The sequence below is a fragment of the Physcomitrium patens genome, chromosome 1 (assembly GCF_059467195.1).
Source record: "Physcomitrium patens ecotype Gransden chromosome 1, ASM5946719v1, whole genome shotgun sequence".
Taxonomy (NCBI): domain Eukaryota; kingdom Viridiplantae; phylum Streptophyta; class Bryopsida; order Funariales; family Funariaceae; genus Physcomitrium; species Physcomitrium patens.
Window position 1 is genome coordinate 10,315,429 of NC_143410.1, and position 72,089 is coordinate 10,387,517.

The following is a 72,089-nucleotide window of genomic DNA, read 5'->3' on the forward strand; positions in this document are numbered from 1 at the left end:
ACGAATATAGAATCACATGATCCTGTGACTAAAAGATCCGTAATAAAATCCATAGAAATAGAAGATTATGGTTGTTTTGAAATAGGTAATGGTTAAAGAAGTCTATACGATTGATGTTGAGGAGTTTTTATCCTTGAACAAATGTCATAAAATTGAACAAAGTTTTTTATAACTTTCCACATTTGTAGCCATCAAAAATCTCTAGATATTAGCTCCAAAGTCTTGTTGTATCCAAAATATGCTACTGCTAGAAAGTTATGACGTGCTTAAAGAACTTCTAAACATGCTTATCTTTCTAACACATATAGGCATCCTTCAAAATAAATTAGATTATTCTTGAATTCAAACTTAGAAGTATCATGAGACTTAGAAGAAGTATTCTTAATATTATAAACAAGAGAATCAAAGGACATGATTGAATTTGTTTGAAAAAAATTGAATCAATAGTCAATGTTGATTTCACTACTCAAAGATGAAATTATTTTGGTTTCAATAAAATTATCTTTTGTTGATCAAAATTTGTATTTCTTTCTTTAGATGCAAGATAAAAATATCTAAAAATAATAATAGATAATCCTTATTATTTTCTTGGCCAATAAGTGATATTGAACTCAAATCTTAAAAAAGATATATTCCAATGAGCTTAGCGATGATTTAAAATACAAGTTGACATGAAATACTCGAGGTTCTTGTGATCTATATACACGGTAACTAGACTAGAAGTGCCTTCTAGATAATGATGCCATTTTTTAAAAGAATCTATAATTAGAAGAAACTTTTTGTCATGGATCTCATAGTTAATCTTTGCTGCTAAAAATTTCTTGAAATGAAAAGCTACTAGGAGAAGTTTATCATCTATTTCCATTTGTGATAATACATCACCCAAAACAAAGTCCAATGCATCTATGTCCATAAAATCAGATGCTGCTTCCGCTTCTTGATTCCATTAAAGTTTGTCTTTACAAGTCAAACGTATAAGTAGAGCTAAAATTCAAGAAAAGTCTTTGATGAAGATCTAATAGTAATTGAAAAATCTCAAAAAATATTAGACATCTTGGACCATTTTTGGAATCTTTCAATCCATAATAGTTTGAATTTTCTTAGGATCTACCATAAATCCATCATTTGAAATGATATAATCTAAGAAGTCAACTTGAATACTATAGAATATATATTTTTTTTATCTTGGCATAGAGTCTCACATCTCTTAATTTTTGTAACACATAGTAAATATAAAGTTCATGTTCTTTTGTGTTCTTAGAATAGATGAAGACGTCATCTAAATAATAGAGAATAAAATTATCCAAAAACTCTCAAAAAACATCATTCATAAGATGTGGAAAAGTTGTTGGTACATTTGTAAGTCCAAAAGGCATGACATTATATTCAAAATATTTGTACCTAGTTTAAAATATAGTCTTCCATTCTTCTCTATTTTTGATACATACCAGATTGTATGTTCCTCATAGATCTATTTTTGTATAGATCTTAGCTTAATTCAATTCATCAAGAAGTCTAGATATTAAAGGTAGTGGATACTTGTTCTTCATGGTGATCTTGTTGAGTCCTCAATAATCAATACATATGTGCAATGATCCATCTTTTTTCTTCATAAATAGAATTGAGGTTCATATTGGAGATTTGGAATAGTGTTGTCAGGGTAGAGAGAGTTTGCCTCAAAAAAACACTGTGCTCCTAGCTGCCATTGATTGCTCAATCAAATCTTAAAATAAGAAAGATCAAATTTCTATATATATATATATATATATATATATATATATATATATAACACTTTTAGGTGCTATTACACTAAATATATAAGTCTTAAGTTTCCAAAAATATCCAAAATATGATAAATTCTCTAAATCCTTTAAATATCCTTATGGGATATTATTCTTAAACTTCAACAACTCATATCTTCTAATTGGATTGTTCAAACACACTCAAATTTTATATAAAGTATTGATGTACTTTTAAAAACTACTACAATAAATTTTATTATTTATTATTTCTATAGGAAGGATTTTGTGAGTAACATATTCAAAAGACAACGGACGACCATCTATAGCTTCTACAAGAACAAGTTTAGTTTTTTTTATTAAAGAAATGTTAAGTCTTTTAGCAAATCTTTCATCTAAGAAATATGCTAAAGCTCTTGAATCTAATAAAGCATAGGATTTGTAATATATAGGTTCTAAAATAATATTTAATATAAAACAAGGAGAGGGTTTTGAGGAGAGAATAGGATCTTTATTAGGTATTATACAAGGTTTCAGCTACACAGTTCCTATTGTAATTGAAAAAAATCATTTTTTGATATATTATTTTTTTTGACATTTGTACTCCTCATTTTATAATTATATTATTTCTTTGCACAATGTTGAGTAGTTTACTTAGGATTTTTATAATACAAGTATAATCCTTCATGACAGTGACAAGTCTTTTCTTGCCTAGTGAGAGGTTTGAAATATATCACATTAATTTGCATATCCTCTACTTTTGAATGTATATGTTGAGGAGACATTGGTATTGCCATTGAATTATAGTAACAATAAGGCTCACTTGTCTGACTCTCAGATCAAAATTCAAAAAGTTGATTGTTATACTTTACAACAAAGTCAATCACTTGATTCAATGTTTAAAAATCAGATAAGTTGAACATCAATTTCTTTACCTCATATTATAATCTATAGAAAAATTGGCTAATAAATGCAGAATCATCCTATTTGATATCAATTGAAGTTACCAAAATTGTATAACATATAATATTACAGATTCATTGTCTTATCATCAAATATGGATCTTGTTGGTTGCAATACAAATTATATCATTTTCTCTATACATGGATCAAAATTCTCTCAAAGAAACCTCCAAATTATTTAGTATTGAATCTCGTCGTTCAAAAAAAGATGAAAACCATAATAATGTTGAGGTCAAAACATATCTATACTCTTATCATATTTATATCTTTACTTCTTGTCATTCTTATTATTTCTTGTGGTGATAAACTGAGTTAATACATCATAAGTACTAACTCCCTCAATTGCTCTTATATTTGTACCATTGCACTCTTCATTTCAACAAGCTCTGTTATGATAATACTTAAAAAAAAAAATATCTAATTTTGTTCAAGTCCTATAGAAGAGAGGAATGGATATCAAAGAAGATACTAAGAACAATATCAGCTTAAAAGAGGGTAATCTATAACTTCTAATATGATTATGTCTTATCAAAAAAAAAATATAATCTATTCTCAATCAAAAAAAGATAAGGCTTTGATATTATAAGTATATTCTTCTTAATCTATCAAGGACAAGAACTTGATGAAAGTAAATAAATAAGTATAACAAAATAGAAATAAAGAAGTATGTATATTAAAAAGAAACTAGAATGGCTATTGCTACAAGATAAAGAAACTAAAAACTCTTGAATTTAGACTAGAAGCAAGAAAGAAATTGATAAGAGTGAAGAAGGCTTCACTCTTGCCTCTATATATACTATCTAACTAGGAGCTATATGGTGATATTCTATAAGACTTCTAATATGTGTTCACTTTGTAGGACACATGCTTTAGCTTATACGAAAAGTTTTCTATATGTGCACTACATAGTTAGCTTGTTCTTCAAGCTACTAACATGTGTGGCATTTGATTAACTTATTGACCACGTTTTTAGTCTAAAAAGTTAATTATAGATATCTATAAAATAAAAGTAATATCCATAAAGCTTTTAAAAAGCTTTTATAAAAGATATTATGGAATTAACCTATTTTTACCTACTTTTATTTAATCATATAGGTAATTATTGATTTACATGTATATATCCATGAAAATTAGTAGTTTTTAATATTATTAACTTAAGATAATCTAAAAAAGTATGAAATAAAACTTTTAAGAAATTATTTATTAATATAAAGATTGAAGATTCTAAATTCTATATCTTTAGATGATTTATCTATATTCGTAACATCAAGCATGGACAAGGTATATTAGATCTAAAATCTTATCTTTGCTTATATCTCAACTTTGATGATAAAATAAAGAAATATAGATATATGATTTTGTCTTAAACAAGGTTGTGGTCTCAAAAGATCCAAGTTTCTTAAAGTATCTTACTTTGGTATCTCTTCCAAATATTCCAAAATAACTATTATTAGTAATTCAAGTACTATTATTTAATCTACAAATAATTACTATCAATCTTATTTCATCTACTTCAAATAAGCTTCCTCTAATAACTCACGATGAATTAGTAACATTGCACAAATCTTCAACTCTACCATGATACAAAATCTTGATTCTTTAAGTGGTTGATTATTCTAAGTCAATTATCACATATTAGCACTAATTACTTCAATATCTTAACTTGCATTATTTGCTACTTTCACTTGATTATGAATATAACAAAAATATCTTAAGGTATTTATCTTTAATGGAAAGTATTCCAAAAGTTTATAATAATTTTATTTGCATTGATATTCTAAATTATTTTATTGGTATTCAAAAAAAGGTGGTAAATCACTCATTTATAATTAATTTATACAAGATTTTATATGAATTTTAAACTTAGCTCAATCATGAAAAATGACATCTAAAGTTTAGAAAGCTTTTAATAGAATTTTATCTAATTTTGACAAAATAGATGTTTAAAGTTAAATCTATTATTCATAGCAAAATTGATTGCTTTCAAGCTTCTGTAGTTGCTTTAGGTTTTGAATATGAATATAAAGTTAATTATTAAGAAAATTTTGCTTCTATTCTTTAATCAAAATTAATATGGTTCATTTTTGCTTTAGCAACTTTGAAGTCAATTGAATAGTTACATTAAAAAATATGAGAGTTTTATTGGAATAGAATCTTGAATAAATGAGATTTTTTGTAATCTTAAAAAACTTATTCTTTTTATTGAAGCAAAATTATTTGAAAGTATAATAGACTTAGCTATTTATACTTATTTTAATTTGAAGAAAAATTGAATGATTTAACAAGGATTAACTTATATTAGAAGATCAACATGTAGGTTAGAAAAAAGAAGACTACCAAAATCTAAAAATAGTAGGATCTCTTTTTTTCAATTGATAAATTTTATTTTTTTAAAACTTTTTATGTTAGTTTTATGCTTGAAAATTGAAATGTAAAAAAATAAAATAAAAATCAAGAGATCAAAAAATAGTTATTGAGATTTTAAACAACAATAGAAAATTGATTAGGATTTATTATAAGATTTATTTAGGATTTGGTTTGAATTTATTCAAAAATTGTTTAAAATTTTATTAAGATTTAATTAGGATGTGGTTAAAATTTTATTTTATATTTTTAGAATTTTATTAATATTTATTTATTATTTATTAGAGTTATATTATGATTTGATTAAGATTTATTTGGATTTATTTAGGATTTATTTAGAATTTATTTAAGATTATATAGGATTTTATTAAGATTTATTTATTATATTTAGGACTACATTAGGATTTGGTTAAGATATTTTTAGGATTTATTAGAATTTTATTAAGTTTTCTATTTTAAATATTTTAAATATTTTTATTTTTATTTTTTAGAATTTTTTTTTTAATATTTCTTACAGATTTTTATTATTATTCTAAGATTTCTATTTTTAGTATTTAAAAAGATTTATTTCTAATCTCTTTAAGATTTTTTGTAAAGTCCTTTATGATTTCTTTAAATATTTTTAATGATTTCTATATGTTTTTTTAATAATATTTTTTAAAACTTATTTTGAATTTGATTAGGATTTTATTAGGATTATTAAGGTTTAATTAAGATTATTAAGATTTGATTGAGATTATTAAGATTTGATTGAGATTTATTTAAAGTTTTGGTAGAGTTATTAGGACCTTATTGTTGTAATTTCTAATTTACCTTCTATAAATAAGTGCTTGGTGCATTCTCAAGCAAGATTTAATGTTATAAGACAACATAGCATGATTAACACTTTTTCTAATTCAAACATTTATTGTTTTAAGACAGGTGACTCTACTATCATCCTAATATTCTATGTGCATGATTTTCTTATTATTGGATTTGGTTTAGGTAGAATTAGTGTCTTCATATGAGACCTTAATCTCAAATTTGAAATAAAAGATTTAGGTCTTACGCACAAATTTTTATGTGTAAATGTGCTATAAACAAATATAAGAATTTTACTTCATCACACAAAATATAGTCAATCCATCCTAAATAACTATCCTAACTATTTTTTTTTAATCTTTTATACTTTTTTTTTACAATCTTCTTCTAATAAAAAAGATTGCTACACCTCTCATCAATGAAAAAGAGTATCAAGGGCTCATTAAAAAGTTCAATTATCTAAATAAGATTCATGTGCTTTTTGACCTCCTTGTTAAGCCACTTCATGCACAATCTATATCAACTTCACCAAAAGCAACTTAAAGTATTATTGACTATGTCCATAAGAGTCCCAAAAGACGAAAAAAATCAGCTCCAAGGATTCAAAGACATTGACTATAATGATGATCTAGATGATTGCATATCTTCCAATACCTAGACTTTTTACTTGGAGCAACACCGTTACTGTGGTGCTCCCAAAGGCAAAACTCTACATCTTGGTCCTCTTGTGAATCAGAGCCTATAGCCTTGGCAAAGGAAACATGTGAAGTTCTCTGGATCAGAAGGCTGATTAGAGAACTAGGATTTGGAAATAATCAACCCACAACACTATGATGTGATAACCAAAGCAGCATAAAATTGACCAAAAATCTAATGATCCATGAAAAGACAGAATTTTGAAATAAGTTGGCTTATTTCCAGGCAGAAGGTGGAACGATCAAGGTATGCTTTATTTGAACATCTCACTAACAACCAGACACATTTAAAACAAAAGGCATTGGGAAGAAACAACTTTGAAGATTGTAAATCAAGACTTAGCTTGAAGATAGTCAATGAGATAGAAGCTTGAATCAGAATCATATTTAACTTCCTTACTCTAAGTCACTTAATAGAAACTCAGCTTTTTCTGGCTCTAGAAATCTTGTAGTGTGCTTCTCTAAGCATATTCACTACTGGTAGTGCATAGCTGATTGACCTTTTTGCTGCATCTCTCCTGTTGTACTACTTACTGGAAGGTGATTAACGATGGTGCTCAATAATTTGCATCCGACTTTGCAGTATAAGTAGAAATGAGAGGTGCAGTTCAGAACTCCTAGGATGAGTCTGAGAGGGGGTGTTATGAGATTTTACACTATCCCGGATGTCGTTCTTTCCTACAGTATCTACCTTAATCAGTCCCGTTCAGCCTCAAAATCTCGGGACTTCTCACATATGTATTCCTGTACTCAAACTTGCTACTTGTACTCTTCTGTTCCAAGCTATATCCTTTGCTTCTTACAGTTTCACTAGTCGGAGACACTGAAGGCACTTCTATCTCCTGTCAAGAAGGGAAGGGAATGTGGATGAAAAGGAGATCTTCAACGCTAACTGCGGCCTCACTCTCGTGCCATCACCGCCATCATGCATGGATCTCATGATCGTGATGCGGAGAGGCTCCATTGTACTGGGATGTATTGTGGGCTTGAAGCTATTTCCGCCTCTTGGAATTGAGAAGTTCATGCTGCCATTTGCAATTCCCATCAGAAAATGTGTGAACGATTTTGGCATCTCCAAATCTTGCACTCAGAAAATGAATAATTTTAGACATGGGGCACGGTGCCTCATCAGTCGCACCGCCGTGAGTGCTTCTCTACCGAGCAAACTCCATCGACGGCAATTCTTGTTTCGGCCTATGCCCAGGAGGGCTCAGTTACATCTCCTGCTGAAGCTTGCGAAGGTTTTAGACAAGATATATTTACATGAAACCGGGGTTTCTGGCACTTTGTTGCGTAGGGTGAGCATGCTTGGATATTCTGTCAAAGGATTATAGTCGGAAGTTTTCGAGAGGATATTTTGCAGGCTTTTTGTGCTGCCTACCAATGAATCTTGAGAAAATACATACTATCGGGAAAGCAGAGTCCTGAATTTTGCTCACGTTTCGAGTCTAACTTGTGTTTCATAAAAATATTAAATTGACTGCCTTGTGATGAGAACATAGCTTCTATTTTACGCGACAAAGTGCACTTGAAGTCACTAATTTCATCATGTTTGAAGGAAACATCTCTGACGAATGTCAAGTGACTTCTTATAAATCTTTGCCAAAACAAAACTTCCGTGACAGAGTCGTGGCCTCAGGGAGAAAGGCAAAAGGACGGGAAAGCAAGTAGACGAAACAAAGCTGTAACACAGTGGATTACAACAAAAAATTCTCGGTGAACGGTGTCGTATATCCAGTCTCCTGTTGCGAAAAAACTTATAATCATTGGAACAGGGGCAACCATGACGAGAGACAAATCAAGTAACATTTACAGCAACGTTTAGTAGATTGATCAATGGCCTTAGTGCTGAATGCAGAAAAAGCAGACCTGCTGTGGCTAACAAAAAGTCCTGTTTCTCCTGTAATCTACAGAGTCACGCTCTTGACAACTGGACAACTCTTGGGCCTCGGTCCAGAAGGGATATGACAGGGGTGGATCCTTTGAAGTTTTCTTGGTGAATGACCTCGCAGCAAGGCGACCCACATTTGGTAGTGTTTTGATAGGCTGGGGATCGTAACGAGTTTCATGTGTGACATTCATCTCATGCGCTACTGCAGGTGGACAGGGACAATGAATGCTCATTCGTTCCTCCTCGCCCATTTCGCTATGTTGACGTGACGCATCGTATCCGCAGGTGTTGTTGCAAGGTATAAGGGCAGTTTCATGAGAAACTCCCCAAATTTTCGGTTCACTGCTTCGGGGATTTGAAGTTTGAAGCTGTAGCAAAGTTTTTCCCTGTTCATTTTGTTCCCCTCTGTAGGCATTCTTGAATCGTCGTCCAGTCTTAGGTGGCGAATTTAGATAACTCTGGGGGTCTGCAATAGAAGGGGAATCTAATGAAACTTTCTCTGGATTGTCTTGTTTGATTCGCCATGTACTTCCTCTATGATACGAAGGTTGCCGAGGTGTATCCTTCAGATCTAGACTCGGTTTGGCGTCACCAATCTCAAGCCGGCTTCTAGAAGGGTGATTTAAGTTGTATGGTTCTTCTGCATCACATGCTTGCGGACATGCCCAACGGCCGTGACTGTCTGTTTCCTCTCTGGGCGTTTTCCCAACAACGGCCATTCTGTTCGGTTCCTTCTCACTATTCTCCTTCTTTCCCAATGCCCCATTGTCCACATCTTCGAAGTATTTATCGTACACTACAAATTGGTTTGTCTGCACGGAACGTATGGAAACGGATAACACCACATTGCACTTGTTAGCATCCTTTTTTTCATTTCATTGTATATGAATATTTTGATTCAAAGTAGGAAACACAGCAACAATTGCTTGAACATAATTTGGTTATTCTTGATGCTTGAGGATCGTATACGTCTTCACCTAAATCCACAATCAGACTATTTGCTAAACATCAAGATGTGATTAAGGAAAAACCTGACTCTCGTATTTACTTAGATTGTGGTGCTTTGCCATAAAAGAGAGCAACTTGCTGGAGGGTCGGTCATACCTGCACATAAAAACAAGAAATACCAGCCGTGTTGTAAATACTGAACAATCTTCTTCGAGACTTGTAACAATCTGCAGTTTTATGTATTCTGTTTTATTAGGTAGAAGTTGAATAATAAATGTGCATGTGCATGTGTATGCAATTTGGGAGAGTGGCGATTTGGAGAAGAACACGAACATAGATCGCATCTCTAGCAATTGTTAGAGACAACTTGAACGCTAGTGTTTTCGAGAGGGAAGACAAATTATTTAGAGCATTTTGTGCTAAGGTCAACAAAGATATTCCTATCTCCCATCCCTCAATATAGCCCATACATGAGGTCATCTTATGTGAAGGTGATATGCAAGGAAAGATGAACATTTAAATTTTACACATCGAAAAGAAACATGTGCATGTAGGTTGAGGAAGGAAGAAGTGGACGTTGGAAGCCGTACCCAAGCTGGCATGGCCGCTTGTTCTCTTGCTCTAGCATGAATTCGAACAATTTGTGACCCAGCCCCTGCCTGGTCATCACCAACAGCTCAGATCAGACAGCAAATAAATCTCTGAGAGCTGCAACTGCTTGTTTGTTTGTGGAAATCTTGGAGCTGATTCTATTTGGCGCCAATTGCACAGTGGGCTGAAGGGTGACGATAGTTCAATTTATTAGGAGGTAATCTAATACAGGAAATAAGCACCTTTGGCAGGACTCGTGGACATAAAAATCCAGCACGCAAAGGGGTGACATCTCCACAAGCTGAACACCGTTTCTCCAAATGAAGAGATTCTTCCGACCAACTTTAAGTATACCTTGAGCAAGAATATGAGTCGAACTCCCCAGGACGTTGCTTGTGAGAAGGTAAAGATTCTGAAAGCTTTGCAAAAGACGACTTATGGTGGTAATGGGACTACGTAACCGCTGAGCAATAGCAGACAGTTCTCCCATGTGGTTTATGACTATCTGCATTTCATCGCCCTGCTTGCTGCGCATTAGATTCCCTGCATTTCACCAAATTAATCTTTGATGTATCCTATCTTTCTCAACAACCGTCAATTGATTCAAGTATTTAAAATCCAGGCTAAATTGGTCAAAATACGCACAGCAAGACACTAAAGTAGGGAACCGAAACCACGTTAATGAAATGTTTCTTAAGAAATTTCTCGTTGGCGTTATGACAAATGGTAAGAGTCCAGGGCTTCATACTCAGTTGGTAGCTGTTCCATGCGGTGATTTTAGGATTCTGAGTGATGTTGTTTAAGGCAGGAATATTGCAGCAGAACTCCACCATTGTGACGAGCAAAAATTCACTATGATATGGTCAAGGCACGACTTAGAAATCCTAATCTAGTATCTGCAACTCACGTTGTGTCCTTTACCGAATGAACACAGCCTGCAGATTCTCCAATGAGTTTAGCAATAGCAACACTGAATTTCGTATTCGCTGAACATAATTCCAACAAAACCCTAGCCGATCCTGGTCGCTATGAAGGTTATGATACCAATACACCCATTCTAGTTAGTTTGACAAACCGCTCAGAACAGAAACCTGGCTACTACAACCTATCTCCTGCTTCTGCCCTCAAGCTTCATTCCGAAGCTCACTGCAATCCACATTCTGCAACCCAACCTGCCACCATGTCGACATTTAATTAGGAATGGCTACCCACTCCACCGTCGTAACAAGAAGCTTCATCATTATTGATAACCCCCTCAACAGATCATCACTCTCACTCCTAACTTCAACAATTTCCTGCAAAATGATGTGGACTAAATATCTCATCGACAAGAAGCTAGTGCAGGTCAAGAAGAAGTTACACGCAGACTGAAGTTGACTGTGAAACTTGCCCTAATTGTGACTACGGCCGAGCTCTGGTCCATATCACCGAGACGAGAGGAGGGGTAAGATGTGTGGGATTCAGCTGGCAACTACCTTCACTTGCAGTTGCAAAGGATGCGCTCTTTCATTCCCTCTTTCTTTTGTTCCCTCGATATCTTTCTCCACCCCTCCTGAATGAACTTCACCTAAATCATCGTTGCCAAATCCACTCCACAATACAAAGAAGTCGAATAATATGTTGGATGGAACATGTTTAAGATGGGCAGAGTTCTTGGCGCAACCCAAGTCTGCACGAGTCTTTATACTTGATCATGAAGGTCATCCATATTTCTATCCTGGGGGGGACCTCATGAAGAACACGTCAATTTCTGATGCCTGCCCCCTAAAAGTGGAGCAAGTGTAGAATCCCCACATACGCCTTGCATTAACTGTCCAAAAAGAGCGGCCTTACAAGAGTGATTGCTCTACCAGTCCTAATTATGGACTATTGAGTTCTCCACAACTGACGAATTGACGGTGTAACACGGCTTTCGTCGTAAGATTTGCATTACATTTATTATCACATTGTCTCAAATTGGATCAAGTACGTAAAAATAAATGGTCGACTAAGCATTGGTTGTACCGAAGGATGTATAATGTCAGGTTTAGGGTAAAGGCATGCGAAACATTCTACTATCTGGAGAATCGCGAATCATTTCTGCTGTCCTTTCTTCACTCCAGTTCTGGAACTGTGACTGCTCCTTCTTACGAAAACTAAAAAATTTCAGAGGAATAAGGGAAGTGAACAAGGCAGAAGATTTAAAAGTAAGATTAAAACATAAATAAATAAATAATAATCAAGAACAATCTCTTTGCATCCCTCAAAAACCAACTCATGTCGTCCCTCAACACTAAATAAACTGTTGAACAGCAATTAGTGTGATGGATCTGCACACACAGGAATTCGATATCAAAAAGGTGCTTCAAGCAAACACAGGCCCTTAAAGCCCACTAACTCAACAAGGACAAGTAATTAAGCACATCATCCACAATATAGCAGTCACTTCTTAGGTGCTGAAATCCAAACTCAACAAAAAATTGATTCAGTTACTACGCAACAAAATTTTCCAGCGTAGCTTGAAAGAGCTTATATCTCCGTAAGTTGTAAAAGTCAAGGCAAACATCTGAATCGGAAGAAGATCACAACAACTGCTACAAATTGCCAATCATTTCATAACGTGACCCTTACTGGAGCGCACAGGTCTTGATTCATACATTCCAAGAAGTAACACACACAACATAATCATTGCAGTGCGCTTATCTCATTCACATTGCCCTCTGATTCAAGAAACTGTTTGGCAATATGTAATTTACGGGAGCAAAATCAAATACAAAGAGAGCGGAGAATCGCCAATTTGTAATTCTTATGTCTTTCTCCAAGCCCTTGGCACAGGGATATCACTCAATAAAGTCAACGGCTTTCAAAGGTAGTTACATATGCTTATGAATGCACTGACCTTGAAAACCCATATCTCATGAATAAGTGCAGTGGCCTGCATGTAGCGAAATGGGATAATGTCAAAAACTTTCTGATCAATAAGACATCAGAGCACTATGCCATCGTCAAAGTGATGGTAAAGAATGTGACTGCATACAAAAAGATTGCAACACAATGGCCAGGTAAAAACGTGAAAACCTAAATTATTTACAGGTCGACAATCAAGAGCAGCATCTAGAAGTGGGTGAGGTTGTTTCTTGAGGTAGCTTGTCAATGATAACCACGCTCTTTCGTCGCGAACCACCAGCAAGACTCTCGGGGTCCTCAGCCAATCTTTGTTGTGTAACGCGACGAGCTATGTCCATAAAAGCCTCCTCAATTCCAGTGTTAAGTTTGGCAGAGGTCACAAAATGTTTTGCCCCTATTAACTCCGCGTACTTCACGGAATCTTCCATGTTCACCTGGCGCAACTTATCCATGTCACTTTTGTTTCCAGCGATGGCCAATACGATCTTTTTAGAAGCCATTTTTTTCAGCTCTCGCACCCAGCTTTGAACGCGATCGAAACTGTCTTTGTCCAGCAAGTCGTACACCAACAGCGCCGCATCAGCATCACGGTAGTAGATAGGACCAAGTGCATGGAATCGCTCCTGACCAGCTGTGTCCCAAATGCAAAGATTGACAGCTTGCCCATCTACAACGAGGCGCTTTGTCAAATAAGAGGCCTGAATCGTAGCCGTTTGCTTCTCAGAGAATATATTGTTAACATATCGCAGAGTAAGAGACGTCTTTCCTACACGCCCGTCGCCCAATAGTACAAGCTTGATCTGCAGCGGAGCACCGGACCTCATCCTTCCACCCCCTCGATCCTCTGCTGCCTCCACTACCATATTTCCTGTCCAATAGACCTACTTCGTTCGCCACAATCCCCTATTCTTTTCCACAACATGAGCCACCCCACTAACTAGATGCGGGGAGGGGCAATATGATACTCTTCCTGGTCTGCTGTCCGATCGTCTAAGACATCTCCGAGAGCTTCAGCATATACACACACATTTCTCGCAACCCCGCCGCAGGTCCTAGTCCTTTTCAAAACCACGTCCGTATCGTGCGCAATTCAGCTCATCTGCAATCAACCATCACCAATCAACCGGTTCACCTTCACGGGACCGTCAACTCCTACTTGAACTCTGTACCCAGAAATCCTCAGTTTCTAAATTATTTCCACGAACCTGTTCTTTCAATCTCGCCACACCCCCTATCCCTTAATCCAAACCCAAAAATCGTAGTAAGATTGAAAAGAAAAGAAAAGAAAAGAAAAGAAAAAAAGAAAACAGAATACAATCGTTCACCTTCTCACGAAAACTACAAACACGCCGCTCCAATCAAATCGAAAGGATCAGAGGCTCAGTAACTACGCAAGTAAACTAAGACATTATCAACATCGATATAGTCTATCTGCCTCACCCGTAGAACGAAAACCCTAGCGGCAGCAAAGGTCACATGAAAGATGGGGTAATTGATTGTCTTCGAATCATACCGGAGGGTCTGAAGCACCCCGTGAGCTTCACCAAACGTCAACGCAATCGAAACCACGGAGCTCCTAAAGTAGACAACCTTGATCCGAAACGATCCAATCGGCAGGATGCCTCACGAATTGCTGTCGAAGCGACGACAGGAGCGTGATGAAGTGTGTCACAAGTGTGGAGATGACGTGGGTCGTACGAAACTTCGGCGACGGTGGTGGCAGTGGTGTCTCCGTAAAGACCGATCCACGTGCTCACCGATGGTGATCCCTACCTTAAAACCTGAACCCTCTTGCTGCCAAATCACCCCTCGGCACCATCTAATGCCATTCATTCTCATTGGGGTTTGTTTACTTACTTGCTTCAAAATGGGTCATTATTAAAATTAACAACATTATGTAAATAATTTGCACTCTCTTCTTCGTCGAGAATAGGAGAGGTCTCAGTGACGAGATTTCCAACATGAGAAGAAGAGGGTTGCAATGGACTGGACTGCTGTCGCGGTGTTTGTATAGTAGACCTGCTGCACATCAGTTGAAGTGGGTGCTAGTGCATTGATTGCAGCTCTTTGCACAACGAATTCTGCATCGTTTTGCTGTTTCTTTACTACCGTAACGACCCGCACATGGGTTTTCGCAATGCAGGGCAAATGAGTCTTGGACTTGGGGGTTTGTGGAGGGTTTGCGGAATCGTTCGACGCATGGGGGTTGTTTCCAGGTGGGTTAATCGAGCACCACCTCTGTGGTTAATGTTGGTTTAGGTCGGAATGTAGTTAGTAGAGTCTGCCCTGTAATTTATCGTGGTTTTGAAGCGAATTGATTCTTCTTGCTCTGCAGAGACAATGGGTGCGATACTATGACGAAGCTTACCGGAACGAGTTTTTGCGTCATAAATCGCAGCAGAACACAGTGCCTCCGCTGTTTCCCTTCACCGCTCGACCCTATGCAGAAGAAATCCAGAAGAAACGGTACAGAGCTTCGAATAGAAAAAGTCGAAGTGGAAGTTCGGGAGTTGCCTCTTCTGGGTTCTTCAGCAGAGTTCTCCGAGGGCTGATGAAGTTCGTTGGTGGAGTTGTGGCAATCACAGGCGCGGCTGTTGCCGGCGCTCCTTACCTTATCTCTCGGCCATTTGGTCTTCATACTCTCTTGTTTGTAATCAACTCTAGTATTCCAGGTATTCATTTGTAATTCTCCAACTCAACGAAACTATGTGATCAGTTTTCAGATCTTTTTTATGCATACTACTCTCAGTTCTTACTTGAATTCCACGGCATTCCTTCAATTTATGTTTGCTTTCCTGATTCCAATAGAGGATTCTATGATGTGATCTAGAGCAACAAAGTTAACCATAGTCATGGCAAGATACGGTCTGTAATGCATCAATCTATCCGACCGGCTTTCAGTCATGATACTGTTGGTGCTGCTAGCTTCAGCTATTTGACGGACCTATCGCATCACGAGGATTATTAGTTGCCATTATTGTTCAGCTTCTCTCGCCTTCTGTGGATACTTTTTACGTAGGATGGGTCTGAAGAGTTAGTGCTACTCACAGGTGGTTGGTGTTAATTCCATGCCATATGCGTCATGATGTGCAGGCACGCTGTCAGTGGAATCCGTCTCGCTTGGATGGAATAAACCAATTCACATAGAAGGTGTCATCCTTAAAGGGCCCAACTCAAGTGCCGTTTTGTTGATTCCTGAGTACAAGACTAATGCGCATCTGTGGACTTTGGTTGTCGGCAGAGCAGGGTTAGGTACGAGTTGTGAATATTGTTTCCTTTTCGTTCGCGATCAATGCAGTAGAGGAATAGTCACTGGTGCTATTAAGTGATATATCTCTCTGACTCTGGATGATGGTATATCACAGGAGATGCTGTGGTGCTCCAACCTACACTTGATATGCGAAACGATCCAGAATCGGGTCATCCATACTATGACCTTGCTGTGACGTCCGTCGATAAACTTAACGTCAGCAATCCTTACGTAAAGAAAAAGTTTAAAGTTCTCCCTTCTGAAGTCGTGTCATGGACTGCAAAAATGCGAGCTCCAGAAGGAGGCCTTGAGGTACTCAATGGCAAGGTCATCTTACCTGGAGATTTAGCCGCAGTTCTTGGAGCTCATCTCTACTTTGATATCGCGTTTGGGAGCTACGCAACTGAAATGAATCCATCTCTATGGAAGGCAAATGGAGAACTTTCTGGCCGCACACCCATACGCTGCTCCTTGTGTTCAAATTGTGCACACTTGGAAGCACTGGCATATCTGAATTTGAGAAGGAAGAGAATGGAGCTTCTTCAACCCATACTAGCGGAGGTCAGGTGGCATTTTATGTATATTCGTAATTTTTCTGTTTTAGCGAACAAATTTTGGAGTAGAATCTCTCATGTATGAAGTAATGTTGAATGCAGACACTATTCGAAGGTCAGTAGTACATTACTTTGTCTTAAAATTGTGAACTGTTTACAACTCTTTAATTCCTATTTAGGCAAGTAGAATTGTGCAGCTAACATATTCTGTTGATTTCGATGAGGATGAGATCAAATCAGTGGGACCTCGTCCATGCATAAAGACTGGTTTTGCAAAGACTTCCTTGAACGTATATATGTTTTTATTCATTTGACACTGAGGTTGAAGGGTGTTTCCTTCCATGCGTATGAAGAAATTCAAGCTATGTCTGGTGGACTTATACAGATGGATTTGTCACCAGCTCTCGCAAAGTTTTACTTGGCTCAGATCAATCCAATATTGGGTCAGATTGTCGGACCCTCTTTTGGACGAGAGGATCTGCCCGATGTAAGTATGAGTTTGAAGCCTACTGACATGATGTGGCCTACGACGGAGTATTTGATTCGTATCGAGCCGATGAAAGTGGTAAGTGTGTATTTCTTCAACCGCAATGAAAGGTCTTGACAATGATAGCTCACACGTACTGCACAGAGTAGTTATGAGCCAATAGTCAACGGGTTTTTATTTGTGCATCATGACTGCAATCAAATTCTACCTGTACGCTTGGTGAATGCAGGTTTTAGCGAAAGGGCCACTGTTGCATGACTTGTTATCGTTGCTGACTCGAGGAGATTTAGAGAAGGGAGATTGAAAAATTATGATGCAGACCTCAGCTATTGAGGCAAACGTTCACGTGGGAGGCAAACTTACTTGCTCTCGAGTGGATCTTCTAATAGCGGGTTTGTGCCTGGTGCTAGCATCTTTTAGATGTCGCAAGCTCTTAGCAGTGGTTTCCATTTTCAAGTTCAATTTCCTGCTTTACAGCGTCAGTTATAATTGAGCGATAACTTTTGAGCAGGAACGGGGAGAATAACGATTGAGTGACAGTGTCATAATCTTACCTGTTATGTTGCATTTCAGCAGTCCCCGTCTTTAATTATTCTTTCGAAGTTCCAGTTTCTTCCCGAAATTTATGACGATATCCCACTCTTCGATACAATAGGAATGATCACAATAATTTATGACAACTTCGAAACAGTGTTTACTTTGATAAAGTGCATGTGTGCTATGAGTGATTTAGAAGGATATTTTGGTCTATTTCAGAGCTTGTTTCCCAGAATGTACATGGTCAGGTAAGTTAGCAACATTCGTGGTAGGTTCCATATGAGAGCCTGGTGCTAACGCAAAGATTGTGCTGCGTGCAGATAAGATTCATGTGGCAACGTGGGGGCAAATGGACCATGTACATGAGACCATGAAGATGACACTTGCGATTCCTGGAAAGTCGCTAAGGGACTTTGTGGGTCTCACCATGATTACTCCTGATTACCATCTGCAGGTAGTTTCTTGCAAATTGTCAAGTTTGACCACTGTTTTGGACTGATACTGTTCCGTAGCACTGTCAGTGTTCATCGGCACATAGTCCTTATCACTTCAAAAATAACAGCCAACAGCTAAACTCTTGTTTTCTTGTTGGAAACTGGAGTTTTCGGGTGTGCAATCGTTGAGAACTTTGTCGTTAGAACATCTCAAACAGAGCTTCCTTGAAATTACCTTGAATAGTCATGTTGTTGAGCTTAGCTGCTTGCTTGTATTGGCAATGGTGTCCGAATGGCCATGGACGTCTTTCCATCCTCTAAAGCTTGCAAGCCGAGATTTAGTACAAGTTGAATGGTTGTGTTGTGGCAGATCCCAATTCATGGGACATTTGACCGGCCTCAAGTTGATTGGGTTTCGGCTGCCAGAAGGATCACGCAGCTCACTGTGCAGGAGAAGCTGGGGAGTAATTTGTTATCAACTTTTCTTGAACAGTTTGACATAGAAACGACTGTGGTTCCCAAACCTACTGGCGACTTGCCGTGGGCCAGAGAGTAATGTATAACAAAGGAGCCTACTCTACTTTGGTCACGAAGAGCATGTGTAAAGCTGGAGAGTAAAAACTAACACATCCTGTACACCGGCCTATCGTGCCAACGATGACTTCTCAGAACAGGACTTGAACAAATGTGGAAAAAGAAATTCTATCGTCAGGAGTACCGTTGAGCGTTTTCATCTTGACATCAAATTGTTAGAGAATCCGGAATTATTGAAAAGTGTGCATTTGAGGGTATGATGAAGTTGGCATATACCTGAGTTGCAGATACAAGATAGCATACAATAAACTATCGCTTCTCCCAATTTTACAGCATGCTAGGACAGAAGTGAATGTGAATCATCAATAACATTGTTAACTTACACATTCTGAATTCTAGAATCTGTGGGTCCAAGAAGAGGCGACCAAGTACTGGGGAGCCATAGACGTCCTGGAGCAACGGAATGGAGAAATCTGGTTACAGTTAAAGAAGATCCGGGAGTAGATGTGTAGTAAGTTTTTGCGTTTTTGCCTTTAAGAGTGTGAGTTGGATATTGTTTTTGCAAAATCTAATTGCTACTTATTGGAGAAGTTTACAAGAAAGAGTAAACAATAGTAGAGAAAGAAGATTCACTAATATCCCTCAATATTTAAATAGAATGATGATCCCAATCAATTTAGGAGAAGAATAGATTTTATCAAAGAGCCACATTCACAATTTCAATAGATTTTTAATGCACAAAATTGGAAAGAGGTAGTAATGCATTTAGAGTTTATTTTTTTGGTACAATTCATGAAGTATTTGTTTGAATGGTGATGTTGATGATTATTACAAATTAAGTATAAAAAGAGATTTGATACATATGTAAATAAATAAATAACTTATTTGTATTCAATAAATTATGCATTAAATATAAAATTATTTTTAACAAGTAACATTGCTTTATCTTTTTTTATTTAATTAAGTCTAGAAAAAGTAGAATCTAAGTATAAAATAAAATTTTAAACCCACAATTAAAAGAAAAAACAAATAAAAGATTTAAAGAAAAAACATGTTAAAATGATACTTAAAATTGATAAGAAAAATTGCAATTTAAAAGCATAAAAACATTCAAGAATAAATATTAATAATTAAAATTAATAAAAGTGATACTAATTATAAGTTATACAAACATATGTATATGTATGGATATATATATATATTAAAAATCATTCTAAAACCAACAACATCAATTTAAAAGACAAAAAAAATATGAAGAGTAGCAATAAGGATAGAAAATCAATAAAGAAAGTCTATTGCCAATGTATAATTAAATAATAATAAAACTAGACTAAAAAATCTATTATCACTTTATATAAGGTAAACGTAACAATAACAAGGAATGTGGTTCTATTTAGAACAATCAAAGGTGATGAAAATAACAACATGAAGTATTACAAAGAAAAAAACACTACTTACTTGTAAATTATTTAGCAAAAAAAACCCTCTTATTTCTTACTTAAAAATCATTAAGCTTCCTAATTGATCATATGACATACTTTCATATTCACAACACCACCATACATACTTGAAAAAAAAAATTATATAATTTTTATTTAAAATTTTCCAATATTAATTATCATCCCAATATAAAACTTTATCCAAGAAAAATTTCTCATCCATAAATGAATTTTCATTCAAGAATGATTTTTTATCTGCAAATAAAAATTCATTCATTTAAAAAAATAATTTATTTACTAAAATTCATCCAATTTGACCTAACTTCATCTATATAATCTTTCATCCAATGATATTCAATTTCATTGTCAATTTCCATCTAAATGATCCATCCATAATAGTTAACTTACACCATTGTCAAAGTAAGAATCAAAGGTGGTTGGAACTTCTAAACTAATTGTTGCATCCACCTTCACAATTTAATATACAATAGTTGATTGTAAGCTTCAAATTGAATCGAACTAATCTTATTAGAAAGAAGACTTTAAGGCACATCTACCTACAAATTTGGCCTTCAAATTTGGTTGTAAGACTCTCATATCACCCCTCAAAGTTGATGCTTCAATTTGGTAAGGCAATAGATCCTTTTCCACAAAATTAAGTGCCACAATTGGGTCCTTGATTTTTTTTTAGTAAATCTAATCTTATTGGATTTTTATCTTACAAGAGCATCTCTTTGTTAAATTTGAGCCTTTAGATTACCTCGATTTCCTTGATTTTGTCTTCTAAAGTCGTGCCTTTATTCAACCACTTAAACTTGGAGGTAGCAGATCCTCTGCCATAAGAATCAACACTCCTACCATATCCTAGCTTCAATATGATTGATTCTTAACTTTTTAAAAACTACACTTCATCAAATCTCTAAATTTTTTTTTTTTTTTTTTGCTTTGCAGTTAGTAAGCAATGAAGAAGAGCCTTTTTAAATGGAGCTACTTAACTATGAAGGCAAAATACCACCCTTCACGAAATTAGAGGTTTCTTTTTCTTATAACCTCCAAATTCTAAGATTTTTATGTCTAAAGAAGTGCAACAAAAATTACTACTTTTTCTTCAAATTTTAAAATTGATTCTAAAAACTAACAAAGAAAAAAATTAAAACAACCAAGCTACTTACATAACCTAGGAGAAAATGGCATAGCTTCACCTATCAACAAAAGGAAGAGTAAATGAGAGGGCTTGGCCACTCAAACCTATTATACAGGTATTTGAGGCCCTAAAAATAGCAGAAACATCTCCACCATTGAGATTCCATAAACCTCATGAAAATCTATGATTCAAAAGGCCCTCTAAATCTAAACATGATTTATAAGGATTTTCAGTTTTAAAGAATTATGACCTAAAGCTAATTGACTATTTAAATGTCATGAGTTAGTCACCAAGTAGTATTATAAATTCATCAAAGATTTTTTTTAAAGTTGTACCACCAATTGAACTTGAAATTTTCTAAAGGATCTTAGACTTCAAGAAATTATGATTCTACAAATTTTTAGAGATTCTAGTAATTCTAAGAAGTTAGGAGAATGCTAAAAATCATTATTCTCTTTTGAGAATACAAGCTTGAACCTATCTAATAGAAGAATGAAAAAAAAATGAAATAGAAAAAGAATTAATAGAAACAAATAAAATAATTATAAACTAAAAATTAATACCAATGTAGTCATTCTCTTATGAGAAGAAATTTAATTTTAAGCCTTTAAGGCTAACATATCTTCTAAGTTATTATAATTAAAAATTTCTTACATCAATACTGATTTTTCTTCATTCAAAATCTCCTAAACTAACCTTCATCTATTAATTGCAATTTGGCACTTAAAATATATTTTTTTATTCTAAAACAACTAGTGAGAAAATTTAATGACTCACAAGTAATTTTTTGAAATTTATCAAAATACAAGAAATAATTTGAATGAAACTATAAATAACAATTTTTTGTAGATTTAATGTTGTAAATTTTACTTCTTAAATCTAAATAGATAGTATAATATAATTTGTTACAAGAACTATATTAGAAATTTTAAAATAAATTAGATTAATTTTTTATTAAATAGATTAAATTCTTTAATATTTTATGTGACTTTAAATAGTTTTAGTTGTGATATCTAGTCTTGAAGATTAGTTCTATTATCTTTATTTATTTTCAATTACAAATGATATATTTTTTTTCTTATTGATTTTGTAAATAGATATTCTTCTATTACATCACCGACTTGCTTTATGAAATCCTTGCATTTTTTATATAACCAATTAGAAAATTTGAATTTTTTTAATAAAGTATACATTGATATAAAATAATTTTTAATACATATATATATATATATATATAATTTTTTTACAAAAAGTATTTAATTTTTTTAATATATAGATTAAAAATTTACAAAAAATTCATCTATAATATTAATTAATAAGTTTTTTATTTTTTAAAAATTAATAAAAATTAAAATATAGTTAATCCATAAAATATCTATTTAATAAATTTTATTTCAAATGTTTGAGTTGAATAACTTTGTTTGAAAAAGAATCACTTGGTTTAAGTTTATTATTAAATATTTATAGGTTTATAACAAACATATTTTGAAATTTAATCCATTAACATCAATATTCTACAAATATTTTCAGAAATAAAAAAAAATATCATTGAATTTTTAATGACATTATTAACTTATTTTAAATAAATATAATTTCAATTTAAATCGATTTAAAAATTATTACATATAAAGTTAGAAATTTAATAAAATAAAAGGTGATAAATTTACATAAAATTTCATTAAATAGTACAAATTTTAATTTTATTTATAAAAAAATATTTTGACATATATATATATGTATATAACTTTTAAAATATTACTATTAATTTATAGAATTTTAAATAATATTTTTTTGATATTTTTATAAATGATTGTAATCTTTTTATATTTCTTAAAAAAGTATTATTTTTTTTATAAAATTATCATATTTATATAATGTTATTTATTTTTTATTTTTTAACAATGTTTATGCTCAATCTGATTAGATGATTTATGTTTACTTTTTATGATAAAATCTTTATATATATATATATTAAAATAAATTATATAATTTATTATATTTTTTATTTTAAAAAACATATATTTTTAATTAAATAATCTAAAATAATAGTATTTTTTTAGAAATATTCTAAATTAAAATCCTAAAATTAAATTAAAATAAATTTAATTTAAGATTAAAATATTTATAAATTGATAAATTTATAAAAAATATTATTAAAAACTTATTTAATATTTTAATATTTTAAATATTGGTTGTTAGAAGAAAAAAAGATAAATAATCAAAAGTTAATATAATTTGTTTTTTTACCAATTTTAAGTTTTTTTAATTACATCTTTAAAAATAAAATTATTTTTAAAATAGGATTTTATACACCATTATAATATATATACATATATTATTAAATAAAGAGAACTTTGAAGTTACAACACATAGTATCAATAAGATTGTACACAAAGAAAATATGGAATAAGATAACTCTAACATCTAATACTTAAAGGTGGTAGTTGCTATCCCAATAGACGACTTCCACCATTTGATGAATATATCCATCCAAGATTCTATCGAGACTAGTTATTGATATCTTATCTATTATAAAGATATGCCTTAAGTATATCTTTTACATTCTTAAGAATCTTTATTCATTCATTTATTTTATCTCTTGGATTTTTTATATATCAAGAGCCAATTTTTTGACCATTAGCAATTTACTTAAAATAATATCTTTTAAAAGATAATTTATTCTATTTTTATTTTTACTTATTTATTTTTAAACCCTCATTTTTTTATTGATTAAAGACTTTTAATCATAATATCTTTCTCAACATATGATGTCTATCCTTAACTAATATCTTTGTCAATAAATCAGCAAGCATGTCTTTTATTGCACAATACTTCATGTCAATTACTCCCATTTCAATCTTCTTTCTTATATCACTTTATAAGATGCTTTATAAGAATCCGAAGAATTATTCAAAAATCAAGCACATTCAAGTATCTTAAAACCTTATATATCCTTATGAAAAATATTTTTCAAACTTCAACAGCTCATATCTCACGATCGGACTATCAAAAAAATCCTAAATTTTACATGAAGTACTGATATACTTTCAAAAACTATCACAAAAAAAATTCAAATGCAAATTCGTTAGAGATCTTGAAGTATCACGAAAATCCTAACATCACCTTTAAATCCTAGCTTATATACATCCACGTGCTATTTTCTTCATATCTCACAAAATAAGTATTCAAATACTATGGAACTTTAATCTATAGCTTCTTAACCTAATAATTCACACTTATGGAAGTTTTGAGCCAAAAATTCGTCCAAAAAATCAAGATATGGCTCCAACCATTACTATCAACAAAATAACTCACTTACTGCCTTTGAATTACATGTGCTGTCTTCAATGCCCTATAACTCCTTCATCTAGACTTGAAATTCATCAAAAATTATATGTAAAGTATAGCCAAGAAAGTTTTCTCTTCAACTCCATTTGCCGATCTTTCATTGCTCTTTGTACGCATATGTTATGCTTCAAAGAGTGACAGTAGGTACAAATTTGACACCTTAACTTTGAATACCTATATCCCCTTCACTAAAACTCGAAATCACACAAACTCTTGACTCAAATTATACCCAAAACCCTGAACTTGCTGATCCTAGCCTTTAAAGCTCAAATGACTTCGAAAAAAAACCCTAATCTCTAATAAGGCCTCCGGCAGCCTCCTTGAAGCCCATTGGTCTTTGACCAATAGGAATGAAGATCCCCATTCCTTGCCTTCATCAAACCATGCCTTGCTTTCATCCCTCCCAATAAGCCTCTTATTAGTTAAAAATTTCTTCTTTAGGCTCTAATTTCCTCTTAAATTTTATACTAAATATCTAAATCCTACATAATATAAACACTATAATCAAAATAGATAAATCCCCAAATAAATTTTCCTATATCAATTCTCTTTAAATTTATTTACTAACCACTCTAATCTACATCAAGACTTACAAACATATTATATATCTTAATTAATTTTTACATACTATAAGCAATTACAGTACAACAACGTTGCCGCATAGCTCTTAGTTGGATAATATATATGGATGTAAGAATGAAGCCTTATTCACTCTTGTCAATATCTTTTTAGTCCTTAGTCTTATTTCAAGACTTTCTAGTCTTTTTGTCTTTATCAATAGCCATTCTTGTTTAATATATTAACATCTTTGAGTGATGTTTTAGTCTTTTTAAGTAACCTATGAATGTATTGAGATTTTTTTCTTTCAAAATTCATGTCTTTGATAATTTGACAAGAGTCTTAACTCATTTTCCATATTTTATATTAAAATTAAATAAAGTATCCTTATTTTTATTGCTGTATTTTAAAAGTTGTAAACCATCCATCTTTAAATTAATTTTTAATTTTCTAACCTTGATTGTTTTTTTTTAAAGAAAGAAGACTACTTATTTATGTAAAAACTTTTATTTATTATTAGAGATTATAAATTATCTTCTTTTAATTTTATTTTTAAATTTATTTGAATTATCAAAAAAATACTATTTTTGGTAAAAAAAGAATATAATTTTAACTATTGTAAATCTTTACAAGCATGTCAATATTCTAAGGATGGATATAAAGCTATCTTTGGCTTTTTATCTTCAAATTGATGGACAAAAAGAATATATAAATAAAATTTTGAAATAGTATTTGGAATATATTATCAACCACCATAAGATAATTGAATAATTTTTTTATCATTAAAAAATTTTACTTATAATAACATGATACTTTCTTCTAAGTAAAAAATACCTTTATTTGTTAAATATAATTATCATCTATGACTTGATGCTTTTGACTTTTCAAAAGTTGATAATCTTGTGGCAAAAGATTTGACAAATTGTTTATCTGAGCTATATACAATAATAAAGGCACAACTAAAAGAAACTCATGAATGATAAAAGAACAATGTAGATACCTATAAAAAAGAAAAAATTTAATTTAACATAAACAACAAGATATAATTGCTTTGTTGTAATATCAAGACTAGCCATCTTTGACACAAATTGGATTACTATAGGCTTTGACTATTTTTTAATTGTGAATAAATCAATTTAGTTGCTTATCACTTACATCCACTAAAGTCTATAAAGATCCATCTCATATCCTACACATCTTTTTTTGAGCCATATAAGTCAATAAATATCTTAGGAAGAAGACAAATATTACTTCTTTTTATAGAAGTAGATAATAATTAAGAATTCAAGATAGAAAGAGTCTTAGATTTAAGACCCTGCCAAAATAGGTTGGAATATCTTATTCATTGGTACAAATATGGTATTAGTAAATGTATATGGAAGTCAAATAAAAATCTTGCAAATATAATATAATAAATTTATTATCAAAATTAAGCAAAAGAATAGAAAATATTTTCTATTAATGAAATAAGATCTAAAAAATATTATATTCTATTTTCTATCTTTATTTGTAATTTATGTATATTTGTCACAATAAAAAGATGGAAAACCAACAACTAGCAAATTCCACTCAAAAGCTATTATTTGCTAACTTATTAGATGAAACATTATGATAGTCATAGAAATTCACAAAGTTATTTTTCGGCTCTAAAGGCATTTCTCTTAATTATTCTCTATGCTTCTTATGGATGGATTTCACAATAATAAATTATATAGTTTTTTTTTTTTTCCATCTCAATTATAAATCTTGGCATAATATGAATTATCATTCAAAACTTTAGTCTTTATTCTAGTAGTTTTAATATAGAAGTGACTAAGTATTACTAGATATGTAATAAAGTTTTTTCACAAAGAAATTTTGTTCCACTTTCATATTTCTAATCTTAATCTTTATGGGTGAACAAGCTCTATATAAATCACCTTATTGGTTATTTGCAGCTCTAATTATCCAACCATGGTTCATATCAATTGGCCACTTATTCTTCTCATATATCTATCTTGACATGATCTTGATTTCAGATCCATGATTAACTAAGGCCAAAATTGGATCTTTAGAATCTTCCAACCTCACATATGTCTCTGTAGTAATTCTTACCCAATAAGAAATTAAATAACTATTACTTCTCATTCTATCATTATCACATTTAGAAAAAATATTTACACATTTTTCTTATGTATTTTTCTTTATCTTTATAGATTTCAAAGATGTGTATGTTATTTGATGTTCTTCAATATGTTTAAATAAAATTTCATCTTCCATATTAGCCTTACTTCTAATTTCTAGTATTACAAACTATGCAAATATCTATTCTATCTTTTCTTCTTCATCCATAATTATCCAAGTATCCAACATCTTTAACATAATAACTTCAACTTTCATCTATCTCGTCTTCTTTATCACATTGATGATCAACTCATAGAAATCTTTCTTGACTATATCAAAGGCCTTTCTTAGAGTGAATTCAATTTTGGCATCTAAAATCCTCTTTTCTAAATATTTTTCATATTTGTAGATGTCTCAATGTTAGATTGAAGCTTATAAGTATAATTCTTACCTTTAGATTTTCTTGTGTCATCTTTCTCCTTCTCATTGTCCTTCTCCCACCACTCTTTTGATAATGGTGTACCACCAAAATGAGTAGAAGAAGATATCTTTTCTAATTTTTGCTCTTTAGAGACTTCTTTGTTTTTTTAGAGACTTCTTCTTATTTTCAAGCTCAACAAAATTCTCTTCATGAATAGCTATACTTCTTTTTTCCTCAACCATAACATCATGCAAATCATCATCATGTTTGTTTTCACATAAAAATGCTTTAATCCTAATAGCATGAATTGAATCATTCTTTCTAATTATTTTTTTGATAGCTTCAGCTTCTTTAATCATAACTTCTATAGTTAATAAGGAATTAGTCTTAATTTATTTTTTTTCCAATTATAATAGAATAAGACTCAATTTTTTTTTTTTTTTTTTTTTTTTTTTTTTTGTATGATATTATTCTTTGATGTTTGCTCTTCAATCAATTTTTTCATACCATCTTTTCTAAAATTAGTCTTAAAAGGCTCATTTGATCTTGTGAGTCTTATCTTACCATCTTTGAAATATACAATACCATCTTTTATTGCAACCTCATAATTATCACACTTATCATGCTTGTGGTTTAAATTGTTATACTGCATATAACTCTCTATAAATTCCTTTGAGCCTTCAATTGTCTTTGATGAGTTTGGTATTTGGAGTTTCTTTAGCTCAATCATTTTCACCCTCAAATCTTGTATATCTTTGATCAATTCTTGAAGAGTGTCATCTTTTATAGTCTTCATCATTTTTTGAGGTAGTACTAGATTTTGGCATATAGGCATTGGCTTCAGCCTTGATATTAAACCATAAGTCTTAATCTTTTGTTGCTTAGCCAAAATCTCTATTGACTCCTCTACTAACCTCCAATTATTGATGAAATCACTCTTAAATGTCTCGTTTATTACATAAAAGAGTAGCTTATCTTCTAAGTATTCATCAATTGCTTGCAAGAATAACCCAGTTTTTCTTATTTTTATGAGCAATCTCTTTTGCCATAGCAATTGCCCAAACTTAATCTCAAATTTCTTGGTTAGTTTATTTAGAGCCATTTGATTCTTTGGCCTTTACTTAATTCTTTCTAGAAAGGTTTGTTTTGTCATTCTCTTTGAATCTTCTTCAAAAAATTCATCTTTCAAGAATTCTTCAAATTTCTTCTATAATATAGCTTCAATATGTAATTCTCACTTCTTTTCTTTAATTTTTAGTATTACTACCAAATCAAAGGTGATAATCATCTTCATTTTTGAAACTTGATATACCTCCATTTTGTATGTGTAAATTCTTAAGAACTTAATGATGTTCCTTCCATCAAATATTTTAATCTTATCCACCACTACTTATAAAGCTTTGGTAGTATTTCTATCCTTCCCATGCATTTATTGTCTTTCTTCCATAAATTGAAGAAATGCTTTAAATAAATCATGGGCATCTATTCTACTTCACAATAGAAACCTTGGGATTTGATCTTCTATCTTGACTTATTGAAAAATTTAGTGCCTTTAGGCTTTCTTAGTAGAAGCATCAAAATATTGGAGTAGCAAGAATTTATCTTAAGAAAGTATTGGGCTTCTAGCTATCACTAATTACTTAATGAAGTTTTAAGAAAAAAAAGTACCAAGTTTATATATATCAGATTATCCCTGCAGTAATAATTACATCAATATATAAGCCTTAAGTACCAAAGAACATCCAAAACATGCTAAAATATTTTAAAACCTTATATATCTTTAAGGTGAATTTTCTCCATACTTCAACAACTTATATCTTACATTTGAATTATCCAAAAAAACTAAAATTTTACATGAATTATTTATATACTTTAAATAATTATTAAAACAAATTTCAACTATAAATTTATTATAAATCTTAAAATATTACTAAAATCCTAACAATAGCTTCAAATTCTTACTTATAAATATCTACATGTAATTTTCTTCATATTTCATAAATTAAATATTTAAATACTATAAAATTTTGATATATAGGTTTTGAACTTAATAATTTATATCTTTAAAAAATTTGAGCGAAAATTTCTTCTAGAAACTTAAGATATGGCTATGAACATTACTATCAATAAAAAAATTCACTTATACTCTTTGAATTAGATATGTTGTCTTCAATGCTCTATAATTCTTTTATATAAACTTCAAATATAATAATTTTTTATAAAAGATATAGATCTTGAAATTATCCATGTAACTACATCTCTTGATCTCCAAAAGCTATTGTATAACTCCTTGTTTATTCAAAAGAAAAATAATATATCTTAAAAAGATCCTTTAACTTCAAATGGCTATAATTTTATTATCCTAATTCTAAACCTTCTAAACTTTGTACACAAATTATAGCCCAAATTCTAAACCTTACAATCTTTACTTTCTGATTCTCAAATATTCTTTTTGAAGTTGCCAAAATCTTTGTTATGGTTGTCGATAGCCTCTTCAAAGCCTATTAGATATGACTTTCAACCAATAGAGATGAAGATCTTATCTCCTTACCTTCATCCATCCATACTTTACTTTCATTCCTCCAAATAAGCTTCTTAGAGGTTTGGATTTTTATCTTTGAGCTTCAATCTTCTCTTTAAATTTTGTACTCAATATCTAAATTTCATATAATTCAAACACTATAATCAAAATAGGTAAACATCAAAATAAATTTTCTTATATCACTCTCTTTAAATTAACTTATTAACCACTTTAATACATATCAATACTTATAAATATATTATATATTTTAGTTAATTTTTACATACTACAAACAATTACAATACAATAATGTAATTTTATCTACCAAACTACAAGCAATTTAGCTTTTGACTAGTCTACTTGCAATCCAGTTAAAGAACCTTTTAATAAAGAAGGAAAATAGAATAGAAATACCTGAAAAAGAATTTCTTACTTGAATATCATTCCAAGTAAGATTTTTTTTCCATCTTTGATTATAATACAAAACTACCATTGTGTAAGAGTGATTCTAAGAAATCTTGCATGTGAAAAAGAATTCCATACAAGGATGGCATAGAGCCCAAGTTATATATATATATATATATTTTTTTTTTTTCTTTTTACAATAAGATAGTTAGGAAATTACCTACTACTATAATTGTGAGGTAAAATAAATGCCCATTTATTAGAAGTCTATTCTAGTTCACAAAAATTTTAATTATCAAAAAATTATAATGAGTTCCTATTAGTATTTGATAAAGTATCCAAGAAGTCCTATAACATTCTTAAAGTGAACTAAAATAAATCACTTTGTTAGGTGATTTATTCTAATTCATACTACTACTTAATTTATAGACTGATTAATTAAAAAAAAATCTTACTTCTTATTAGGAGAGATCAACCTTACTAATTAATCAAATTCACACTCAACAACCTTCTCCTCAAATTCACAGGAAGACGGTGGCTGTTGAAAACAAGGGAAGCACTCGACTTTTGCTAGATGTCTCCTACTGGAATCTTGATGTCCTTGCAGTAACCCGGTTTTTCAATACCACGTGCCTTCCGGCGTTGTTAGATTCCTTACTATGAGGAGTCGCTGATGAAGCTCCAATCTCAATGATTAGCTAAATAAAATACCCAATCGGAAGCAATTGTGGCGTTGTAGGGGGGTGCAATTCTTATTCTGGATCAACTTGGTGGATGTCCTGATGGCAGGCATCTCAACACTCTTCGACCGTTCTATCGTCTTCGTGTAGGAACTTGTTGGAGAGCAAGGATTGCTCTGAGTTGGAAGATCCGGTGGATTGGAACTAGATCCAGTGCGGTCTCTGCTGCATTTGGAGCAAGAACCAAGAACACTAGAATTGCGATTATGCAAAGGGCAGGAAAAATGTGTTATTCAATACAACTTCTGGTAGTTATTTAGTACCATGGCTTGTTGAGATTGGTGTCCATCCACAAGGCGTGCCAACTAGTTTAAAATTCATAACAGTTCTCTTAAGCCGCAATGGAATTGGTCCAGATGGTGGATTAGCTGTTGTAAGGAAGCTTGGGTTGTCCATAGCAACTTGTCTGAGGAAGTGCTGGAGCCCCAGTGGTTGGACGCTGAGACGGCGGATGTTGGAGAAGAAAAGAATTAGGCTGGTGGTTGTTGTCTTCCTCTTGCTACGGTACAGCCAACTTCAGCGAGCTCACCTTCAACCACCCAATTGCTTCTGTGAAAATTTCTAAGGGACAATTGTGTGTAGGCAACCAAGTTAAATTAAATACAATTTAAGACAAGTAATTAGGATTGATATCAAGTTAGATTTTCGATGAACCATTTGGATGAATAAAAGTAATTTGGATGAAAAATGGTGTAGATGATGTTAGATTAAATTGAATGAAAATTTGTGAATGGAGTGGGTGAATTTTTATTATGGATGGAAATTCATCCATGGATGAAGAATCGCTTCAGATAAATTTTTAATTTTGGATGATATTTAATACTAGATAAAAAATTAAAATAAATAATAAAAAGTTGTCTTCAAAGATGAGTTTTTGTTGAATTATTGGAATGCATTGTATTGTTTTTGAGGTGTGTATGAGTGGTTTTTTACTACTTAAGAGCATCAAGAATTGAGATGAAGTAGAAGGCAATTTAAGTAATTAAATTAGAAGCTAGTTAATAATTGTAAATTTGAATAGACTTCTAATTAGTAGAAGTTTATTTTACTTTTTACAAATTCTTCAAAAAAATGAAGCTCTTCAAATACAAAAAGAAGAAGGAACAATGACGTCGAAGATGCTCTTTGCTAAATCCCAATGAATCCTTTCAAAGAAACTAGATCAAACCTCCCTCTAAATTTTTTGGGAAGATGAAATATTTTTTTTATTTTTTTTATTTATTTCTTGTTCTTTTCTTAATCTATTCTCTTCTTCTTTTTTTCCTTCTCCTTCTTTTCTTCTTTTCTTTTCTAATTTTTTTTCCTATTCCTTGATTTATTTCTAACTTATACTTTTATTATATATATATATATATATATATATATATATATATATTTAACCATTAAGACTATAGTTCTATTTTGTTTTAACAATGAAGTTACTCCCATTGGCCATCATCTAATATTAGCTACAAAAAACATATCCACTATAAAAATTTATTATAATAAATTATATCATAGGCTACATATCTGTTATTAGTAATTTATTTTCTATTTTTTCTAAAATATTCTATTATTAATTCACAAAATCTATAATTTTTAGCACAACAAGTGCATTTTTTATACTAAATATCCAAGTAAGTTAATTCAATGGCTCGCACATCATAAAGCACATAGAAAGGTAATGATCAATTTGGAGGTCTTAAATAGAGTATGTGCTAAGAATGTCAAATGTCAAATGTCTCTTAGCATATTTCATTCTATTCAAACTTCACATCTTTTTGTTGAAGTCTAGTAATAGAATAGAAATAATATCATAGCTATATATTACCTCTTAATACCATCTAATATGTCCCAAGGTTCTTTATACCTCCTTTACCATTGAAGGAGGATTTAATTTCACAATTACCTTGATTTTTTTTGGATTTGATTGCCTACTTTTTTTTGATACTACATATCTTAGTAAGACTCTTATTTTAATTCTTAGGAATATTTTATCAAGGTTTAAAGCTATCCTAATTTTTCAATATCTTTGAAAACTAACTCTTACACAATCATGATGTGTAGTATAATAAAAATAGTTTTATGATAGTCCTCTTAGGCTATGGATATTCAATTGTATCTTTAATATCTATCAAGTATATAAAGTTCATAATCTATCCCTTCTTTTAAAATAGTATTAATAAAAAGAAAAAAATGATGCTTTTGAGTGTATTTATTAAGTTTTTTATAATTTATACATATTTGGAGTTTTTTATTCTTCTTTTTGACTAAAATCATAGATGAAATCTAATTTTTAATTTTTATAGGGTGAATAAACTTAACTTAAAAGAATTTTTAACTTTTGCCTTCATAATTAATTAAAGATTGAGATTCATTCTTCTTTCTTTTTGACTCATAGGAATTGAATTTGGAAGGAGAGAGATTCTATATTAGGCTACTTTGAGAGGTATATCCTTAAGGTCTTTATAAAACAAAGCAAATACATCCTTCTATTCTATAATTAATGATTAATAATTTGTCATCTCATCATGTGTTGATTAAATTCCTATTTTGATGAGTTTTGGATCCTCATTTTTTGAAGATACATCCATCTACTTATAATCAAGGTTGTGTATATTGGATTGCTCTGTGGATCTTTTATATCAATCATTTGATATTTACAGATAGATAACCTTATCATTTCCATCTATAAGACTATTAGAATTTGTTTATATTGTAAGAAAATATTAAGGTTAATTTCTTCAATTATGTCTCTAGTTTTTGACTTTGAGTGCTATTAAAGTTTATTCAAAGATGTCTTCAATTTTTATGTCATTCGCTAAGGTTTCTAAATCTATCTTTACTTCATTGTTTTGCTAATTGAAAAAATAATCTATAAATTTGACATTCATTATTTCATCTTGAAATATTAGATTTTGCTAATCATTAGGTGAATTCTCTTAATAGAGTAGATTTGACTATATCAAGTTGAATCAATTCATTTTTCTCTAAATTAGCAAATTTCATATTTTTTTTTAGTTTGTACTTAGGTTGATGAATGTGAGTTTGATCTTTAGAAGAATTAGTAGAGATTTCTTCTAATTCTAATCTTTGAAATTGAATAAGGATCTTTATAAGATTTTTTAGAAGGCCATAAATAATATGAAATCTTTTTCTATTCCAGTCAATTTTTGCCTTAATTACCTTCAACCAAGATCTACTTAAGAATAAGGGATGAGAGTTCTTATTTAGATGTATATGAATAATATGGAAAGTAAGGGAATATTTTTTACTATCCATTATTATTCTACATCTAATAATTTGGCCTAAGACGGTATCATATTATAATTATTTATAACATGTAAAAATTAACTAAAACATATAATATATTTATAAATATTGATGTATATTAGAATGATTAATATATTAATTAAAAGAGAGTTGATGTAAGAAAATTTATTTTAAAGTTTACTTATATTGATTATACTATTTAAATTATATAGGATTTAGATATTTAATATAAAATTTAAGGAGAAGATTGAAGTTCAAAGATGAAGATCTAAACTTCTAAGAAACTAATTTGAAGGATGGTATCTTGGCTTTAATTAGCTATATTAATTACATATAGAAAAGATGCTAAGGCCTAATTTTTTGATAGTACTCATTGGCATGATATTCAATCCACTACTTTTGTCCACAATTGTATAGGAGATAATTTTGTCTACTATAGATACTTCTAATTTAATGGCTTTTATTTCATGTACTCCTTGAATTGTTTGTATATGGGCTTGTATTTTTGTCATAGACTTTTAATGTCTTTTAATAAGTAATCCAATTTTTAAGATTTTTTTATTATTAAAAAACTTCTAAAAATTATGCATTTTTGATGTTGTTATTGATTTTATTTAAGTTTTTTTTATAAATCATAAGACTTTCTTTGATTCTCAATTTTTAAGGAAAGTGAGGTACCACATTCAGGTTTAGGGATCTTAAGATCTTTTTATTCTTCCATAGAAAGAAATTCTTTTATATAGAATTTTTCCTTTATCATCTTAGGTTTCTAAATAGAGGTGGATTCAAAATTTGGAGGCAATTTTTTAAGTTCCTCTGATTATCTATTGCCTCTCTTGTGGCTCCATTTAAATCAAAAAAGTGAAGAGAGTCTTATGAGCTATTCTTACTCTCTATTGAGGTTAGAAGGAGAGGTCTAGTATATTTAAACCTTCTCATAACTACCAAGGCTAGCATATTAAGAAGCCCTTTATTTCTACTATGAACTTTTTCATAGAAGATGTAATTCATATGAAAAGATGACGACTGATTTTTAATAGTTTGAAAATTTGTTTTTTGGATAGTATTTTAAAATACTTTATATCTTGTAAATTTTACTCCTTGTTTTATTAGCCATAATAAAGTTAGCTAGTGTTTAATGAAATAAATCTTCTTTATGTATTTACATGAGAAAGAGTGTTGGATTTGATAATTACTATTTTAATCATAAAATAAGTTAAGAAGTCTTAAGCTATTATCCAAATTCATGATTCTTTTTTTCTTCAAATTTTTTTGAGCTTATTGTTGCTAATTTTTTTATAAAAATTTTAAAAAACTATCTTATTAAGTTGCCTATACATGTTCAAAAGATGATTCCTTTCATAATTTTTACATACTATCTTATTTTTTATCCAACAACTACCTAGTGGGTATCTTTTTCTATAAAAGTAGTGCATGTTTTGTCATTTTTATTATTGGTTCTTAAAGCCTTAGGTGAAATTTTCTTGAGATTGAAATTGGAAATTCGAACCTATGATATCTTGGTTTCTATGATGTGGGACACACAATTGTTGCCTACCTTAGTATTGCTAATATTTTTGCTGGTTTAAAAAAAATTGACTTTTGTGCCTTGATTGGCTACACTAAGTGTACCAAAGTCCTAAAGTATGTCTACCAAATTCTATAAAAAATTACTTAATTAAAAGAGTCATTTGCTCTTACATAGCCTTCATTTATTAAGAATATTCATTTTGGAATGATTATTGGCTTTGAAGGACTTCATTCTTATAGTTCTCTTTCCATCTATTCCTATCTTTTTGGTATGTCAATTCAAAGAGGTTAGAAGATAGTTTAACCTCTAAGGATGTTGGATAGTGGTTTATAGGTTGAAATTATTTTTTTACAATTCTATATGAATGCCCATAGAAATTTCATATGTTTTGGACATGAATAGAAATAAAATTAGGTATTCTATGGTTTTATTTTCTTTACATTTTTTCTTGTTGCTCGCCAATGTTTTCAATCAATTGAAACATTTTTTTAGCTTTTCAAAAATTATTTGGCCTTTTCTTGATGATTTTTCAAATTATTTTTTCATTATTAAATCCTTGAATAATAAAATAAATGAGATTATTATTTGTGAAAAGAATTACCAAAAATTGGATTATTACAAGCTCAAATTACCAAATATAATTATTAATTTATTCTTCTTTCTTTTGTCTCAAAAAAAAAAAAAAAAAAAAAAAAAAAACTGATAGGACATTATTTTGTCCCACTTTTAGTCTAAATTTTTTTAAAAATACTCTCATGAATATGTTTGAATTCTTAAAGGATTAAGAGGAAGGAATGAAGGAAAATTGGTTTCTATACCATTCATAAGTCTCATTTTTTAGGATATTTGAAAATGACACAAGATAATAATTCCAATTGATTATTAAATATTTCATGAAAAGTTTCATAATTTTTTCCGTGTATGCCAATAGATTATCATTCCTACTCCCTTTAAATATAAAATGGTTGTGGAGCATAAAAATTTCTTGTAAATCCTTAGGAATTATTATTTAAAAATTCTTTAGTTGAATCAAGGAATTGATGGATATATGAGTAGGTGTGTATTCTCTCTCATGTTGTATTGGAAAAGAAGAAGATATTGATCCTTCTTTCTTTTAATTTACCTCTATAAATGAGTTAAAAGAATCAAATTTAATTATTTTTTCTTTATTTCTTTGTCTATATTTACTTCAATTAGATTTAAAATAAAAATATCTTATAATGTTGAAGGTGGGGGTTGTTTATCCAACTATTGAGTCTCTATTTATTTGGATTTTTTTTTTTTTTTTTTTTTTTACAACTATTTTAGGTTTCTCCACAGATAAAGATAGGTTGAATTGCCTACATCTAGTAAAACAATGCATTTACATGACTATCAACATACCATTCAACTTAACATAATTTAATCTACCAAATCCATCAATAATAAAATTTTGGCTCTTTTATATGCAATCAACTTAAAATATATTCCAATAGGAAAGAAAAACAAAACAAAAAAAACTAATGGAAAATGCTTGCTTGAGTATTACTTTAAGTAAGAAATTTTCTAAATTTAATTTTTATACAAAACTATCGTTATATAAAAGTGACTCTAAATAACCTTAATTATGCAAAAGAATTCAGTATCAAGATGGCAAAGAGTTTAAGCTCTCATTTGTTTTGTTTTGTTTTGTTTTTTTTTTTTTTTCCTTTTTACAGCAAGACTATTAAAAAATTACCTACTACAATAATTAATAATAATTTTTTAGTAGATAAAAATATGTTTTGCAAAAAAATCATACTACATTAAAGAAGAATTCATCTAGTTGTATTTTTAACCAAATTGGCATGTATTAAAAAAATTACAATATGGACTTCTCTTTAATCAATTTAAACTAAACAAGTGGAACAAATATTTTTGAATTAGAAGACAAAAAGTTTTTAAGGTTCTATTGATCTCAAAAGAAAATTTCATAAGAAGATTCAAAAGGTTACCTCTTCTTGTAACTTTCTCTTAGATTCTACCTTTCAATTCCTAGTTCTTGCTTCTTGCATTCAAGAAATTTGCTAAAATTTCAAAAAAAAAAATAATTGATAAAAATTTCAAAAATTATTTGCTTGCAAGCTAATAATGCCATTCTTCTTTTCTTCTTGTGTTCCTTCTCTTCAATCCATAATTTGTATTGGCAAAATAAATTAAAATTCAATGAATTTTGTTGAAAAGAATGTTCACCTTAAATTATAATTTAAAGTTTTTGGTCTTTTTTTTCATCTTTTTTTTATTTTTTATTTTTTTCCAATTTTCTTCTAAAGAAACACAAAAAAGTTCAAAACTAATCTCAAAGAAAAATAACAAGAAATTACAAAGAAATATAAAAATAAATCTTTAAAGAATTTACAATAATCTCAAAGAAATATTAAAAATAGAAATATTTAAATAAACAATAAAGAATCCTAAAAAAATACTAAAATTAAAAATATTAATACAATCCTAATTAAAATCTTAATTGAATCTTATTCAAATCCTAGATCGAATCCTAATTAAAATCTTAATTAAATTTCAACTAAATCTTAGGTCAAATCTAATAAAATCCTAATGAAATCCTAAATCCTAGATAAATCCTAAACTAATTCTAAACCAAATCTTAAACAAATCCTAGACCAAATCCGAAACCAATCTTAATCAAATTCTAAATTATAAACAAACTCTTAACAAACTCTACAACAAATAGAACCTCAACAACTAATAATTGAACTATCCATATCAACTCAAGTTTTATAAAAGAAATTATGTCTTAATTAAAGAAAAAAAAAAAGATGAAATCAATTGTACTTACCAATTGAGAAAAAAGTAAGATAATCCAATTGAGTATCAAGCAGCTTCCTACTCCAATTTAAATGCTAAACTTCCAATGCCATTATCTCTTTTTTAAACTATTGAATTGCTCTAAAATTTTATTTAAAATTTTGGAAATCAAGTCTAATAACTATGTAAAAAAATTTCAATTCAATCCTATTGAAAGATTGCTAGAGATCTTAGAAATACTCATTGATCCTCAAACTATAATTTTGGAGACCTCAACCCACAAAAACCTTCACATACTTTGATCTAATTGTTTGATTGTCTTCAAAATTTGTATACATATTAACAACTAAAATACCAACACATTGACCAAAATTAACTTATAGATACACTACAAAATTCAAGAAATCCTTAAATATGTAAATATATTTTTATTTTTCAAAAATATAAATCAACTAAGAACATCATCAACTTTGAAAATCTCTCAAAAATTCAATATTGATTAGATTGACATAAAACTAATGCCTAAAAATCTTTCATTAAGTTTACTCTCAAATCTTACTCTTTGATCTAGCAAAAAACCTTAAATCACCATTGGTGCATAGTTTTGTGCCTTAGGATTTGATTTCGACTAAGGTTGACAATTGGTTCTCTTTGGATATCAATTCTTAACTTCTAGAGGTAAATTTTATTAAAATCTATTCTTCACTTCCTTCTATATATGACTATTTTATTTTTCATCTCATTTATTTTGCTTTGACTCTTTTATACATCTACAAAATAAATAGAAGTTTCTTTTATAAAATAGCAATACTAAGACTAAATCTTCTAGTACATCTATATGTTAGGCTCTTCTATAATGATAATTATATTTTTATTTTTGACTATATAGTCTTGTTATCAAACAACATCCATCCCCTCCAAACTTGTACATTCTCTAGTATGCACCAAATAATCTAAATCTTATTTGACTCATATTATATTCTCTATGTCTTCATCTAAATCTTTACCATCATTTTTGTTATGTAAGTCAAAATCATCTTCTTGTTTTGAAAAATTATATCTTAAATAAGATCTTCTATATTTATTTCTATTTATCTTTGTTTGAATATCTTCACTCAATTCTTTGTAAATGGTATTTTTAACATTGTTCCATCTAGTTGTTGTAATGAATAAGTTATATTATCATGAATAGTGTTAGGAACCATATACAAGATAAGGATTCAAGACCATAGAATGGACTAAATCTCAATATTAAAATAATAACTCAATACAAAGCAAGAAGGTTCTAGCTAAATCACAAGAAATGAGTTGTTGAGACTGAGGATCCCCTCAACCTTAACTCCTATATATACTAGATCCTAGAAGCTTCTTGAGAAGTTTCTATGAAGCTTGAGAATAAAGCAAGCCTAAGATCCTTCTTTGGTAACTTCTTAAATCATCTAAAGTCTCTTAGAACCTTTTAGGACCTCCTATGATCTTTTAGAACTTTTTTAGAATCTATTGAAATCTTTCGAAATCTTCTGGAACCTTCTTCAGTTGTATGTCCAAGACATCACCTCCTCTTCTAGCTTCAAGGTCTTCAAGAAGCAATGTTGCAATAAGCTAGTATATGTGTAAGAAATTGAAGATCTATTGCATGATATTCGCTACATATTCTAGTTATTTTTTGTGAGATAAATGGTTTATATGCCCTTATAGCCATGAATAGTGCCACAAGCCTTTTACTTATGACCAAGCTAAATTTCAGTATTTTCATTATGGAATTTTATAATGCAAACACTCCTTCTAGACATCTTCATAGATAGGTTCTACCTCAAATATAATTATCAATGAGTTATTATTAAATATTCTTCAATATCTTTGTGTTTCAAGTGGCTTTTCATTTTGGAGTCGTCATGGCGAGCTATTGTCACAAATTTAGAATACTAAATAAAAATCTAAACAAAAAGCTCAAGAAGAATTGACAAGAATTAGATTAATTAGATGAGTACAAAAACAACACTAGAGAGGTGAGCTAGAGCTCCAAAAAGTAAATTGTCAAGACCGAGGATCCCCTCAGTCTCGACTCCTATATGTACTACAAGCAAGGAAGCTTCTCAAGTAGCTTCTACGACTTAGGAAGTTTCTCAAGCAGCTTCCATGAGCTTGAAAACTTCTCAAGTAGCTTCTACAAACTACAAAGCTTCTCTAGAACCTTCTAGAATCTTCTACAACTTCTTAATATATGTTTTTGACATCACCTCCCTTTTAGCTTCGAGGTCTCCGAGAAGTACTCCTATTGCGAATCAATACCAATGTAAGAAGTTAAAAATTTGTCTCATAGTATCTGCAATATACTCCAATTATTGTTTGCATGGCAAGTAGTTCATTGGTCCTTGTAACCAATGATAGTATCCTATGCCTTCAATTTCCAATCAGGCATGAACTTCTGTATCTTCATTGTGAAAATGCCCTGCAAATACTCTATTAAAAAAATCACCATAGGTAGGTTCTACCTCAAACACAATCACTAACAATCTATTACTAGATATCCTTTGTCGTCTTTGTAGTACAAGCGGTTCTTCATCTCAGGGTCATCTTCGTGAGATACTCGGTTGAAAGGACATGACTAGTATGGTATCTATCTCTTGGCTATCTATATCAGATTAAAAAAATAAGTACTAAATATGGAAGAATGGGCTCAAGTTACAGATTTATAGTCTCTAACTATGTCTTTTAGAGGTTCCTTCTCCCCCTTCTTTATAAGGCCGAGGATTAAGAGGCTTCAAGGAGAAGGGACTTCACTAAAAAACTTTCATCGAAAGGACTTAGATTTTTGAAGATATCGTTGATGAAACTCCTATACCTTTTGCGATGCATTGATAAGATTTTCCGTTGATTTTCATGTGTACTCATTGATATCATAGCGGCTCCAATGCACTAGGTACTCCAATTTTCTCTACTTATGTCACAAATCTAGTACCTTTTTCACCTCTTATTCCTCGTGGTTCTCAATTTCAATAGTAGGTGGCACACATTTCACTCTTTCAAGAAAAGACGACTCTCAATAAGACTCCAACAAAGAAACATGAAAGACTAGGTGTACCTTCATAGCAGCCAGTGTCGGGGTAGAGAGAATTTGCTTTAAAAAAATGTTGGGCTTCTAGCTATCACTAATTGTTCAATCAAGTTTCAAAATAAGGGAAGCCCTAAGTTTATATACAATTTTTTTCTTTTTGAGCAATTACAGCAAATACACAAGCCTCAAGTAACCAACAACATCCAAAATATGATAAAATCTTCTAAAACCTTGTATATCTTTATGTGGAAATTTTTCCAAACTTCAACACCTCATATCTCCTAATCCGACAGTCCAAAAAAACTCAAATTTTACATGAGATACTGATGTATTCTTATTAATTTCTACAACAAATTTCAACTGCAAATTCATTGCGAATCTTGAGATATCTTGAAAATCCTAACAGTTGCTTCAAATCCTTGTCTTTATACACCCGAGTGCAATTTTCTTCATATCTCACAAAATATAACTTCAAATACCACGAAATTAATATTTATAGCTTCTTAACATAAAATTTTACATTTTCCAAAATTTTTGAGTCAAAAAATTTGTCCAAAAATTTAAGTTATGGCTCCAACCATTACTATAAACAAAACCGCGCAATTACTGTCTTTGATTTGGAAGTACTGCCTTTCACATGAATTCCAAAAGTAATAATTCTTTCATGAAAGATGTAGGCCTTGAAATCGTTGTCCCAGTTTCACCTTCCGATCTTCAAAAGCTACTATACAACTCCTTATATCCTCAAAAGAGTAACAATATGTCTTAAATTAATACCTTAACTTCAAACGGCTATAACTTCTTCACCCTAACTCCAAATCCTCTAATTTTTGCACACAAATTGTACCCCAAATCCTAAACTTTACAACCCTAGCTTCTAATCTCCAAATTCTTTCGATAGAGAAATCCTAATCCCTAATAAGGCCTTGGACAACCTCCTTGAAGCCCATTGGGCATGGCCTTTGACCAATAGAAATGAAGATCTACATTCCTTGCCTTCATCCAACCATGCCTTGCTTTCATCCCTTTCAATAAGCCTCCTATTAGTTAAGATTTTCTTCTTTAGGCTCTAATCTCCTCTCAAGGCTTTATACTAAACATTTAGGTCTTATGATTTTTTTTTTAAAATATTATAATCAAAAAGATAAACTCAAAATAAAGTTTCTTAAATCCAATTTCTTTAAATTAATCTATTAATCATTCTAACATACATCTAGATTTATTAACATATAATATATTTGTACTAATTTTTACATATTGTAAGCTTTTATAGTATGACACCGATAACTCTAGATGGTACGCCACTAGATTGATTTGTTTTTGGATGATAAATGGTCTCAATCTCTGGTAGTGCAACTTATCACATGGCCGCTTGGTTTTGATATTCCATCGAAGCAGCCATACTTTATCTCCAATTTTGAAAGTAAGTGCCTTATTCTGAAATTTATCTACAAACGCCTTGTAAGCTTCTTGGGCGATTTGCAATTGAACCTTCAACGTAGTTTGAAGCTCTGATAGTTGTTTTACAAATCCTTCAACTGTCGAGTTGTTATTGATTGACGGATTCAAAAAATTAAGCTTTGGATGATACCCATAGTTGGAAAAGAATGGTGTTTATTGAATCAACACATGAAGGATGTTATTATATGCAAACTTGACTAACGATAGATATGTAGTCCAATCATCTTGTTGATAGTTGATGCTGAATTGTAAATACTACTTCAAGATTTGATTCACCCGTTCCATTTGGCCATGAGTTTGAGGATAAAAAGCTGAAGAAAACTTGATATCCATCTTCAATATCTCAAAGAAAGATCTCTAGAACTTTGAATTGAATTGGGTTCTTCGATCTGATATGACATCATCTACTAAATCATGATATTGATCCACACTATCAATGAAGAACCTTGCTGTGTCTTTGCTTGATGATGTTTTTCTGTAAGGAACAAAGTATGCTATCTTTATAAACCGATCTACCACAACAAAGATGCTGTCAAATGAATTCGATGGCGGTAGGTCCGTAATGAGGTCCATGGAAATTGAAGACCATGGATGACATAGAATAGGCAATGGCTGAAGAAGACCATAAGGACGATGCGGAGGGTTCTTAAATCTGGAACAAATGTCAGAAGAGAGGACAAAATCTTTGACGTCCTACATTTGGGGCCACTAAAAATCTTGAAAAATAAGTTCTAACATCTTATTGAATCCAAAACATCTTGCAGTTGGAAAGTCATGTTGAGATTGGAGAACTCGAAGTTGTGCTCGTCTCTTTGGAATATACAACCGCTCTTCAAAGTGTGAGTGTAAATTTCACTCCTCAATCCCAATTACAAGATGGCCTCAATTAAGAGTTGCTTGTAATTGGTGGTATGAAAGAAAGTAAGAAATTAACAAGAACAAAAGATGAACAACCACAAAACAATTGAAATGAATGACATAAAGTAAGTACACAATCAAAAACTAAGTCACAATCTGTTCACTGTGTTTTTATCTTGTAAAAAAATAAAAGTAAAAAGTAAAAAGTAAAAAGTAAAATTTTAGATAGATAATTTTATTATCTTTCCAATGACATAAAAAACATATAAATCCGAATTACTATGAATAAGTTATGAAGTTTTAAAAAATAGAAAATAAATAATTAAAAAGTGAAGTGAAAATATTTTACCTCAAGGATAACTTGCTTATAGATCAAGGGCTCGAGCCTCACCAAGGCTCACATGTAGTATATATCAGATGCCTAAAGAGGCCTTGAGGCCTTAGTCTTATCTTCCCACCTACATCCAAGGTGGTACAACCCATATGGGACTTATGCACCTCTCTTCTTACAAGGACTATACTAGCTGCTGGTCCTCCTATTTTCTACTAGTAGAATTAATATTTTTGCATTTTTGACTTCACCATGGTATTCAAAAATATCCAATTAGCCTAGGAATGTTGTGTGGCATTCAAACCTTACTCCATTTCTTCATAATGGCTTCCCAAGTGATAAAACTCAATTTTACCAAGGTCTTGAAAATTACCCTAAAAATTCATAGAAAATTTTAAATAAAATTTAAATAAATTCTAAAAATTCCTATAATATTTTTATAATTCTAATATCCATTTAAAGATATAATTCCCTATATTGATGATTTTTTATAGTGATAAAAATCAATTTGAATCTACTAAAAATTCTAAATAGTTTCTAAATAAATTCTAAAAATTCCTATAATGTTTCTATAATGCTAATAGCAATTTAAGGATATAATTTTCTATATAATTGATTTTTTATATTAATAGAATAAATTTAAATCTACTATAAATTCTACTTTCTATATAAATAACTAAAAAGACATGAGGTTCTTTCTCATACTTTTTTTAACTACTAACTAACATTTATAGTTTTTGTATAAGTAATACATATAGATATAAGATCAATATAAATATTGATTTTAGTAACTAATTCTTACTCCTCAATAATAAGTAAAAATACTAAATCAACTAAAATAATTACCTCCAAGACTTATTAAGACTCCATTTCTTCTCCACTAATACTATTCTTCTTTCTTTAACATCTTCTAAGCACATCTTTACCTAATAATTGTAATTTTGGCAATCTACATGAATTCTTTTATCCTAAAACAACTAGTGAGTCAATTTGATGACCCACACAAAGTATAAAAGATCTCCTTCCACCTTAAACTTGTCATTATTGACACGTTGCATGATATCGAGGGCTACCGAATGTCCAATAGTCACAGTACATATCTAATTGAGGAAGTCAGCATCAATTGGTACTATAGCAAAGCAAAGCCTGAATTGTTTTGACTTCAACAATATTGTAAACTATTGATTAAATGCTGCTTCTTCAACCTTTGGCACTAGATATAATCTCCTTGATAATACATTGGATAGTCCTTGTTGCTTCCCAAGTCGATAAGTAATAACAAAGTCAAACCTAGATAGCAACATATTCTATCAAGCTTGATGACGATTCAAAACCCGAGCCGCTATGAAGTACTCTAAATTCTTGTGATTCGTGTATACGGTCACCGAATGCGTAGCTCCTTCAAGAAAGTGATGCCACTCTTGGAAAGAATCCACTATCACAAGAAGTTCTTTTTCATGGATTTTGTAGTTGATCTGGACAGTAGAAAACTTTCGATATTAGAATGCAATCAAATGAACCATCTCGTTTGTGCCTATTTACAAAAGTATAGCTCCCATAGTAAAAATCTGAAGCATTGGTCTCCAAATAAAAGGCCTTTGCAAAGTCCGGATGTACCAAGATTGGAGCTATACTAAATGCCGTCTTAAGATTTTGAAATATTTTTTTCGCTAGAGGTTTCCATTTGAGCTTGTCTTTACATGTCAATCGAGTGAGTAGAGTAGCAACTTGAGAATAATTCTTGATAAAGGTTCAATAGAAGTTAACAAAGCCAAGAAAACATTGTACATCTCTAATCGTCTTTGGAACTTTCCATGGTATGATTGCTTCCACCTTCTTAGGATCCATCTTCAAGCCTTCTATAGTTGCAATGAATTCCAAAATTTCCAGCTCAGTTTGGTTAAACAAGCACTTCTCCAACTTGGCATAAACTCCTTGCTTGTAGAGTTTATCAAAGACCAGACGAACGTATTTTTCATGCTCTTCTACATTCTTAGAAAATATCAAAATATCATGTAGATAGATGACAATAAAATCATCAAGGTGCTCCCAAAAGATGTCATTCATCATGTGTTGAAAGACAACTAGAGCATTGATAAGACCGAAAGGTAAGACATTATATTCAAAATAGCCATACCTTGTATAGAAAGTTGTCTTCCATTCATCTCCTTCTTTGATTTACACGAGGTTGTAAGCTCTTCTTAGATCAATCTTTGTAAAGATCCTTGCATGCCCAAGTTGCTCTAGAAGACCTCATATCAAGGGTAATGGATAATGATTCTTCTTTGTCACCTTCTTGAGATCTTGATAATCCATATACATCCGTAGCAAGCCATCTTTCTTCTTCACAAATAAGATTGGTGCTCCAGTTGATGATTTTGAATAACGAATGAAGTTCTTGGCTAGATTCTTATCAATAATTCCGCAACTCCGCTAACTCTGTCTGAGACAAATTGAGGATTGGACCAAAAGGTGGTTGTATTCCTTCTTGCAAGTCTATGGTATAATCGTATGGTCGATGCTCTAGTAGCATGTCAACATTTTTCTTTTGAAACACGTCTTCAAAATCTTTATATTGCTCCAATATATTTGCTATCAAAATCTTCTCTCTGCTAGTTGGAGTCGCATAAATGACAAACGATGTGCCTTCCTTGGACGATGTTATAAATGCTCTTGCTCCAATAAATAAGGATTTTTTGATTTGAGATTTTCTAACAAACTTACTCTCGGAATGTTCTATAGGAAATGTCATTCTTCATAACCTCCAATCTATGGATGGATTATGCATTTGTAACCAAGAAAGACCAAGAATAATAGGATTTGATGGGAATTCAATAATATTGAAAATAATATAACTACTATGGTCTTTAAACATCACCTCTATAGGTTTTGATTCATGGGTGACACTACTAGACAATAAAGGTCTTCCATCTATTACTTCTACGTGAACGGGTTTAGGTTTTTGTACTAGAAGAATCTCGTGACGCTGAGCAAATTCTTCATCTAAAAAGTAAGATGAATCTAATAACGCTAAGGTTTTCAGTTTCTAATGGCCAAAAGATAGAAGAATGATAAAGCAATGGACAGGCTAAGCAGAAAGAGAGGAACCTGATTGTTGTTGTAGTATTGAATTGTCCAGCCGTACGATGTCGGGGTAGAGAGAATTTACCTCAAGAAAATACTAGGCTTCTAGCTATCACTAATCATTCAATTAAGCTTCAAAATAAGAAAAGCCCTAATATTATATATAAATTTTTTCTTTTGAGCAATTACAGCAAATACACAAGCCTCAAGTAACCAACAACATCCAAAATATGATAAAATCCTCTAAAACCTTGTATATCCTTATGTAGAAATTTTTCCAAACTTCAACACCTCATATCTCCTAATCCGACCTTCCAAACAAACTCAAATTTTACATGAGATACAGATGTATTTTTATTAACTTCTACAACAAATTTCAACTACAAATTCGTTGCGGATCTTGAGATATCTTGAAAATCCTAACAGCCACTTCAAACCCTTGTCTTTATATACTCGAGTGCAATTTTATTCATATCTCACAAAATATAACCTTAAATTCCACGAAATTAATATGTATAGCTTCTTAATATAAAATTTTATATTTTTAAAAAACTTTGAGCCAAAAAATTTTCCGAAAACTTAAGTTATGGCTCCAATCATTACTATAAACAAAACCGCTCAATTACTGCCTTTGATTTAGAAGCACTGCCTTCAACTCCTTTTAACTTATTTACATAAACTCCAAAAGTAACAATTCTTTTATAAAAGATATAGGTCTTAAAATCGCCGTCTCAGTCGCATCTTCCAATCTTCAAAAGCTATTGTAAAACTCCTCGTACCCTCACAAGAGTAACAATATGTCTTAAATTAACACCTCAACTTTGAATATCTATATCTCCTTCAAAAAAACTCGAAATTATACAAATTCTTCACCCAAATTATACCCAAAATCCTAAACTTGCTGACCTTAGCCTCCAAAGCTCGAATGCCTTGAAAAAAAAAACCCTAATCCCTAATAAGGCCTCACGCAGCCTCCTTGAAGCCCATTAGGCATGGCCTTTAACCAATAGGAATGAAGATCTCCATTCCTTGCCTTCATCCAACCATGCCTTGCCTTCATCTCTTCCAATAAGCCTCCTATTAATTAAGATTTTCTTCTTTAGGCCCCAACATTCTCTTAAGCTTTATACTAAATATCTAAATCCTACATAATATAAACACTATAATCAAAATAGATAAATTTCCAAATAAATTTTCTTATATCAATTCTCTTTAAATTTATTTACTAACCACTCTGATCTACATCAAGACTTACAAATATATTCTATGTTTTAAGTAATTTTTTTATATTATAAGCAATTTCAGTATGACAACGGTCCCTATTGTGACTGGAAATCTTCATTTTCCTTAATAAACATGCATGTGGTTCTAACAATGTCTCAATTTTTCTTCTTGGGGTGGTTTTCCGCTCTGCGACCTTCTTCACCATAATACAAGTATAGTCTTTCCTCCAAAAACCGCTTTTTTTCTTCTAAAGTTAGGGATTTGACACATACCATGTCAATTTACATGTCTTCCACCTCTGAATGTGAATTTAGGCTGCTTATTGATATACTTGGAGCGTGTTGAGTCGTATGTTGTCTTGAGCATTGGTCTTGGTAACGTTGGAATAGGCAGATATTGTACTTCACACGTTGGCTAATGACTTGGTTGAATATTTGTAAATTAGAAAGAGATAATAACAAATCTTTCACATCGTCTCTCAAACCTCAATAAAATTGACTCATTAATGCTTCTTCATCCTAGTTTATGTCGCACGCTAATTATCTGAAATCTTATGCATAGACTGATGTGGAGCATGCCCCTTGTCGTAGCAACCGGATCTTTGTTGTAATACATTGCGCCTTGTCATGTTCCCCAAATGCTTCCACCAAAGCCTCCAAAAAAGTTTCGAAGTTGTTTAAAATTGATGATCTTTTCTCAAACAAAGAAGCAAACCATGATAGAGCTTGCCCCATGAGCAAAGTTCCAACTAGTCCAACATGTCGTATTACATGCTAACTTGCTTATAAATGCACCAGATATTTGGCTGTGGAAGATAAAACAATGTTTTATAAGTATCCAAGTAGTCTAATAGGTTTCAACTATCAATTTACAAACTATTTCTGATTTCAATGTAAAAGCTTAATCTCAATACAAAGTACTTAGAAACACTATTTTTAATGACTTTAAGCTATTATAAGTACAAGTTCTTTTGTTACTTTGTTAGTTTTATTTTAATTTTTTATTTGTATTATTTTTTTTTTTAATTTTTAATTTTTTAATTTTTTAATTTTTAAACCCTAATCCTAGACAGTGAGCTTTGGCAAGCTGTAATTCTCAATCTGACTGTCCAATTATTGTAAACTTCTACCATTAGTGTGTTTTCAAGTCTTCTAAATGCTCAAGAAGTTTCAATCCAATCCAACTTACAGATTGCAAGAAAACGCTGTAAATCCACACTGATGTCCCTTAACCGCCGCCTAGAAAGTTGATGATGAACTTTGAATTACAATTTCTCCTTCTCCAATCGTTAATTCTCATTCAAACTTTGTATGTAGCTTCGTCTTTAAGTCTTCGACTTACTATACTAAAATTCACGTTATTCCAGCTAGTTGATCTCTAGATATTACAAAAACCCTAAACAACCCCAATCTGCCAACTTCGGATACCTCTTTACACTAATGATCAAATATCCTCTATCCGTACTATTTGATTAATACAAATTTTTACATGCACTTGGCATATTCAACCATCTACACACTTCTAAAATTTCAATTGCAAATGTTTCTCTTATTTCACAAAACAGTCAAGAGTATTAGCCCTAACTTTATTGCAAAAAATCCAAATCACCAATACAAACAATGACTTTGAACAATGCTTGCAAAGTCCTCCCAAATCTTATGAAACTAAGTCTTATATCTTTGAAAGGAGCTTGAAGCTAGCTCTTTGATCCCAAATCCCAATCTCCAAATGCCTCCCTACTTTGCCCTAAGCGACCGTTGTAGTGGCTAGAGGTCTGGTTTCGATCCGGATCTACAAACGGTCATCTCCCGGATATCAATCTTAGTTATTGTAAAGATTTTTCAGTACTTTCTTATCCTCAACTTCACCTCATTATCTACCATATCATTTTTTTACTTCATCTATCTTATTTTTCCTAATTTATGGCCTTTTTAAAGTGATAAAATAGTTTCTACAATCTAAAAAAAAATTTTAATGACAAGCTTTTATCTACTAGGTATCAAGACAAGAAAATACTCTAAAACCTTTTATAAAGCCTTCCTAAATTATCTTGAGCTCTTATCAATTAAGATGATTAAATATTAATAAAATCTTTTTTATTTATATTTTCACCATATAATTGTGTTACAACACGACAACGTGACTCCTCTGTCGTATAGTGTTCAGGTTGTAAAATTGTTATTAATCTAATTTGATTGATAAAACCTCGAAACTTGGAATGCGCACCATTGAACTTATCTGAAAGGCTTATTCGAGGCTCTTTTTGTTCTAAGACCAACGGTCCTTGTTGAACTAGAGGCAAAGCTGCTTTTCTTGGTACTGAAGCTTGAGGCTAGTGAATCCTCAATTGTATCATCCCGGATGCTCCATCATTATAAAGTCTTGTAATGATTCTTTCAATCTCTATATTTCTTTGTGATAACATAGCAAGAGTATGCATAATGGCATCCAACTTGGACTCCAAACTTTCAACCATATTAATATCTTGACCTCCAGCCTTTTTAAGAGAAGGAAAGAAATGACTCTACAAGAAGGCAGTATTGGTTTAGTGGAGGGTACTCCATAACTTCTAAAATGCCTTAAAACCTTCAAGAAGAAGTATAATCCACTCTCTCTAAGAAAGATAAGACTCCAATATTATACTAGAAGAAATATCAATTTAGAGGAGGGTAATCTGCAACCTCTAAAATGCCAGCACCTTCAAGGAGAGGGGTAATCCACACTCTAACAAAAAAGAACTAGCTCTGATATGAAAGATGAGTGTAGTCTCGACAAACTATCACCAATTTAGAATATTAATTGGAAATCTAAACAAGAAACTCAAGAAGAATTGGCAAGAACTAGATTAATCAAATGAGTACAAAAACAACACTAGAGAGGTGAGCTAGAGCTCCAAGAGGTGTATTGTCGAGACTGAGAATTTCCTCAGTCTCGACTCCAATATATACTATAAGCTAGGAAGCTTCTCAAGTAGCTTCCACAAACTAGGAAGCTTTTCAAGGAGCTTCTATGAGTTAAGAAGCTTTTCAAGCAGCTTCTACAAGCTTGAAAACTTCTCAAGTAGCTTCTACAAACTACAAAGCTTCTCGAGAACCTTCTAGAATCTTCTACAACTTCCTAGTGTATTTCCTTGATAGCTACTTGATTGAAATGGTATGATCGGCAAGGTGTCTATTTCTTGACTATATATATCATAAAAAGTAGACAAGACCAAAAGAATAAAAATAGACTATGGTCGTGAACTCAAACTACTAACTTATACTATTCTAAATATTTGACAATAACTACCTCTTCAAAGGTTGCCTCTTCCCATTTTTAAGGTGGCCAAGAACTAAGAATCTTCATGGTAAAGCCATCTTATCAAGCTACCATTCTTCATTTTATTGCTTTTGGTCTAGATAGATGTCGTTGGTAGAATCTTCAAACCTTCATTTGTGCATTTACAAGATTACCTTCTAGTTCCCACGTACAGTATTTGATATCATATCCGCACCAATAGACCAGATATTCAAGCCTTCCATGTCTTATCTTTGAATCTAATATCTCTTCTACCTCAAATTTAATATGATCATTGATTTCAACCAAAGGAGGTGGTGGTTGTCTTTGACCTGATCTGTTCGATTCTTTATATCTTTTCAAAAATAAAACATAAAAGACTAGATGAATCTTCATAGATGAAGGTAACTCTAAGCGATAAGTTAAGTTATTAATTTGTTTCTAAATCACAAATGGTTCCAACCTTCGATAGTCTAACTTATCGCATGGCCTATTGGTTTTTATATTGCATCAAAGAAGCCACACTTTGTCACTAACTTGGAATAGAAGATGTTCCTTCCTCAATTCCTCCATGAGTTGCTTATAACGTTGTTGAGCCCTTTGTAGGTAAGTCTTTATGGTTGCTTGAAGTCCAGCGATCTTCATAGCAAATTCCTTTGTTGTTGGATTTGTTGACTTTGAAGGCTCTATCATATCCAACTTTGATTGATGACCATAGTTTGAGTAGAATAGTGTTTGTAGTATAGATGCATGGATTGTATTGTTATATGGAAACCATGCTAGTAATAACGAGGAAGTCCACTCGTCTTATTGATAGTTGATGGTGCACTTCAAATATTGCTAAAGAATTTGATTGATGTGCTCTGTTTGGCCATCAGTTTGAGGGTGAAAGGTAGAAAAAAAGGTGATGTCTACCTTAAAAATCTTGAAAAATATCTTCCAAAATCTTGAAACAAATTGTAGTCCATGATCTGATACAATGTCATCTAACAACTTGTGGTAATGATAGACATTATCAATAAAGAATCTTATCATCTCTTCTCTAGTAATTGACTTCTTGCAAGGTATAAAATGTACCATCTTGGTCAATCAAAAAACAACTATGAAGATATTGTCAAATAAATTTGATGGTAGGAAATCTGTAATGAAATCCATAGAGATAGATGACCATAGTTTTCTTGGAATAAGAAGGGATTGAAGAAGTTCATAGGACCGATGTTGAAGGTTCTTTGATCTTGAACAAGTATCACATGATAGAACAAATTTTTTAACATCCTTCTATATTTTAGGCCACCAAAAGTCTCTAAACAGAAGTTTTAAGGTCTTATTGAATCCAAAATGTATAGTTGCAAGGAAGTGATGGCGTATTTGAAAATTACACAAGTGAGTTGGTACTTTAGGAATGAACAAATGTTCTTCAAAGAATAAGAGGTTATCTTCATACTTAAATTTAGAAGAGTCTTCAAAAAAGATAATAGCAAGATGCTTGATATTTAGAATAAGAAGGTCTATGGTTGAGGCTTTAAGAACATGATTAAAAAAAGTTAAATCCACAGTCATTAATACAATGATTGCTCGAAGATCAAATTACTTAGGTTTTAAAAAGGTTGTCCATTGTTGATCATATGCTACCTCGCCTTCTTTTGGTTCAAAGTAAGAACGTCTTGATAATATTTCTTATAATTCTTGTTGGCTTCTGAATTGATGTGTAATGCAAAAGTCAAATCATGATAAGAAAATACTTCAATGTGCTTGGCGACGGTTTAATACTTGGATTGACATGAAGTATTCAAGATTCTTATGATTTGTATATACAGTCACCTGATGAGAGGCACCTTTAAAAAAATGGCACCATTCTTGGAAAGAATCTACAATAGCAAGTAGCTCTTTATTATAGATTTTATAGTTAATTTCTACTGCTAAGAATTTTCTAGAATGGAATGCAATTGGATGAAGTTTGCTATCTTCTCTATATTATGACAAAACTACTCTCAATGCAAAGTCTGAGAAATTAATCTTTATAAAATAGGGCTTACTAAAATTTAGATGTATCAAAATTAGAGTTTTTATGAAAGTATCTTTTAAGCTCTAAAAAGCTTTCTTTGCTTTAGGACCTAGTTTAATTTGTCCTTGCATGTCAACCACATCAATGGAATAGCAATCTTGGAGTAATTGTTAACAAAAATCTTGTAGAAGTTTGTAAATCTAAAAAAGTATTAGACATCATTTACAGTTTTTGGCTTTACCCAATCAATGATTCTTTGTACCTTCTTTGGATCCATAAAATGGCCTTTTTTGGAAATAATATATCCAACAAATTTGACTTGAGGTGCATGGAATAGTCACTTCTCTAGTTTTGCATATAGTCCAACACTTTGTAGCTTTTTCAACACAAGGCAGACATGTTTTTTGTGGTCTTCTGAATTCTTGGAAAAGATCTAAATATTATCCAAATAGATTACAACAAAGTCGTCGAGATGCTCGCAAAATATGTCATTGTTAGGGACATAATCCTTAGAACCTTCTAGAGACAAGTTTCTAGAACATTCTAGAAGCAAGTCTCTAGAACCTTCTAGAAGCTTCTTAGTTGATGGAAGTTGCTTGAGAAGCTTCTTAGTTGGTAGAAGTTGCTTGAGAAGCTTCTTAGTTAGTAGAAGTTACTTGAGAAGCTTCCAAGTTGGTAGAAGTCGCTTGAAAAGTTTCCTAGTTAGTAGAAGTTGCTTGAGAAGCTTCCTAAATAGGAGTATATATTGGAATCGAGGCTAAAAAGTTCTTCAGTCTCGATAATACATCTCTTGGAGCTCGAGCTCGTCTCTCTAATGTTGTTCTTGTATTCATCTGATTAATCTAGTTCTTACCAGCTCTTCTTGAACTTCTTATTAGATCTCGAGCCTGTATTTTTATGTCCATGACAGTTTATCGAGACTCTACTCACCTCAGATATCAGAGCTAGTTTCTTCCTCGTTAGAGTGTGGATTATCTCTCTGCTTGGAGGTGTACTAGCATTTTAGAGGTTGTGGATTACCCTCCTCTAAACTGATACTTCTTTTGTTACAATATTGGAATCTTATTCTTCTTGGAGAGAGTGGATTATCCCTTTTCTTGAAGCTCTTAAGGCATTTTAGAGGTTGCGGAGTACCATCTTCTAAACCAATATTATCTTCTTGTAGAGTCATTTCTATCCTTCTCTTAGAATAGTCGGAGGCCAAGATATTAGTATGACAGAAAGTTCGGAGTCCAAGTTGGATGCTATCATGAATGCCCTTGCTACATTATCGCTAAGAATTGCAGAGATTGAAGGAGTCATGGTAAGGCTTCATAATGATGGAGCATCAGGGATGGCACAATCTAGGTTACACCAGCCTCAAACTTCTACACTTGGAGAAACAACTTTGCCTCAAGTTTGACAAGCACCGTTGGTTCTACAACATAAGGAGCCCCAAGTTAGCCTTCTGAACAAGTTCGATGGTACGCGTTCGAAGTTTCGAGGGTTCATCAACCAAATCAAGTTGATAATAGTTTTACAGTCCGAACGCTATCCATCGGAGGAGTCACGTGTTGGGCTTGTTGCAACCTTATTTATAGGGCAAGTTCTATCATGGTTTGCTCCTTTATTTGAGAAACGATCGTCCATACTAAACAACTTTGAAACCTTCTTGGAGGCATTTGCGGAAGCATTTGGTGAACACAACAAGGTTTGATGGGCTACAACAAAGATCCGGTCACTACGATATCGTGTTGTAACACGAGTATACTGTGAAAATATAAAGAAAAGGGACTTTTATTAATATTCAGTTACCTCGAATATTGGGAGCAACGACCAACTCCAGTGCAAATACTGAGTGGCCAGGTTCAGTCACCCCGTTACAGTCAGCCGAGGCATACTGAAATGCTCCGTTCGATTCTAATAATGGGAGTAAGCAGGAAGAAAAAGGACCAATTCACACGACGGGTGAGCCTAGTTCGAAGAGCCAATTGGACCCAATTACGCAAACATCCAGGTTACTACGGGTCCTCTTATCTAATATGAGACCTGAATTGGCCGAAAAACCCAATTCAGTCTAATTACGGAAAAATCCAGGTCTTATTACGGACCTTAGCCAATCTGACGCGAGGACCAATTGGATCCAATTACGCAAACATCCAAGTTACTACGGGTCCTCTTATCCAATATGAGACCTAAATTGACTGGGCAATCCAATGCAGTCTAATTACGAGAAAATCCAGGTCTTACTACGGGCCTTAGCCAATCTTACGCGAGGACCAATTGGACCCAATTACGCAAACATCCACGTTACTACGGGCATCTTACCCAATATGAGACCTGAATTGGTCGGGCGACTCAATGTGGACCCGAGTACGGGGTTTTGATTCTGTTTCAGGTTGTCCTATTCTCTGTGCCGTTTCAGGGAACGTTGTTTTCGGTAAATGGATCTCTTAAAGGTAAAAACGGAGGAGAAAAACTCTGATCGCGGGAGCCAATTTTGGATCTAAGCTCTGACGGTGGGAGCCAATTCCGGATCCAAGACGGAAGATTGAAGAAATTCAGAGGATAAGGTTAAGGGGAGAATAAGTTTTTGGGGCGGGTTTTTTTTTTTTTTCAGATCGGGGTTTTTTGGATCGAAGAGCTAGCTTCAAGCTCTTTTCAAGGTTACTAGTTCGATTTCATTAGAGGTTTTTGAAGATCAGGGGGAGAGCTAGCTTCATGCTTTGGGCGGAGAAAGAAGACAAAGAATTGGGTTTTTCTTCTTTAAAGGGTTTTGGGAAGACTGAGGCAATCATTGCTGAAGTCAGTGTTGTAATGGTGAATCGGGATTTTTAATGAAGTGGGTGTGCTCACTCTTGACTGTTTTGTAAAAATCGAGTTACATCTGTGATTGGAGAATTAAAAGGGTGTCTATAAGATTGAGTATGCGGAGTGAATGAAATTTGTTGGGTTAATCTAACGAGACAGTCACTGGATACAAGATCGTGAGTACAAAGCGGTATCGAAGATTAACAGTTTGGGTTGTTCGGGGTTCTCTGTAACATCTAGAGACCTATCGGCTGGGGCAAAAAGGACTTCGACAAGCAGTCGAAGGGGCATTTGTATAGATTTACGGTGTATTCTTGGAGTTGTTTATATTCTAACAGTCAAAAACTGATAGACTATTTGACTACTGGCGAATCTCCATACTACCTTCTACAGCCAGACGCCCGACGCGTTCTCCAGCAGGAAAGCACGTAATACAACAACGAGAAGGGATGCGCTCTACATCGGACTATGCATCAAATTTCAGGCAATTAGCATGCGACGTCAATTGGGATGAAGAAGCATTGATGAGTCAATTTTATTGGGATTTAAGAGATGATGTGAAGGATTTGTTGTTAACCCTTTCTGATCCGTAAATTCTTAATGAAGCTATTAGCCAAGCTGTGAAGTGCAATAACTGCCTATTCTAACGCTGTCAAGACCAACGTTCAAGACAAAATACAGTTTGCCATGCCCCAACTATGTCGGCAAGCAGCGTGAATTCACATTCAGAGATAGAAGATATGCAAATTGATGCGGTACGTGTCAAATCCCTTACTCTTGAAGAAAAAAAGTGGCGTATGGAAGAAGGTCTATACTTGTATTGTGGTGAAGAAGGCCACAAAGTTGGAAATTGCCCCAAGAAGCAAAATCGATGCACTATCAAGATCAGGGGCACGTTTGTTCAGGAAAATGAGGATGTCTAGCCACAATAGGAACCGTGCGGCTGGACAGCAAAATATCGCAACAACAACCAGGTTCCTTTCTTTCTGTTCAACCTGCCCTTTGTTTTATAATCCCTTTGTTTATTGGCCCTCAGAAACTAAGAACCTTAGCATTATTAGATTCAGGAGCATCTGCTTGTTTCTTACACGAAGAATTTACGAAGCGTCATAAGATCCTTTTAGTACAAAAATCCAAACCTGTTCACATTGAGGTCATAGATGGGCGACCTTTATTGTCTGGTAGTGTCACCCATGAATCAAAATCTATAGAAGTGACGTTTAAGGGCCATAGTAGTCATATTATTTTTAATATTATTAAAACCCGATCAAATCCTGTTATTCTTGGTCTTTCTTGGTTGAAAAAACATAATCCATCCATAGTTTGGAGGTTGCGGAAGATGACCTTTGCCACAAAACCACCCAAGAGCAAGCCTAGTAGAAAACCCTGAATAGAAAAATTCTTATTCATTGGAGCAAGAGCGTTTATAAGATGGTGTCAAGGACAAGAACTCGATGAAAGCTAAAGAGTAAGTGAGACTTTTCTCAAAGAAATAGGACAAAATAGAAATATGTATATTAAGAAAGAAATTGGAATGGCTATTGCCAAAATACAAGAAAACTAGAGACCCTTGAAACTAGACTAGAAGCAAGAAAGGAGTTGACAAGAGTGAAGAGGGCTTCACTCTTGCCTCTATATATACTATCTAACTAGAAGCCACATGGCGATGTTCTATAAGACCTCCAATATATGTTGACTTTCTAGGCCACATGCCTTTGCTTGCAAGGTAAGTTTTCTATGGATGGACCACGTAGTTAGCTTGTTCTTTAAGCTTCCAACATGTGTGGCACATGGCTAACTTGTTGACCAAGTTTCTAGCCTAAAAGTCAACTATAGACTCCTATAAAGTCAAAGCAGCGTCTATGAAGCTTCTAAGAAGCTTCTCTAGAAGATATTACATAATTAACCTACTTTTATCTACTTTTACATACTTTTATCTATTCATATAGGTAATTATATGTATGTCCGTGACATTACCCCCCCTTCTAGGGACGAGTTCCACGAGGAGCGGTGATTATATATTGAGAAAATCTAATATGCGGCGAATTGTATTTGTTACATACTCTGATCTTTGTTCTCTTCGAAGATAGTTGATGGGTCCTCTTAGCCATCGATAGTGTCCCATTCCAGGGCGAGAAGACCACCCTGATATTTGATCACTGTTGAGGCCTTCATAACTTCCTTCAAATAATACATTTGAAACACCATCAGGAGTCGTTCCTATCTCCAATAATATCACCAAACATCGAGAATCTCTTCCAAGGTCGTGATACCAAACGCGTTGTATCTCACCATCTATTCGAGGAAGAACATGTCGTTCTTGAGGGTCTTCATCTCGGTTGCGTCGTCTTGAAGGTTGTGACAATCGCAATGTCTCATCCGGTAAGTCAGCAAACGAAGGTTCTTGAGTTGAATCCGCTGGTTGTTGGCTCTCCATCTAATTAGCGTCACAAAATGCAAAGAAGTTACAAACAAGGATAGGAAATTGAATGTTATCTTGCCTCAATCTTGTCTCTTTTATAAGAGAGGTTTTCATCTTGATTTTGATGGATGTCGTTGATGAAAAACTTTGACTTTAGCTGATGCATTTGCTAGATTCCTGGATGGCTCCCATGTGCGCTCACTAATATCATATCCGCGCCAATGAACAAGATATTCCAGCTTATTTCGGCGCCGCCTTGAGTCTAATATCTCTTCCACCTCAAATTCTTCATTATTATCTACTTCTATAGGAGGCGGTGGCATTTGTCTTCTTCCTTGTATATCCACTGTCTTATATGGTTCAAGAAGAGACACGTGGAATACTGTATGGATCTTCATTGACTCCGGTAGATGTAACCGATATGCAACTGGGTTGATCTGTTCAGAAACAGAAAAGGGGCCAAGCCTACGATAGTCCAATTTGTCACAAGGTCGAGTGGTCTTGATATTGCGACGAAGTAGCCATACCTTATCACCCACGTTGAGTTGTGGTTGCTCTTTACGATATACATCTGCATTTATCTTTTGTCGTTCTTGAGCTTTCTTCAACTGCGCCTTCATTATTGCATGTAACTCTGACAACCGATTTGCCATATCTTCTGCTGCAGGATTATCAACTTTTGAAAAATCAAAAGCATCAAGTCGTGGATGATAGCCATAATTGGCAAAGAAAGGTGTTTGTTGCGTGGAGGAATGTACCGTATTATTATAAGCAAACTCTGCCAATGGCAGAAGGTTTGTCCAATCATCTTGTTGGTAGTTGATAGTACACCTTAAATACTATTCCAAGACTTGATTTACGCGCTCTGTTTGTCCATCAGTTTGAGGATGGAAAGTTGAAGATAGCTTTATGTCCACTTTTAAAATCTTGAAAAGAGTCCTCCAGAATCTCGACACAAATTGAGTTCCCCTATCCGATATGATATCTTTAGGTAATCCATGATAGCGATAGATATTATCAATGAAAAGCTTAGCTGTTTCTTCACCTGTGATAGATTTTGTACATGGCATAAAATGTGCCATCTTGGTGAAACGATCTACTATCACAAATATAGAATCATAAGATCTTGAGTTTGGAAGATCTGTGATGAAATCCATAGAAACAGAAGACCATGGTTGTTCTGGTATAGGTAATGGCTGAAGAAGTCCGTAAGGTCGATGTCGAGGAATTTTTGATTTTGAACAAATACCACATGATTGTACAAAGTCTTTGACTGACTTCCACATTTGTGGCCACCAAAAATCTCTTGATATGAGTTCCAGAGTCTTATTATATCCAAAGTGCCCTGCTGCTGGAAAGTCATGACGTGCTTGAAGAACACGCAAACGTGCTTTTCCTTTTGGAACATATAGGCGTCCTTCAAAATATAATAGATTATTCTTGAACTCGAACTTAGAAGAATCATGAGACTTGGAAGAACTATTCTCGATATCATGAACAAGAGGGTCTGAGGACATACTGGACTGGATTTGCTTGAGAAAGGTTGAATCAATAGTCAATGTTGATTTCATTGCTCGGAGATGAAATTGCTCCGGTTTCAAGAGGACCGTTCTTTGTTGCTCAAAAGCTGCATTTCCTTCTTTTGGTGCAAAATAAGAACGTCTAGACAGGGCATCGGACAAACCTTGTTGTTTTCCTGGCCGATAAGTGATAATGAAGTCGAATCTTGACAAAGACATACTCCAACGAGCTTGACGACGATTCAACACGCGTGCTGACATGAAATACTCGAGGTTCTTGTGATCTGTATACACAGTGACTGGACTAGAAGCACCTTCTAGATAATGACGCCATTCTTGAAAGGAAACCACGATTGCAAGAAGTTCTTTATCGTGGATCTCATAATTGATCTCGGCTGCTGAGAATTTTCTTGAATGAAAAGCTATCGGATGAAGTTTGTCATCTGATCCCATTTGTGATAAAACTGCACCTAAGGCAAAATCTGATGCATTTGTTTCCATAAAAAATACCTTGGAAAAGTCAACATGATATAAGACTGGTGCAGAGACAAACGATGTCTTCAAGGCTTCAAATGCTGCTTCCGCTTCTTGATTCCATTGGAATTTATCTTTACTAGTCAAGCGTGTAAGTGGAGCTGCAACTCGTGAGAAGTCTTTGATGAAGATCCGATAGTAATTGGCAAATCCCAAGAAACATTGGACATCTCTTACAGTCTTTGGAATCTTCCAATCCATGATTGTTTGGACTTTCTTAGAATCCATCATAAGACCATCATTTGAAATGATGTATCCTAAAAAGTCAACTTGAGTAGTGTGAAATACACACTTTTCCATCTTGGCGTACAATCCTGCATCTCTGAGTTTTTGTAATACTTGACGAACATGTATTTCATGTTCTTCAACATTCTTAGAATAAATCAGGATATCGTCTAGGTAGCAGACGACAAAATTGTCTAAGAATTCACGAAATACATCATTCATGAGATGTTGAAAAGCAGCTGGTGCATTCGTGAGTCCAAAAGGCATGACATTGTATTCAAAGTGTCCGTACCTGGTTTGAAACGCAGTCTTCCATTCATCTCCTTCTTTGATCCGTACTAGATTATATGCTCCTCTTAGATCTATTTTTGTATAGATCTTAGCTTGATTTAACTGGTCAAGGAGTCCTGATATCAAAGGTAATGGATACCTGTTCTTGATTGTGATCTTGTTGAGTCCTCGATAGTCAACACACATTCGTAAAGATCCATCTTTTTTCTTTACGAATAAAATTGGAGCTCCTGCTGGAGATTTTGAATGGCGTATGAAATTCTTCGCTAAATTCTCGTCAATATATGTCTTGAGTTCAGCCAACTCATCTTGCGATAAACTGTAAATTGGTCCAAATGGTGGCTGAGTTCCTTCCTTGAGATCGATTGAACAATCGTATGGGCGATGCTCAGGAAGAATATCTGCATTTTTTTTCTCAAAAACGTCTTGATAATCCTGATATTGACTTGGATTGCCACTTGAAGTCTTTACGCTTTCAAAAATAGGTGCAGTATAAATAGCAAAAGTTGATCCTTCTTTTGCTGCGTGTATAAATGCTTTTGCACCTATAAGTGCGGGTTTTACTATACTAGACTCATGGTTTTTTACTTGATTAATAGAACTGTTACTAATGCTCTGAGGAAAATCAAGTTTACGAGAAATCCAATCTATTCGAGGATTATACTTTTCTAACCATGATAAGCCTAAAATTACTGGATTAGAGGGAGATCTAATTATATTAAAAATTACGCAACTACTATGACTATTTATTACTACATCTACAGGAAGTGTTTCGTGAGTGACATCTCCAGAAGACAACGGACGACCATCTATGACTTCTACGTGTACAGGTTTAGTTTTTTGTATTAATGATATTCTATGACATCTAGCAAATTCTTCATCTAAAAAACAAGCTGAGGCTCCTGAATCTATCAAGGCAGAGGCTTTGTAATTATTAGGTCCTAAACGCACATCTATTATAAAACAAGGAGATGGTTCTGAGGAGAGGATAGGACCTTCATTAGAAGTTGTACAAGATTCCAGCCGCACGGTCCCTATTGTAGCTGGACGTACTCGTTTTCCGACATACTGTCTTCTTTGACAGCCGTACTCCTCATTTTGTAGTTACGTCGCTTCTTTGGACAATGTTGAGCAGTGTGCTTAGGTTCTCCACAATATAAGCACAATCCTTCTTGTCGACGACAAGACTTTTCTTGCTCAGTAAGAGGTTTGAAACGTACCGCATCAATTTGCATATCCTCTACTTCTGAAGGTATGTGTTGAGGAGACGTCGGTGTTGCCATTGAATTGTAGTAACGTGGAGGCCTACTTATGCGACTCTCGGATCGAAATTCAAAAAGTCGATTGTCGCACTTCACAGCAAAGTCAATTGCTTGACTCAATGTTTGAGGATCAGGTAAATTAAGCATCAATTTCTTTACCTCATATTGTAATCCGTAGAGAAATTGACTCACAAGTGCGGCATCATCCCACTTGATATCAGTTGCAAGTTGTCGAAATTGCGAAGCATATAATGTTACTGATCGATTGCCTTGTCGCAAAATACGGATCTTGTTGGTTGCAACATGAATTGCATCATGTTCTCCAAACATGGATCGAAACTCCGCCAAAAAAGCCTCCAGATTATCCAATATTGGATCTCGTCGTTCAAGAAAAGATGAAAACCATGACAATGCTGAACCTGAAAGAAGTGTACCAATGAATCTAACTTGTGACCCTGGAGTTGGATAGCTCTGGGGTTGAAGTTCAATCACTAATTGGACCTGATTGATGAATCCTCGAAACTTGGATCTGGTACCATCAAACTTCTCGGGCAAGGCCACTCTCGGTTCTCTAACACTCGAAGGGTGTTCCATTCTGGGAGAAGGGACATGGTTTGGTGCAGATGTTGAAGCAGCCCCAATCATCTCTATATCTTCACTTCCTACCATTCTTGTTGCTCCTTGTGGTAGTAAATTGAGTTGATGCATCGCAAGCATTAACTCCCTCAATTGTTCTTGCATCTGTGCCATTGCACTCTTCATTTCAACAAGCTCTGCCATAGTAGCACTTAGAAAAGAGAAGATGTCTAATAACGCTCAAAACAAATAGAAGAGAGGAATTGATAACAAAGAAAATACTAAGAACAATATCAGTTTAAAAGAGGGTAATCCGCAACTTCTAATGCGCTTATGTCTTATCAAGAAAAAGGGGTAATCCACTCTTAATCAAGAAAAGACAAAGCTCTCATATTGTAAGTGTACTCTTGTCAATCTGTCAAGGACAAGAACTCGATGAAAGCTAAAGAGTAAGTGAGACTTTTCTCAAAGAAATAGGACAAAATAGAAATATGTATATTAAGAAAGAAATTGGAATGGCTATTGCCAAAATACAAGAAAACTAGAGACCCTTGAAACTAGACTAGAAGCAAGAAAGGAGTTGACAAGAGTGAAGAGGGCTTCACTCTTGCCTCTATATATACTATCTAACTAGAAGCCACATGGCGATGTTCTATAAGACCTCCAATATATGTTGACTTTCTAGGCCACATGCCTTTGCTTGCAAGGTAAGTTTTCTATGGATGGACCACGTAGTTAGCTTGTTCTTTAAGCTTCCAACATGTGTGGCACATGGCTAACTTGTTGACCAAGTTTCTAGCCTAAAAGTCAACTATAGACTCCTATAAAGTCAAAGCAGCGTCTATGAAGCTTCTAAGAAGCTTCTCTAGAAGATATTACACAATTAACCTACTTTTATCTACTTTTACATACTTTTATCTATTCATATAGGTAATTATATGTATGTCCGTGACAGATGGTCCAAAGAAGGCACACCGTTTGTCATTTATGCGGCTGCAACTACCAGGGAGAAGATCTCGACAGCAAGTATACCAAAGCAATATAAGGATTTTAAAGACATGTTTCAAAAAAAAAATGCCAACATGCTACCAAAACACCGGCCATATGATTGCGCCATAGACTTGTAGGAAGGAGCACAACCGCCTTTTGGCCCAATCTACAATCTATCACAAATGGAGTTGGCAGAGTTGCGAAAGTATATCGAGGAGAATCTAACCAAGAACTTCATCCGTTATTCAAAATCATCAGCTGGAACATCCACCTTATTTGTGAAGAAGAAAGATGGCTCGTTGCAAATGTGCGTAGACTATCGAGGCCTCAACAAGGTAACAAAGAAGAATCGTTATCGATTATCCTTGATTTTTGGTCTCTTAGAGCAACTTAGACGTGCAAGGATCTTTACAAAAATTGATCTAAGGGGAGCTTATAACCTCGTACGAATCAAGGAAGGAGATGAGTGGAAGACAGCGTTCCGTACAAGGTATGGCCATTTTGAGTATAATGTCATGCCCTTTGGTCTTATCAATGCTCCAGCAATCTTCCAACATATGATGAATGATATTTTTCGGAAGCACCTTGACGATTTTGTTGTCATCTATTTGGATGATATTCTGATAATCTCCAAAAACAAGGAAGAGCATGAAAAGTACGTTCATTTGGTCTTGGAAAAACTACGCAAGCGAGGACTATAAGCCAAGTTGGAGAAGTATTTATTTCACTAAATGGAGATGGAGTTTTTGGATTTCATTTTGACTACGGAAGGCTTGAAGATTGACTTTAAGAAGGTAGAAGCAATCGTGTCCTAGGAGGTTCCAAAGACGATTAGAGACGTACAATGCTTTCTTGATTTTGCTAACTTCTATCAGATCTTCATCAAGAATTACTCTCAAGTTACTGCTCCTCTTACTTAGTTGACATGTAAGGATAAGTTGGAATGGGGACCTGTAGTGGAGAAGGCATTTCAAGACCTGAAGACGACATTTACTATGGCTCCAATCTTGGTACATTTAGACTTTACAAAGGCCTTCTATTTAGAAACTGATGCTTTGGATTTTACTTTGGAAGCTGTACTTTCACAAATGGGAGGAGACAAGAAGCTCCATCCGGTTGCATTCTATTTTCAAAAGTTTTCTATTGCTGAAATCAATTATGAGATCCACGATAAGGAATTTCTTGCTATAGTGGTTTCTTTCCAAGAATGGCATTACTTTCTTGAAGGAGCTGCACACCCAGTAACCATATATATAAATCACAAGAATTTGGAGTATTTCATATTGGCTCAAGTTTTAAATCGACGTCAAGCTTAGTAGAATTTGTCGCTATCTAGGTTCGATTTTGTTATCACTTATTGACTTGAAAAGCAGCAAAGACTATCCGATGCCTTATTGAGGAGATTGTATCTTGTACCAAAGATTGGAGAAGTAGCGTTTGATCAATAATGTACGACATTGTTGAAGCCAAAGCAATTTCGGCTTTGCGCTACTATTGTGCCAATTGATGCTAACTTCCTAAACCAGATACGTGTCATGACCATTGAAGATTCAGTAGCCATTGATATCAAGGAACGTATCGATGACGATAAGTTCAAGGTGGAGGGAGATCTTTTATACTTTGAGGAGTGGTTGTATATTCCAAAAGGACTAGCACGACTCCGAGTTCTTCAATCTCGCCATGATTTTCCAACTGTGAGACATTTTGGATTCAACAAGACCTTGGAGCTTATTTCTCGAGATTTTTGGTGGCCCAAAATGTGAAAGGATGTCAAAGATTTTGTCCTCTCCTTCGACATTTGTTCAAGATCTAAGAATCCTCGGTATCACCCATATGGACTTCTACAGCCATTGCCAATTCCACGTTGATCATGGTCTTCAGTTTCCATGGACTTCATCATGGACCTGCCATCATCAAACTCATTTGACACCATCTTTGTCGTGGTAGATCAGCTTACAAAGATGGCATACTTTGTCCCTTGCAAGAAGACATCGTCCAATGAAGTCACAATAAGGCTCTTTCTCAATAATGTGCATCGATATCATAGACTACTAGATGATATCGTATCAGATCGAGGAACCCAGTTCGTATCAAAGTTTTGGAGATCTCTCTTTGGGATACTGAAGGTGGACATCAAGCTTTTTTCAACTTTTCATCCTCAAACTGACGGCCAAACGGAATGGATGAACTAAGTCTTAAAACAATACTTACAATGCAGCATCAACTATCAGTAAGATAATTGGACCGCATATCTGCCACTCGCCGAGTTTACATATAACAACACCTTCCATGCATCTACTTAATATACACCATTCTTTTCCAACTATGGGTATCATCCGAAGCTTGATTTATTGAGTCCATCAATAAATAACAATCTAACAACTGAAGGTTTTGCAAAGCAACTATCAGAGCTTCAAACTACGTTAAAGCTTCAATTATAACTCGCTCAAGAATCCTACAAGGCGTCTATAGATAGATTTTGGAATCAAGCACCTACTTTCAAAATTGGAGATAAAGCATGGCTTCTTCGATGGAATATCAAGACCAAGCGACCATGTGATAAGTTGGACTATCGAAGATTGGGACCATTTATCATCCAGAAGCAAATCAATCCAGTGGCGTACCGTCTGGAATTATCGGCTTCTATGAAGGTACATCCAGTCTTTCATGTTTCTCTATTGGAGCATTATCGAGAGTCGTCTTTTTCTGGAAGAGTGCAATGTCCACCACCTAGTATTGAGATCGAGAACTACAATGAATACGAGGTCGAAAAGGTACTGGATTCACGGCGAAGGTGGAGCAAGTTAGAGTATCTTGTTCATTGGTGCGGCTACGATATTAATGAGCAAACGTGGGAGCTAGCTGAAAATCTCGCCAATGCACTATAAAAAGTATAAGAGTTTTATCAACAACATCCTCATAAACCTAAGCTGATTCAATGATAACTTCCTTGTGAAGCTTGTTCACCCAAGAATATAAGAAAGGAAGAGAGCACCACCAAAATTCGTAGTTGATGTAGTTATTTTCTCCAAGATAAAGTAGAACTTTTTCAGTAGCCATAGTTTGGTCTTCTGATATGGATAGCCAAGAGATAGATACTATGCCAGTCAGATTATCTCAACCGACTAGCTCACACCGACGATCCCGAGATGAAGAACCACCTACACCATGATGACAACAGAGGATACCGAGTAACCGATCACTGGTGATTGTATTTGAAATCGAGCTTGCTTACGATGGTCAAGTAGAAGGCGTGTTTACAAGACAATTTTACAATGAGGACACGGAAGTTCATGCTTGGTCAGAAGTCAAAGGCGTGGGCGACTACCGTTGGCTTCAAGGACCGATGAACCACTTATCTCGTGAACAACAATTAGAATTCATAGCAGACGTTATGTGACAGATCTTCATTTTCTTGCATTGATACTGATTAACAACAACATTGCTTCTCAGAGACCTCGAAGCTAAAAGAAGGGGTGATGTTAGGGACATAGTCCTTAGAACTTTCTAGAGATAAGTTTCTAGAACCTTCTAGAAGTAAGTCTCTGGAACCTTCTAGAAACTTTCTAGTTGATGGAAGTTGCTTGAGAAGCTTCTTAGTTAGTGGAAGTTACTTGAGAAGCTTCTTAGTTGGTGGAAGTCACTTGAGAAGTTTCTTAGTTGGTAGAAGTTGCTTGAGAAGCTTCCTAAATATGAGTATATATTGGAATCGAGGCTGAAGAGTTCTTCAGTCTCGACAACACATCTCTTGGGGCTCTAGCTCGCCTCTCTAGTGTTATTCTTGTATTCATTTGATTAATCTAGTTCTTGCTAGTTCTTCTTGAACTTCTTGTTAGATCTTGAGCCTGTATTTCTATGTCCGTGACAGACATTCATTAAGTCTTGCAATATGGTTGGAACATTGATAAGTCCAAAAGACATGACATTATATTCAAAATGTCCATACTTGGTGTAAAATGTTGTCTTCCATTCATCTCCTTTCTTAGTGCTTACCAAGTTATAAGCGCCTCATAGATCAATCTTCGTAAAGATCTTTGCTTGACTAATTTGATCAAGAAATTTGGATATCAATGGCAATGGATATTGATTCTTTACCTTTATTTTATTAAGATTGTGATAATCAATACATATTTGTAAGGATCCATCTTTCTTCTTCACAAATAATATTGCAGCACCAACTGGTGACTTCAAATGTCAAATAAAATTCTTAGCCATATTTTCTTCAATGTACTCATTTAAAGTCATAAGCTCATTCTAGGATAAATTATAGATGGGTCCAAATGGTGGTTGAGCACCTTCTTGAAGGTCAATTGTACAATTGTAAGGGTGATACTTCAGCAAGATGTCCAAATTTTTCTTTTTAAATACATCTGTAAAATCCTTATATGCCTTTGGAATTGTTGTTGTAGCAACCTCACATTCCGATTGTAAGTTTGTGTAGTTAGCAAATGTAGTACCTTGTTTGGCTGCCCTCACAAATGCTCTAGCTCCAATAAATAAATGTTATTTAAGTTTTGGCTCGTCGGATTTTAAAAGCTTTTTTTATAGATATGCAGGTTCTATGATCTACTAGAAAAAATTCTAACTTTTGTGATATCCAATCTCTCAATGTATTATATTTTTTAAGCCATGAGAGTCCTAAAATGACTAGATTTGATGGTGATCTAATGACCTTGAATACTACTTGGCTGCTATGGTTGTCAAAGGTTATTTCTAATAGAATTGTTTCATGAGTGACATCTCTAGAGGATAAAGGTCGACCATCTATTACTTCTAAATGTATGGCTTTGGATTTTTTGATCGTACAAATTTTGTGTAATCTACAAAATTCTTCATCAATAAATCAAGCAAAGGCTTGTGAGTCAAGTAATGCATGATACTCTAGTTTTGTGACTCCTAATTGTATAGGTATAGTAAAACAACGAGAAGGACTTATAGAGAGTACATGAATTTTTTTTTTTGTGATAATGAAGAATCCAATTGTTAGGGACATAGTCCTTAGACCTTTCTAGAGACAAGTTTCTAGAACCTTCTAGAAAGAAGTGTCTAGAAACTTCCAGAAGATTCCTTGAATATTCTCTTAGAATATTCTTTAAAGATTCCCTAAAGATTCTTTAAAGATTCCGTAAAGATTCCTTTAGAAGGCTCCAAAAGATTTTTAGAATATTCTAGTAGATTCTAAGAAGTTACTTGAGAAGCTTCCTAACTCTTGGGTAGTTGCTCGAGAAGCTTTATAGTTCTTCGAAAGCTTCTTGATGCGCTTCCTTAGAACCATAGGCCAGTAGTATATATAGGAGTCGAGGCTGAAGAGTTCTTCAGTCTCAACAACACATCTCTTCGAGTTCTAGCCCACCTTTCTGGTGTTGTTCTTGTACTCATCTGTTTAATCTAGTTCTGCCACTTCTTCTTGAACTTCTTATTAGATTTCAAGTTTGTATTTTGTGTCCGTGACAGTTTGTCGAGACTACACTAACTTGAGATATCAGAGCTAGTTCTTTCTTAGTAGAGTGTGGATTACCCCTTTACTTGAAGGTATACTAGCATTTTTTAGAGGTTGCGGATTACCCTCCTCTAAACTGATATTTTCTCAATCACAATATCAGAGCTTAGTTCTTTGAGGCAGAAAGTGGACTACCTCTTTCCTTAGAGATACTTGAGCGTTCTAAGGGTTGCGGATTACCCTCTCTTGGACTGATATTAATTCCTTCTTTTTGTTTAGCATAGCTAGTAGAAAAGACTGTTAACATCGATTTCAGAGCTTTTCCTTCTTGTTAGAATGCGGATTACCCCTCTTCTCGAAAGCATTGAGGCATTTTTAGAGGTTGTGGATTACCCTCCTCTAAAACTGAAATCGTTTAGTGTTTTTTTTTCTTTTCTCCGAGTAGGTTTTAGTGACAGATAGTGCTACAATTTCCTCCAAGAGACTTAGCAATTTCTTCTTCTCTCAAAAATTTTCCATCTATTCTCTAAATATGGAAGTAGACCAGGTCATAGACAGTGCATCTCCACAAGTAGACAATAGAGTGGCAACTCTTGCAGATCTTCAAGCTCTTATGAATAGTATACAAAAGGAGATTGCATTTCTTCGCAATCCAAGTAAAGAACCTCAAATTGATCTAGTGACCGAAGAAGCTAGACGCGAAATTCATAGCCTACAACAAGAGATTATTCGACTGAGAGAAGCAAGACATGTGTCATATACGACCCCTATGGATACTTCAAGGATTAGTACGAAAGAACCAAAAGCGAGTATGCCAGACAAGTTTGACGGAACAAGAGCCAACTTCCGAGGTTTTGTGCAACAAGTATGGCTTTACCTACGCCTATACCCTTCTCGTTATCCGAATGGATTTACCCAGGTTGCTTTCATAGGTACTCTTCTATCAGGAAATGCTCGCTCTTGGTTTGCTCCACTATTGGAGAAGGATTCTCCAATATTGTACGACCTAGAGGCTTTCATAGAGAGACTTACTGCTGCGTTTGGAGATAGCGATCGAGAAAGAGTGGCTGAAAGAAAGATACAAAATCTGTGACAAGAATCACGTTCTGTTGCAATCTATGGTGCAGAATTTCAACAGCTTACATGTGATCTTGATTGGAATGATAAGGCGTTCATGACACGATTTTGATATGGACTGAGAGATGATGTCAAGAACTTATTGATCACCATGCCTAAGGCGGATACTTTAGAAGAACTTATATCTCAGGCAATTATTTGTGACAACCGCCTCTTTGAATTACGACAAGAAAGACGATCAGGCTGGAGAAATGATGGAGCATTTGCTACATTTTCAAAAGGTCCAGAGAATCACTCCACAGATCCTGAACCCATGCAAATTGATGCGGTACTTTTCAAACCCCTCACAGCTGAGGAAAGGAAGCGACGGTTTGAACAAAACTTGTGTTTATATTGCGGAGAAGCGGGCCATAAAGCTGTAGATTGTCGGAAGAAACAGAAGCCTCAAATAAGAAGACTCAGGAGTACAAGCATGCAAGAAAACAAGGACGCCCAGTCACAATAGGGACCGTGCGGCTGGACATCTCAACATCCAAAATTAATCAAGGTCCCTTTCTCTCAACTCAACCTTCAGATTGTTTTATGGTACCTTTACATCTGGGTATTCAAGAACTACAAGTCGATGCTTTATTAGACTCGGGTGCATCCGCTTGCTTTATAGATGAAGAGTTTGCCAAGCTTCACAATATTTCTCTTGTAAAGAAACTTAAGCCTGTCCATGTAGAAGTCATAGACGAACGACCATT

At 33.2% G+C, this 72,089-nt stretch overlaps 2 protein-coding genes and 1 pseudogene across 5 annotated transcripts; 1 reads left to right on the plus strand and 2 right to left on the minus strand.

The window, feature by feature from the left end:
* Positions 1–8,128: 8,128 nt before the first annotated feature.
* Positions 8,129–11,604, minus strand: LOC112285208 (uncharacterized). Its single transcript, XM_024525873.3, has 6 exons — positions 11,467–11,604; positions 10,740–11,163; positions 10,234–10,534; positions 9,991–10,059; positions 9,484–9,556; positions 8,129–9,264 (listed from the first exon to the last, which is right to left on the minus strand). Exons 2-6 carry the CDS (start codon positions 10,822–10,824, stop codon positions 8,440–8,442), a joined length of 1,353 nt encoding a protein of 450 aa, XP_024381641.1. The 5' UTR covers positions 10,825–11,163; positions 11,467–11,604; the 3' UTR covers positions 8,129–8,439.
* A 1,090-nt stretch (positions 11,605–12,694) lies between these two features.
* Positions 12,695–14,354, minus strand: LOC112285220 (uncharacterized; annotated as a pseudogene). Its single transcript, XR_016502612.1, has 3 exons — positions 14,203–14,354; positions 13,049–13,976; positions 12,695–12,905 (listed from the first exon to the last, which is right to left on the minus strand). The product of XR_016502612.1 is annotated as an uncharacterized LOC112285220 (transcript).
* A 163-nt stretch (positions 14,355–14,517) lies between these two features.
* Positions 14,518–18,159, plus strand: LOC112285198 (uncharacterized). Of its 3 annotated transcripts, none has more exons than XM_024525841.3 (8): positions 14,518–14,639; positions 15,021–15,093; positions 15,213–15,549; positions 15,971–16,129; positions 16,243–16,688; positions 17,067–17,246; positions 17,398–17,560; positions 18,026–18,159. In XM_024525841.3, the coding sequence occupies exons 1-7, from the start codon at positions 14,536–14,538 to the stop codon at positions 17,470–17,472; spliced, it is 1,374 nt and encodes a 457-aa protein (XP_024381609.2). In that variant the 5' UTR covers positions 14,518–14,535; the 3' UTR covers positions 17,473–17,560; positions 18,026–18,159. The 3 variants fall into 3 exon arrangements, with proteins under 3 accessions (XP_024381609.2, XP_024381629.2, XP_024381619.1); XM_024525851.3 differs by lacking the exon at positions 14,518–14,639 and adding an exon at positions 14,676–14,915; XM_024525861.3 differs by lacking the exon at positions 18,026–18,159 and having other exon boundaries at positions 16,243–16,693; positions 17,398–17,536.
* The last annotated feature ends 53,930 nt before the right edge of the window (positions 18,160–72,089 follow it).

Bases quoted from the DNA above. Each gene is read 5' to 3' on its own strand.
- LOC112285208 (XM_024525873.3), bottom strand. From the start codon at position 10,824: ATGGTGGAGTTCTGCTGCAATATTCCTGCCTTAAACAACATCACTCAG. The intron at 10,535-10,739 runs GTATGAAGCCCT...GGTGAAATGCAG, and splicing joins ATGGAACAGCTACCAACTGA to GGAATCTAATGCGCAGCAAG. The intron at 10,060-10,233 runs GTGCTTATTTCC...GGTGATGACCAG, and splicing joins GTCCACGAGTCCTGCCAAAG to GCAGGGGCTGGGTCACAAAT.
- LOC112285198 (XM_024525841.3), top strand. From the start codon at position 14,536: ATGAAGTGTGTCACAAGTGTGGAGATGACGTGGGTCGTACGAAACTTC. The intron at 15,094-15,212 runs GTGGGTTAATCG...CTTGCTCTGCAG, and splicing joins CGCATGGGGGTTGTTTCCAG to AGACAATGGGTGCGATACTA. The intron at 17,247-17,397 runs GTAAGTGTGTAT...TGGTGAATGCAG, and splicing joins GTATCGAGCCGATGAAAGTG to GTTTTAGCGAAAGGGCCACT.